The 72089-nt window shown below is 37.9% G+C and overlaps 1 protein-coding gene and 1 non-coding gene across 2 annotated transcripts; one reads left to right on the forward strand and one right to left on the reverse strand.

Annotated features, from left to right (window-relative positions):
• Window positions 1-5626: 5626 nt before the first annotated feature.
• Window positions 5627-44313, reverse strand: sema3e (sema domain, immunoglobulin domain (Ig), short basic domain, secreted, (semaphorin) 3E). Its single transcript, XM_059506788.1, has 17 exons — window positions 43789-44313; window positions 29279-29439; window positions 28114-28173; window positions 27865-27984; window positions 19216-19312; window positions 18257-18373; window positions 15711-15853; window positions 15041-15155; window positions 12798-12867; window positions 12544-12688; window positions 11589-11811; window positions 10291-10382; window positions 10146-10187; window positions 9621-9787; window positions 8096-8163; window positions 7342-7469; window positions 5627-6397 (listed from the first exon to the last, which is right to left on the reverse strand). The coding sequence occupies exons 1-17, from the start codon at window positions 43892-43894 to the stop codon at window positions 5942-5944; spliced, it is 2310 nt and encodes a 769-aa protein (XP_059362771.1). The 5' UTR covers window positions 43895-44313; the 3' UTR covers window positions 5627-5941.
• Window positions 29588-29660, forward strand: trnaf-gaa (transfer RNA phenylalanine (anticodon GAA)). The gene has a single exon. It is a non-coding gene; the product is annotated as a tRNA-Phe (tRNA).
• Window positions 44314-72089: the final 27776 nt, after the last annotated feature.

Below are 72089 nucleotides of genomic sequence, written 5' to 3' on the forward strand. Positions count from 1 at the left end.
TCCATGCACATGCTGAGTCAAGTCAAAAGTGTTTAGAACCGTTAACATTTCTTTTGTAGTTTTGTTTTCTGAATTATCTATGTGAATATTAAAATCCCCTGCAATAGCAAAACAGTCAAACTCTGAGGAAATCATTGATAACATTTCTGTGACCTCTTCAACAAAGGCTGGAGAGTATTTTGGAGGCCTGTAAATAATAATAAACAGAATGCGTGGAGCACCTTTCAGCACAATCCCTATATATTCAAAAGACAAGTACTGACCAAATGACACTTGCTTGCATTGATAGACATCTTTAAATATAGCAGCTACACCCCCACCTCTCCTATAAGGAGGCTATAAGGAATTCCTTTCTTATATTTTAAGGATTATTTCATCTGAAAATTCAATCATTATTTACTGATATTTAAAATACTTGTAACAACCATTTGCGTGAGCAAACATATATATATTATGGTTCATATGACCTCAAAAGGCCAAAAAGCCTGTTTACGCCATGGAATTAAATTAACTTAAATTAAATTTTTTAGGGTTAATTATTCCTTTAACTTCAACACAAAATGAAAACTGACCCTATTTACTATTTTAAAGCATGTTGCTGTAGATTGATCTGGGTTAAATGGCTATTTAGGCATTGCTTTAAAAAACTCACACTCTGTTGTATGTCAGGCCTACTTATATAATCCAATCAATTTCTGATGGACAAAAGTCAAGTTTCACTATCATGAACATTCTAAATAATACAGTATGTCAAATTGCAGAAGCAAAATAGGTTGAAAAACAGCAATTCACATTGCCTTTAAAAGGATTCATCACTATTTACAATCACAGGTGACGAGTAAAAGGTCACAAGCTGGAATGAAAGGCGTTTGGTGACGATGCTGAATATTAGGACGATATCTGTGTTAAGACGAGATAAGACACCTCCACAAAAAGCTGTTGCACTGTCAGCTGAACCCTTTCAACCACATGTATACCACGATCACACACTTTTTCAGGAATCCTTTATAAAAGGAAGTCTGTAGGCGAGGTGAGTAAAGCTAAAGACAGGAAGCCGGCTGTGAGAGGAGTGAGTTCAATAAAACTCGCTCGGAAAGAAACCAAGTAAACATTCCTGCTTATGTGAGTGTGACTCGTTTTCCTTTCAAGAGGCTAAAATTAGCCTAAATCTACACCGACAGAATGAAAAGAAGTGCTCAGCAAGAAAATAAAAACTTCTATGTATCTTCAGGAAATGATTCATAGATAACTTTCAGCTTTGGCGCCTCTTTTATATTTCCAATTTTCATTGCCGACTCTAAGACTAACTGACCGTCAGTTTGTCAACTCGCTAGGAACATTTTTAATGTGAAATAACTAATTTCAACAATAAAAACAATAGTTTGACCACAGTTTTTTTTTTCTTCTTCTACATAATATGCTTTCCATGAACAAATCATTTAGACTGTTTATGCCAGCTTCTGTGTCTACTTTTAATGGCAAGACTTTTTTTTAACAATCTATATATATATATATATATATATATATTTTTTTTTTTACTAAAAATTCTAAAACTATTTAAACTATATATCTAAAAGTGTCTTCAAAAGTGTTAATGGAATAAAAAGCTTCCTTTTTTATATCCAGAACAATCTTATAAAACACGCACGCACACACGCACGCACGCACACACACACACACACACACATCTATATATATGTCATCCTGAAATACTGGTTTTGTAAACTAGGTAAAATAACCATTAAATAGATTAAACTCAACACTCAAATATTAATAGATCAACTATCAACTATTATAGCTCAGTGGGTGGGAATTTTGTTTCCTAGTGAATAATGATTTAAATGTATTCTTACTCAAAAAGCTACGAATAGCTATGCTACTAAGCTTCTAGCAAATGTCTACATTTATAGTGCCTTTGTGTCCCTTGAAAACATGAAAAAAACGTGTTGCTTTTGGGAACTATAATAAATGATTTTTATTTTTATTTTTTATAAATATTAATGAAAAACTTAAACTCGAAATCAGAAATGTTGATCCATTTATTTATTTTTTTTAAGTTAAAGTACTAAAATTAGTAAAAATGTAAACTATACAGATAAGAAACAAATAATAAAAACTTTAAGTTAATAAATATAACAATATAAAAATAATACTAAAACAACACTGCTTGTAACCTCCAACCCTAACACAAGCTCCTGGAAAAGAAAGCCTAGCAATAAAGTCCTATTTAAGCGGGTGAGAAAAATGATGAGCCTGAGAGAAATTTGGATGGTACATTTTCTCCATTAATTTCTTGCAGATATTTTGGATCTTGGCGAGATATAGAAGAACTGACATAAAACATAATAAAATAGTTTAGTACATACTGTACTGATACACACCAGTCACAGTCACTTCAGTGCAATAAAACATTAAGTGCAGGATTTGAACACGAGCAAAAGGTTCTTGAACTCAGTGCTATGTTGAAATGTTTTAAATGTGAGAAAAATGAAAGACTGTAGAAGCAATCTCCATTATAATGAATCATCAGCACAGGGTCTGCGCCGCATGTTTATGGTGAGGCGTTATCAGCGATTCACTCGGGCGACTGTCTCGCTCATAAATGAAATACATTATTTCCATTGCAGACCGGCGTACATATTGTTAATTAAGAGCCCATCTGCAATAAGCAGAGAGAAGAAGAAAGAGCAGGAGAACGGCTGTGGTGGAAAGTCACAGACAGCAAGGACTGGAGGACCAGACTCTGAATATTAATACACCATGTTACAGACCTCCATGAATACAAACTGCTTCCATCCATCATGTCAAAAACAAGATGCTTCTTCCCGTCATGCTCACCCTGAACTCCAAAGCTGGGTTTCAGCAAGACATAAAAACAATATAATACACAATTCAGAAGTTTGGGGTCAATAACATTTTTTGTTTGTTTTGGAAAGTAACTAATCATTTTATTCAGGAATGATGAAAAAAAAAGGCATTAATAATGGTACAGAAGATTTGTATCTCCAATAAATGTAGTTATTTTGAATGTTCTATTAATCAAAGATTCTGAATCCAGTTTCCACAAAAATATTAAGCATCATAACTGATTTCAATAATAAGAAATGTTTCTTGATCAGCAAATCTGCATATTAAAATGATTTCTGAAGGATCATATGACACTGAAGGCATGAATAGCGGTTGCTGAAAATTCAGCTTTGCCACCGTAAGAATAAATTACTTTCTAAAACATATTCAAAAAGAAAACATTTTACAATGTTACTGCTTTATTGTATATTTGATCAAATAAAGGCAGCTTTCGATTTCTTCTTTTACTTAATCCCAAACTTTTGAACTGTAGTGTATATCATAAGGAGGTCAGTGAAACCTGGGAAGAAGTTGAGGAGAGAAAGTTGTCTGTTAGCATTCCCGTTCATCTCAACAGCAGATGGTCAATGGTGTAGTTACAGCAGGGCTTAACAGGGCCACGCTAACCAGCTAAACCTCAACCCCGTGTGGATTTACTGTATGGCATTTATTATACAACACAGCAATTAAAAGATTTAACACACTTTTGAACACCATGATACAGGGGTTGTTGATCTTACTGAAATATCATAATAATTTGATTCTAATTTTGCAGTTCACAGCAAAAAAAACAAAAACATTGTTGCATGTCTTAAACACTAACAAAGGAAGATGATGTTTTTTTGAAATGCTAGAAACGCATTACAATCAACCTAAATACACAACTGAAATGCATTATTACATGTCCAGTCAAAATCCAAAACCACTACAAAAACAAGAACAAATCGTAAACCAATTAAAATAATTTATAAAATAATGAAAATGCAGATAAATATACACGGTATGTGCGTTAAGTTCTGTCAGGAGGGTTTTTGAACCTAAGTAACCATTCACAGAAATGTTTTCTTCAGTTGAACGGAACTCTTGAATCGTCAGCAGTGGAAAAGTCATTCTGGGAAATCTTCATAGGAAATCTCACATCGTTGACAAGAGGACAGCTGGCCTCCGCCATGTGTCATTGTTCAGAGCAGTTAAAGGGACAACATTTCCTTTCACATCCTCAGAGGGTCTTTTAATGGCCCAGTGAGTCAGGTAGCATTGCATGTTTCCGTAGAACAACACAAATGTTACACAAGAGCCCTGCACAAATATTCAAACCATTACACATTTTCTTCCTTTTTTTATTTTAAAGGTACACTAAATAATTCCATGCATTTGTAGTATGCATGCTGTATATATATTTTTTAATTTCCCATAAGATTGGAAAAGCTGAATGACCCGTTATATTTTTCAAAATGTGCTATATATGCCACTTATGCAAGACTTGTGCAATAATAATGCAATAATCAACCCAAAGTTCTATTTCCAGTGCTACAGATTACATTTTAAATATTTTTAAATCTCATTATTAATTATTTGACCAAATTACTAACAGTTAAAGTATCCTAATACCAAACTGAACTAATATATATATATATAGTACAGACCAAAAGTTTGGACACACCTTCTCATTCAAAGAGTTTTCTTTATTTTCATGACTATGAAAATTGTAGATTCACACTGAAGGCATCAAAACTATGAATTAACACGTGGAATTATATATGGAATTATATACATAACAAAAAAGTGTGAAACAACTGAAAATATGTCATATTCTAGGTTCTTCAAAGTAGCCACCTTTTTTCTTTGATTACTGCTTTACACACTCTTGGCATTCTCTTGATGAGCTTCAAGAGGTAGTCACCTGAAATGGTCTTCCAACAGTCTTGAAGGAGTTCCCCGAGAGATGCTTAGCACTTGTTGGCCCTTTTGCCCTCTGTCTGCGGTCCAGCTCACCCCTAAACCATCTCGATTGGGTTCAGGTCCAGTGACTGTGGAGGCCGGGTCATCTGGCGCAGCACCCCATCACTCTCCTTCTTGGTCAAATAGCCCTTAATGCCTTCAGTGTGACTCTACAATTTTCATAGTCATGAAAATAAAGAAAACTCTTTGAATGAGAAGGTGTGTCCAAACTTTTGGTCTGTACTGTATGTATATATATATATTTATATTTATATATATATATATATATATATATATATATATATATATATATATATATATTTATTTATTTTTTTAATTGTTATTTTCAAGAACAGGATGTGACTCACTGAATTTAAGCACAGAAATACACTGCCATTCAAAATTTTGGAATTAGGAAGATGTAATGCACATCAAGGCTGGATTTACTAGACCAGAAAAATCAGTAATAGTGTCAACAGTAAAACTGTAATACTGTGAAATATTACAATTTTAAATAAGCGTTTTCAATTTTAATATATTTTACACTATATTTTGCAAAGCTGGATTTTCAGCATCATTACTCCAATCTTCAGTGTCACATGATCCTTCAGAAGTCATTCTAAGAAACTGAATTGGTGCTCAAGAAAAAAATTTCTTATTATCAAGGTAAAAAAAACAAAAAAAACCTTTTTTTCTGAATTACAGGATGAATAAAAAGTTCAAAAGAACATCATTTACTGGAATTATAAATTTTTGTAACAATAAAAAGTCTTTACTGTCGTTTTTTATAAATTAAATGTGTCCTTGCTTAATAAAAATATTTATTTCTTAAAAAAATCTCAATGACCCCAAATTTTTGAATGGTAGTGTAAATCAGAAGAAAAAAAACAATGCCGTTTATTTGTATTATTGCATAATATAAATGGTTTTATTTTGCTTTCACACATCCATAAAGTCTATTAAAAATGACTTGGTGTACCTTTAAATATCTGGCATATTGACTACAGATTAATGGTTTTCAGGTCAAATGATGCAACTCTAAAGACTCTAAAAGAAATGCTATAATGACTATCATTAATTCCTTTTTTCAATAATAAAACTGTCTGTATGTAATCATCTGCACTGAGCACAAGTTTGAATGTTCTAACAGTCTTTACTGTCCCTGTGTGTGTCGAGGTGCCCGTGCTCTTGCCCGCTGCTCTGCCCCGGGTGTGTACCGCCATTTGGGTGCCATTCCCTTGAGTTTCTTCCTCTTCCTATCAGACACACACCACACCTTCTCACAGTACTGCTCCACCCGCTGGAAGTTGCTGTAGCCAATCAGCTGCATGAAATCCTTGTACCAGAGTTTTGAGGAGGACGGAGTGGAGGGCAGGCTGGGGAAGGGGCAGGGCGGAGGTCTGTGTGGAGAATCGCCTTCATCTTCCTCACCTTTATGCAACAAACCCTCCACTTTCCCCTCATCCAACACCTCCAAAGAGACACGCACCACCGTCTGGACAAAGCCGTGCTCTGTGGATTGGCACACGTAGACCCCTGCGTCTCCATTTACTATTTTAAGCAGCAACAGGCCATGGGGGGTTTGAATCACACGATCATCGCCTTTCACCTGAAGGAGAGAAACAGCATGCAAAGGACACTATCAAATTTGTGAACTTTGCTTGATAGGCTGTTCTTGGCTGGTTTCTAGGCTGGTTACATAATCAGATTACTTTTTTTCAAGCAACTAGTAAAGTTATTCACTAACATCTCTCCTGTCCCTGTGTTGAGAGAAATTGGGAGTAAGTGCAGAGGCACTTCTTTCAGCCTGAGGCTTACTAAATTCACTTTACAGTTGTCAAAAATATAACCTTGGGGTTTTTTGTTACCAAAAACAAATAAGGAAGCCCAGCCCAGGTGACAAAAATTACTGTAAATGTAATGTAGTGGATTACTTATCGTAACTAAATAGCATATTTATGAAAATAAAATGCTTTTGGGGAATCTGTTCTAATCCCTAAACTCAATTTTAAGCAATAGTGATGCTTGGCATAACTAATATTACTGACACGTGCCAATATTTTAAGTCTAATTTACCATGGTTCTGCTGAGAGATGTCTTGGAGCACAGAGATGTTCAGAGTGACATTATTCTTTTCTATTTAAGATGAACTGAATCAGTAGGGGCTATATTACCCAGCCTCCCTGTGGTCAGAATAGTAAAATGAAGCTTTCATCTATATTTAACAGCCCCCTCTCAGCAGGGGGTCAGACCATAGCTTGTGATGAAATCCTTTCTGAGCCTGACCATACGACCATATATTATCCTAGTAAACTCTGCACACACACACGCACGTGCACACACGCACACGCACACGCACACACACACACACACACACACACATATATATATATATATATATATATATATATATATATATATATAGTAATAATAAAGCAAAAATCTCAGGGTTAGGAATTAGGAAAGTATTATGTCATTTTAATATAATCTAGTATAATATAATACAATATAATAACACATTTTATTTGAAATGATAAATGCTTGTGTTTGTACCTCCTCCATATCCATGCCATGTTGAATGTACCATGTCACAGACGCCTGCAGTGATCGTGGTCTGCACTCCAGCAGGGTACTATTGTTCTCCACACCATATACCATCTTCTCTGAGATGATTTCTTCTTCTGTAACACAAACATACCCACATTCTGAAAAGCCTAATCTAATATATTCTTTTTAAGGTGATATTTTCAACACCGAACAGAATCAACATCTTGCAGAAGAATTCAAACTTGTGTCAACTGTTGACATTGTGATTTAATTTTTATGTTCTCAGTAAACACAGTCTAACATTCAAGAAATCCATATATTGTGCTCCTGCAGTTATCTAGGCACACAATCTGAATGCAGCTTGTGAACAGATGCTGTCAGTATTCAAGGGATAGAGATTTTTTTTATATATTGCATTCAAAGGAGCTTAGGGGTACAGCTTTTTTTCATGTTATTAATATATTTTAACTCCAAATTGAACGTTTTAATGATTTCAGAGCTTATATTTGAAGTAGATTTGATTTGAGATGAAATGGAGGAAAAAAATAGGGAAAATATTTCTGGAATAAAGGAGCTGGGCAGTCACTGTCACTGTCTGTCTGCTAAAATAAAAGCACCATCTGCGCATAAAGCACCAGAAACTCTCATTAACTGTACTCTGACCTCTTCAACTTTCACAGATCTCATCTGCCTCATTTTTCCCTATAAAGCTTCTAAGACTCTAATATCCTCCATTGATCAAGCTCTGGCCAGAACATACCGCTAAGCTGAAGCCCGTTGCACTGCTGAACCGCATTGCCATGGCGTACGTCTTGCCGTCTGAAGCGCCTAAAGAATAAAAGAGAAAAATGAGACATTGATATAACCCAGACGCAGTCCGCATTTCTGCCTGCAATTGTCATAATATCATCTTGCCGCCCAAGGTGTGTAACAGCACAGGGACGTGACAGAAATTCAATCAGACTCGCTCTGGTTTTAGTATACGTATTCTTTGAGTAATGACTCTGACAGGCATTTGGTGCCGATTGTGCGCGACTTGTCTGGCTTTGCATACAAAGTGAGCGTGTGATGGGTATTAATTCGAGCGAGCGGTGTTAGCATCAATCGCTAACAAGCTGATGACCACACTGAGACGGCTGACAGGCCTTTGAGTCGGGATTAGGGAAACACACCCACTCGCCCTTCGCTCCGATACACTCGGCACACATGCGCTCCCCTGCAGCTAAGTGAAACATCAAAAGAGCTCTCTCAAAAACACACACTCTCCAAGTTCACTGATGGAAAAACTGGGTTGGAAAGCAAACAAGATTATGGTTCACATACACATTCTGACAAGCTAGAAACCATAGGCTAAAAAAAATTGCTTAATCAAGAAATGCATTAATAACCTAATTTTGCAACGCAAGACATGAAAAAAAACATAACCTTTTCCAAATGTCAAGACGCCTAAACCTTTCTTATTATAAAAGCAATATGCAGTATCAGTTCTGTCAGTATATGCACTACCAGTCCAAGACTTATATGTACAGAGCAGTTTTATGTACAGACCTGCCAAATAAGAATATTATTTTAGTGTTTAAGGCATAAGATGTAATGACTTCTACTAAAAGGTTTAAAAGAAAATGTTGCCACCCTTGGAAAACATTAAAATATACATTAACCTAAACAATTAAAACAAATAATTGATTTGCTGTAAGAAATAAAACTATTAAAAAAAATCTATAATTATTATTATAAATATTAATAAATAGTAGCCAACAACATCATGATACTAATACATTTAAATGCAATAGCACTAAAACATATTTAAACCTTAAATAAATTAATAAACAAATACATATGAGTATTATTGCATTACATGACAAAATCTCAAACCAGCAAATGTGCATTTATTTCAACAAAACTAACAAAAAAATTACAAAATAGTTAGAAAATAGTTAGATTTCCAATAAAAGATATATTGTTCAATTTCTATGTAATGTATCTATGTAATCAGCCAATTCTAAGCATAACTTAATTTAAATAATAAAAAAAAATATTTTGAATGTATCTACATTTTATATAGAGAGAGTAAATGATGACAATTTATATATATATATATATATATATATATATATATATATATATATATATATATAGGTGAATTATCCCTTTAAGGCTGTAAATGTGCCTGTAAATTTGCTTTGGAACAATATGCAGAGTGAAAAGTGCTACACAAACAAATAAATATGACTTGACTAAATATAAGCTATACATTTTCTATACATTTATGAAATTGCTGGTACCTTTTTGTATACAGGCCAGCTGGGTAGTACCGGGAACATGTGAACCCATCCCACGCACAGTAGGGGTCTCTGGCCAGGCAGCAGTCAGCGCAGGCTGAACCGTACAGTCCACACTGGTGCACACGGATCTGTGTTACACCCAGCTCAGAGCCCACATACAGCTGTTGCTATGGAGATACAAACACTGCCATCAACAGCTTTGTTACATGTGGTGAATGCCATTATGTCCAAATCACGTTAGCGTAATGATGCAGATAAAATCATTCTACAATTATTTGTGTGCATTGTAAATAATACAATATATTACAGTAATAAGACAGAAGAAAATATGCTCATATTTGATTCATAATATTTACTTATCATGGCAAGAATTAGTAATTAACTATGAAGCATCTGACTTTTTATAAATCACAGAATTTGCCATAGGTATCAAGATGATCACTCATGCATGACAAGTTTACTCAATAGCACCATCTTCAGGTGAAAAACTACAGTGTCTGTGAGGACAAACTGAGAAAGTCTTACTCGTTTAGTAGAGATGAGGATCTCTGTAATAGGAACAGGGACCTAGAATAAGAAGAAAAGAGTGTTTAGAGTGAAGACTGTTTCTAACAGAAATGAAATGGCTTCAATATAAAGATAAAAAGTCATCCAAAGGACTTCTGATGACCTTGAAAACTTGCAATTCCTCCAGAAGAACTTCTTCAACTGTGTCGGCTTCTTTGTTGTAGATTGTGATCATTTTTAATATTACAGAATTATCTGGGTTAAAGAGAGAGAGGACCAGAATTAGTTACTTATAAAATAAATTTTATGTATTATTATTATTACTACCATCCTATTTTATTCCGTTTTTTTTTTTTTTTCAGAAACGTGTTAAGGTTTTTTCTTGGTGAGTCTTATGCTCAACCAAGGCTGCAATTATTCGATCAACGATAGAGTAAAGAGTGTAATATTGTGAAACTGATTATTTAATTTATTTTAAAATGTAATTCTTGTAATGGCTGAATTTTCACATGATCCTTCAGAAATCATTCTAATACGTGACCTGAGCCACAAAACCAGTCATAAGTAGTGCAGGGGTATTTGTAGCAATAGCCAACAATACATTGTATAGGTCAAATTATTGATTTTTCTTTTATGCCATAGATCATTAGGTTTTTAAGAAAAGATCATGTTCCATGAAGATATTTTGTTAATTTCCTACCGTAAATATATTAAACCTTGATTTTGATTAGTGATATGCATTGCTAACTTCAACTGGTCAACTCTAAAGGTGAATTCTTTTTTTTTCTTTTTTTTGCTGCATCTCGGCCAAATATTGTCCTTTCCTAAACAACCATCAACAGAAAGCTTATTTATTAAAAAAATTGACCTTTATGACTGGTTTTGTGGTCCAGGGTCACATATGCTGAAGTAATATGTCTTATTATTTTCTTCTGTTCAGTATAATAATCATGTTGAACAGTTGAGCTGTTTTTTTTTTGTTTTTTTTTTGTGGCAACCACATTTTCCAGGATTCTTTGATGAACAAAGTTCAACAGAACAGCGTTTACTGAAAAGACAAATCTTTTGTCAAATTAAAATTCCTTTACTTGTCACTTTTGATAAATTGAATGCATCCTTGCTGAACAAAAGTATTAATTTCTTTCAAAAAATTAAAATAAAATAAATAATCTTACAGACCCCAAACGGTAGTGTGCATCTTCTAAAATAATTGGCAACTTTTTAGAAATGCACTAGCTTGTAGTTGGCCTTAAAGCTACAAAACTCCAATGTTTATTTGAGGGATTTTGTACACTAGAGATCAAATAAAATAATAATAGTTTATTGTTATGTTCCTTTAAAAAACAAGACATAAAAAATAAGCTACTGCAAATATTTAGTATGACACATGCAACAATTACATAAAGCCTATGACTGTGCAAATCAGGTGTAAAAGAAAATCTAGGTATTAAAATTCAATACCAGTCCCTATGAAGAGAACATTGTAGTGTCCGTCCTCAGCTTCCACCCGGTCCACTGCCAGCTGTGTGAGCTTACGTCCTCCTTCAGTGTCCAGCAGAATGGGCCGCCTGTGAACGGGCTGCACTGCCTGGAACATAAGGGGATGGGAACGCACAAAACGCAGGACCTCATCCGGATACTCCTTTGAACTGGAAAACTGGCCCCCGTTTATCTTACTGGCACACTGTGAGAGACCAAATCAGTAAATATGAGTTCAAAAACAACAGAGTTCTCCATGTCACGAAAGCCTTTCAGGTCTTTCAATTTGTTGAATAGCTCACCCGCCTCTCGCTGCTATAACCTTTTACAACCAGAGACTAATCAGAAATCCTGCGGTGTACGACTAAAGCTACCAAATTGCCTTTTAAAAGGTCAGCTGTCAGAGACATACTGCACATGGAAAGTAAAGAATTGAGTGAAATTCTGAAATGTGAACAATGGATGTACCCTGATTCTGCAATATGATGCAAGACACAACAGAGAAAATGACTGTGAATTACATGTCATTACTAACTATTGGAAAGCAATCTTACTCTTTTATCGGCTGGAGATAAATAGCCAGAGAAGGACATTAATCAGCACATGTCAGATTTAATTATAATTCAGACCACGGCAATTTAAACGCCTCGATTTCACAGTACCTCCGTAAGTGCTCGGTTTCAGGCATTAACGTTTAAGAATTGCCATGACATGCTCGAGGAGAATGTGCACAGTCATGCTGAAAATAGACTCATCTGCCATGAGAGATTTTGTCTGAAGAAATAAGATACAACATTCAACATTCACTCAAGAGGGTCTCCAAATGATGCCGTGTGTCAGAGGTCTAAACGTAACATGCTGTGACATTTTGTACACTGGAATATCTGATATAACAAAAAGATGACACAAAGCGACTGATGGAACAAATATTACTCACTGATCCAGGTCGTGGGTAGGGGACCTTGCCTTCGTACACCTTCCAGTGGTGGTCAGTTTGTTCTCTGTATGCAAAGGGCCCATTAAATGCCGCACGGATGTCTTCCATGTTATACATGCATACCGCATATCCTTTAAAGACAGCACTGGGTGAAAAAATAGATGAAGATGAGCATCCAGGCTGCTGTTCACCAAAATAAACTGAGAATATAAAAGTGTACATTGCTCTGTTAAATGACACGTGACCTCACCCACCTGGTGGTGCTAAACAGACCAAAGATCTCTGGATTTTTCGCATCTTTCTTCCGTAGCACGAACACATCCTCTAAAATAATACATAGATACACACAAAAAGTGTAAGATCATAAAATAAACATAAATTTGTGCTAAGCATGATTTTCAGGATCAACGTCCTTTTATGGACCTGGAACAACATCATTAATCAGTGCCCTCTGATTCAGAGTAAGCGTTAGGGATTGTTTAATAGGAAAGGATGTTAATCCAGGTGAATAAAATATCTGGAGAAGATATTTCTTAACTTTTTTGGCAGCTGAAATTCTTTGAACTAAAATATTTATATGAGGTACTACTGCTTGTGGCAGCCAAGATTCACATATCCAACAAATAAAATATGGAATATAAATACTGATTGGTTACTTTGTTTATATATATATATATATATATATATATATATATATAAAAACAAAGTAACCAATCAGTATTTAAGGTTTCAAGTCTTATTCGTTCAAACAAGAACTAATAATAATAATTGAATGCAATGCATGTCGCTTTGCATAAAATCATCTGCCAACTGCATAAAAAAATGTCTTTACACAAAGCCAAACAATTCATCTGTAGTAACAAAATTATTGTATATGTATTAATTATTTATTAAAACAATATATACATTTTGTAAAATATAACTGAATAACAATGCTAAATAAATATATAAAAGTCTCATCTAGCACTTTACATCTTTGGAACAGATGAGGTGTTTAATAGGACGTCAGTGCAGAAACAATCAAGCTTTCATCTGAAAGTCAAAGGGCCACATCAGACAGGTCCATCAAGATTGTTATAGTTAAACAGGTTTAGATTTTCAATTCACACAGCTGACTTATGCTGTGAGATCTATTGTAAATTCATCCGGATGGACAGATGGTTGGATGGATGGATACCTGATGAAATCTCTTCAGCTAAAGGCAAAATGTGAATAGCAAAAACTGATTCATCAGCAGTTTTGCTCTGAGGCATATGATGAATAAAATCACTGAGCTGGAATAAACGGCTCATCAGAGGCTAAAACTGCAGTTTTGTGCTATTGTGGCCATTTCAGTCAAGTGGCCCTACGTTGATGGATTCCAGATACTGCTCAGGACAGTGATTGCATAAATGGCTGCCCACTGCTCCGGGTGTGTGTTCACTGCTGTGTGTGTGCACTTTGGATGGGTTAAATGCAGAGCACGAATTCTGAGTATGGGTCAACATACTTGGCTGTATATCATGTCACTTTATATTACCAAGTTCCAACACAAGAGCTATATCAAAAGTTGCATACTATCTTCTCTATATACAGTATTAAGCAATATTAGGGTATTGCATAAAAATTTGTCAGAGCTAACCAAATGACATACTGTTCACGGTTCATTTTACAGAAGCTGAAACAGCAGAGCAAAGGCACTAGCAATGCCTAGAACAGTTTTATGCACAGGGGCAGCTGTGGCCTAATGGTTAGAGAGACAATCAAACCAAACTTTAATAATCAAAATAAACATAAAACAGCGCGTCAGCCCCTTACGGACGACTGACGCGCACAAATAAAAAGCAAACAAAACTAAAGACCAGGCCTGGTCCTCTCTCGTCCTTCACTGTCGTCGCTCCAGTTTTATATCCTTCCATCTCCTCCGTGGGACTCGAGACCGGTGGGTCGAGCAGGTGTCGCTCATCTCCAATCACTTCACCATCCTCGGTCTGTTCGCCCCCGCCCCACTCGTCACATACCCCCATCATCCCTCGCAGGCCGGGGGGTACCCTCGAGACTGCGCTCTATCCAACCCCCCCTACCCCCCCCCCCCCCCTCCCCTCCCAATCACTCCACCGGCCTGCTCCTGTTCCCAAGTCTCTCGGCCCCGCCCCAATCATCACAGTCACGACTTTCACTTTTCACTTTCAATGTACAGGTATGTCGCTTTGGATAAAAGCGTCTGCCAAATGCAAGAATGTTATTTTATGTGTAAGTGGCAGCACATTTCATGTATATGTGCAAGCTTTATGGTCTAATATTACACACAATCCCTTGCACTACAGAATAAGACGAGGCTGAGATGTTCAAAATGCTTACAGTACACATCTAAAACACAATTTTAGACCTAGTACTGGTAATTCTCCACATTATCATTAGAAATTGCAATTATTAAATAAAAAACAAAGTGAAATACTTCAGACAGACAAGAAAAAAGACCACTGGAGATGAAGTCAGAAAGTAGAATGTCCCCTACCAAGCTCATCGAAGTGTGTGTCAATGCCGTTGGGTCCGGCCACTGAGCAGATCAAACGAGTCTTCAGGAAAGAGCTCCATCTGTTTACCAGCATCCTCTGACCACCCTGGTCATTCTGACAGCATAGAAGAGATAAAAAGACACTTCATTTCACCTGACCTGTGGGTGGTGCTGTCTTACTTACAGCACAAGATTTTGACAAAGACAAAAAGTAATTGGCCAGTACTTGGCTGGTTAGCTTCAGAAATGAATTCCCTGCTACTTGATGTTGTTATGGACCACAATTTGCACCATTATGGGAGCAAAAACATTGTTTTTCATTGAAAACCATTCATAAATGTGTGTATTCTGACAATGTTTGCATGCATTTCATTACATTATAATGTTTTGCCAGAAGTTGCTTATACTGTAGTTTCTGTGTGTTGTTTTTGACGTCACTGGATAGCCATAATGAAGCCTCACAATCAATGTTGACATCACTGGCATTTGTGAAAAAAAAAGGTTTCCTATAAACCTTTTCTTTGAGTAGAGTAGGTCCAGCATATGCTATTGAGATGAAAAAAGAAAGCTAAGTGAATGCTTTCTTTAAGCATTATAGATCATGCTTTTGAATGCTAAACAAGACTAATTCAATTCAAAGTCCTAAACAAGTATGTTTTTGGTAACACACCGCACAGACTCTGGCCACTCTGGTGTAAACGGCTTTGTTTCCTCCTTCCATGTTGGTCACTCGTTCTGTGAAGAAGTAGTAGACCTTATCATCAGCAGGATCGTCATTGTCAGGGATCACTGCTGAACCCACAAACTTGGGCTCTAGAAAAAAATATATATAAGAAGATATGGTTAGAACTACACAAAAACACACACTTGTATATACTGGTAAAATGTTGGAATTTATTTCCATTGTTTTTGAAATAAGCTTCTTCTGCTCAACAAGGTTGCATTTATTGAACATTTTTTGTATTTTTTTTTAAATTTGCATTTATTTTTTTCCCTCTCTCTCTGATGGCAAACCCAGATTTTTAGCCCAAGTCTCACAATCCTTCAGAAATCATTCTTATATAGTAATTGGCTGCTTAGGAAGCAATTATTATTATAGCTAAAATACTGCTTAATATTTATGTGAAAACTATCAATTAATTAATAATTACTGATGCTCAATTTTTGACAATGATTCTTATTCTTAATATTTATACACTACCATTCAAAACACATTTATTCAGCAAGGATTCACTCAACTGATCAATTAAAGACATTTATAATGTTACAAAGTATTTCTATCTAAAAAAATGTTGCTTATTTAACCAAAGAATCGGTTTCCACAGAAACACTAGAATGATCACGATTCTGAAGGATTGTGTGACACAGAAGACTGGAGTAATGAATGCTGCAAAATTTAGCTTTAACTTGCAAAACAACATGTACATATAAATCTGTCATTTTAATGTGCAAAATGCATTTGCCTTATATAATCAAATATCGCAACGGCTTTGTGCAATGATTGTGAGTGGGATTAGATCTTCAGTGCTTTATGAGTCAGCAGCGAGAACACTTAACACCAGCTAAACATGAACAGAACTCAACCCCAGACTATTGAGTGCACACCAAAAATGTAAAAGTCTCCATGCAGTCGTGCTCTATGCTCTGCATTACGCACTCGAACGTTATAGAGCAGATGACCTAAGGATGTGATGGTATTTTACCATGGTTTATTATGTCTGAATGGACATTAGAGAGTTGGATGGTACGTGTCAAACACCTCGCTCTCAGTCTCTCTGTATGATTAATGCATCACAGCATGGGTCGGAATCACATGCGAGAAGTGTGAGAGAATACCATATTTTTTAACATCTGTCTGACACAGTCAGGCTTTCTTCAGAATGAATACAAAAGCGTAATTCATGCATAATCCAATCAGAATTTAAGTCAAAACTATCTGTTCTTAAATGCACATTCTGACAATCGTTGAAAATGCATTCTATCTACATATACAGTTGCATTCTGTGCATACTGCAAAAATAGCAGCAGTAGTATTGTAGTACGCCACTGTGCATATATTTTCAGTTACCCTTGGTGTGGGGCGGATGTGATAATTGCACCTACAATGAGGCCACAAGCCTTGCTACAGTGATACGCATGGTAAAAGCGACACTCTTGCTGGCCGGGCTGAGGGCCAGATCTCTCGCACGGCTGCAGGAGGAGAAACCGGCTCACAGCAGGATTTAGCAGGCCTCTCTAAACCACACACAGGATGAACTGTACATCAATCTTGAATTCTACTTTAATGCTCTATTTGATTCTATGTATGCACATTTATGTGTATGATCATTTTATATCCAGTAGCTATATACGCTGCTATTAAAAGGTTTGGGATGAATGAGATTTTTAGTGTTTTTAATGGAGATGCTCATCAAGGCTGTATTATTTATTTGATCAAGATTGGAAAAAAATATAGTAATATTGTGAAATATTACAATTTATAATACTGGTTTATTATTTGAATAAACTTGAAACTATAATTTATTTCTGTGACACAGTGCTAAATTCTCATCAGCCATTACTTAATTCTTCAGTGTCACATGATCCTTCAGAAATCATTCTAATTCTGATTTATTATCAGTGCTGCTTAATATTTTTTGGAACCAGTGATACTTTTTTTTTTGATTCTTTGGTGAATAAAAAGTTTAAAAGAATATTACTTTTTATCCATTTAATACATATTTTCCAAATAAAAGTAATAATTTAAAAACTAAAAAAAGAGAAAGAAATAATTTACTGACTCCAAACTTTTGAATAGTTGTGTATAAAGTAACACAAAATTTCAATTTGAATAAACACTGTTCTTTTTAACATTTATTTATTAAAGAATCCCCCCCCCCCCCCAAAAAAAAGAAAACAAATCACAGGTCCCAAAAATAGTAAGCATCACAAATGTTTCTGACACTGATTATAAATCAGCATATTAGTATGATTTCTGAAGGATCATGTGACAGTGACTGGAAAAAAAAACATGTAAATAACTACAAGCTTCACTGTAGATCAAATTATGTGCAGTTTGTAGGAAGACAAGCTCAGTTTCAAAGCTTGCACACCAGCATGGTATTTTTGGTGAAGCCAGCTGACCAAATAAGCGTTGCTGGTTAAAGCTAGATTAAACAACAACAACTTCTTGAGGACACCAGGAAGCATTATCTGCAACACAAAGTTTTCTCTCACCATTCAGCTGCTCTCTGTCACCCACTTCAGTCCTAATGAAACTGCGGTTGCCAAGACGATATAGAGCAGCATCATTCTCCCAATAATCAGTGTACAAGCCAACAAACAGCTCCCCACCTGTCAATCAAACATGATTTAGAGAGAGAGAGAGAGACAGAGATAAATAAATCGGTAATATTGAATAAAATTGAGAAATGATGTGGAATACTGTAAAGTGTTTAAATAATTTAAGAAGTTATTTATTTATTCAGTTTCAACACATTAACTTAAAGAAAAATCACACTTAAAACTGATAAGTCTTACATCAGTTCAGTAATGTTATGATTTCATATTTTACATGACATTTAAGAATAATATACATCACTATTTAATGATAAACGTTGCATCCCTGAACATTGTCTTAAGGTAATGCACAACAGCTCTGGTAATGTGTTTGTCATACATTCACATAACACTAGGTGGCACTGCAGATACTGTTTCTCTTTAACCAGTGAGTAATAAATCCTTCAGTAAATCACGAACGATGTAATGATATGAAGGGCAATATCAAATTTAGCATCTAAACATTCCTTATTATGAACGATCCTGATGCTGGGCTGGCTGGGAGAGACTAAATTAATAACCCAGCTGAAAACAGTCAGCAGCTGCTGTCAGAGAGGAAGTCATCAAATTCATCTCTCAATTTCCCTTCTATCAAATCCCTGCCTCTGAAGGGCTGGAGCTGAAGAGTGTTATGAAGAGCTTTCATGCTCGGTGGCCCCTGGCTCAAAATGAACTCGCTTCCTTTCAAAACTCAAGAACACACACATTCTGAACATCAAGAAGAAAAGGAGTAGGGGTGAGGGGAGCTACAGAAAAATAAAGTCATAATAGGATGAAAGATATTTGGATGCCAACAAAAAGAGGAAAATGCTATTAAAGGATGGAGGACTGAAGGAGAAGTTATTCTGAATGCTTACGGTACATAGTGGATGCTGAAGGGCTGTTGGGATGGAAAGGACATCTTCCTCTGCCACTCTCTATGTGATCAGACTCCAACCTGAACTCTCCTTCCAGCTGGAACACAAACACACATTTAACAAGCTAAATACAATAATAAATAAATAAATATTTTTATGACTGAATGAATGAATGATAATAATAATGAATCTATCTATATATCAATCAATCAATCAAATCAAGCATTAATGTCTAACTTATTTTTATCATGACAGTATTCCCACTCAAAAAGCCACCTGTTGTCACCAGCATAGGTTTTGTTTTATATGCTTGAGCACGAGATCCCCAGCATGACTTGCTGATATGCTTGCGTCCCCTTCCTAAAAAGCTTAACCAGTGAGAGCTAGTCAATCTGCTTCAGCAGAAAGATCCTGCTGGTCGAGCAGCTTCATTATTAGTTTTGCTGGTAAACGGCATGGAAAGTCGCTGGTGTTTTCAGCAGGGTAGACAAAACAGAAATCTGACACTGCAAAGTCTGCAGTTCTTAGAATTGCAAAAAAAAAAAAGTGAAAATAATCAATCAGCCTGCGGGCAACCAGCATCATAGAGCATTATGTAGTGTATTAACATATCAGTATCAGTGTATATAACAGTAGCTTTTCATCAAATAAGACACAGGCCTTCACTGCATTTCCTGCAGTCTCAGGGGAAATATAACATCCAGGTGAAGCAATGGAGGGTGAAATGAGATTGGAGTACTCACATCCAAGCCCTTCCCCACATGAAAAGCCCTTTGAAGAATCACTTTCTCTCTACCGTTATTGCAAAACTCACTTTTACCAGAAGGTGACGGTATAAGCCGTGCAACATGTGTCGCAGAACAGGCTTTCACAAGCTTGATTTATGTGTTCTCACACTGTCTGATCCCGGAGAAACAAACACCAGTTCATCCATCATTTTCTGTCTTAGGATTGTTCTTCTACTCTTTCCGCAGGTAGACATTTTTTTTCCCCATCACTTCATACGAAGCAGGAATGGAAATAAATCCTTAGCCAAACCAATAACTTCAGTTTCATTTTATGAAGCTTGCTGCTACATGGGCGAATTCTGGATATAAATCATAAAGGTTGGCTGTGGTTGATGTGCTGGTTTATGCCGAGGGGCCGTAAGGTTCTTTGCGAACGTACAAATCTTACTTAACACAGTCTTGTGATCACCAGACAGATAGCATCAGCGCTTGTGGCCAGCACACATGGTTGTGAATGTGCATATCTGCTCGAACAGATGATGTGCCCGAAGTAACATTTGTGGCATAGATGAGATGAAACAGATCGAGATTCACATGATAATCAGCACACAAACTCACATGCACACCTTGTGCAAGGACACATGGTTCAGATTTTCATGAGGTTTGGTGATCGGGCTGCGTATTGTCAGGAGGGATGAAATGTTAGGTGAGAGATCAGATGAAACTGACAGCCACAGAATACCAAAAATGAGTGTTGGTGGAGCTCATATGATGCTAACCCTGGAACAACACATAACAAGCAAATTTAGCTTAATTGCAACGTTTAATCGCAATCGCAACGATTAATCACAACATATAATCATTGCAGTTAATAGTGCCCACCGTCTGTTTGATTACATGTAATTTGTAACTAACTGCATGATAGTCACCACTAATACCCTACCCCTAAATATAATGTAGAAACTGTTTGTTTTGTTTTTTTCTGTTAAGCTGCTTTGCAACAGTTTGTGTCGTGAAAAGCGCTATACAAATACACTTGTATTGAATTCATGTGTGCAAAGGGCTTGTTCAAAACCAAGTGAACTGCAGACTGAGAGGTGAAAAAGGGCACATTAATCATTTCTAATATTATTTATTAGTGTGTAATGTATGAAATATTAATAATACAATATAACATTTTATTTTGCCATATGTCTGTTTACCAAAAACAACAACAACATATATATACATACATGTTTTTATTTATTTTTTTAACCATAATTATATGAATACAGAATTATTTCTGAGCTGTTACATGATGTCTGTTCAGACTGCTCAAGCAGAAGAAAAATTTGTGGTAATCATTAAAACAGAAACATTTAACCAATGTCTTAAACTCCCCAATTATATGTACTTATAAGTTATAAACCAAAGATAGTAAGCAATTATAAAACAATTATAAGCAATTACACATTTAACTAGCAAAAATACATGACACACACAAATAGATACCAAGCAATTTTAATTAGACTTAATTGTAGCTTTTTTTTATACTTTTTAAAATGGAAAAAAATATAAATAGCATTTCTTCTGCCTCATCTGGCATTACATTCCCTGTAAAACAGAAGTTTGCTTAATTGTACTAAATGTTTTTAAAAAGTATATTTTTAAAAACTTTAAGTGTATTTTAAATCATAGTTTTAATAATCTATTGCAGTGCTTTAAATAAGTACACTAATTTGATTCACTAGAATATGTGAATCACTTGATTACAGTGTTATTTGATATTACATTTATAGCTGATATATTTTAAATGCAAGAAATTGCAACATCATCAATACAGATTAGGGGTGTAACGATTCACTCGTTTTCTCGATGTATCGATTACAAACCCTGACGATTCATATGCATCGATCTTGAAACATGAGTTTTGAATCGTGAATCACCGATCTTGGACAGTAATCGATTCAAAATGCTAAGAATCGAATGAATCGCGATTTCTATAGCGATTCAATGCTTTCAAAATGTATACTCATTCAATTACTACACGCACAAATAAATGGAGACCTTGAAGAGTGTTTGTGAATCGTGCCTCTTATCTATCCTTCACGCGCTCCACTGTTTACCGACTGAGACTGTCACAGGATTGCGCTCGCGCTCCGTTCGTCTCTGACGCAGCTGACGTGTGATCTATAGGACTCATGGCCAGTAATGCTAACGTGAAGTAGTTTTACCTTTCTGTAGTTTGTCAATGGCTCTCTGCATCTTACCGACGGAGTTACCGGAGCCGTCGACAGCTGTATTTATTGCATGGACGGCGCAGAAATGTAAGTGTCTAAATCATACGCACAGATCCATTGAATGATAAATGTTTTTAAACAATGCGGATGAACCGAATATACGAAGGAAACTTTTAAAATGAACCACAGCATTAACAACGACCTTGAAATAAGAGCGCGAGATTTATCTGATAATCAGATGCATGAAAGTAGCGTTTGTTTCATTAGCAAAACAGACATCTGATACGTTTTCTCTCAGAATCATTCGCTGATGGTGAGGAAAAGTTAAATAGAGATGAAGACGTTTTCACACTGAAAGAGAAGCGATCTCGCTCTCATAGACGTGCCAGCCTTTATCTGCAGCTAAACTGAATAAAAGCAGAATAAACTGATGAAACTAAAAAAAAACCCACAAACAATTTATGAATGATGCAGTGCTAATTGACATTTATTACAGTACAGAAACTATAAAGTATATTTTCTACCTTATTCTGTGCTTACATACATTTTTACGTATGCCATGTCGCATCATTAAACTATAGGGCTGTGAATCTTTGGCAAGGCAGCGATTCGATTCGATTACGATTCATAGGTTTTCGATTCGATTCAAGAACGATTTTTGCAAATTTAGAACGAATCAATTCGATTCGATTCACAATTAAATTCGATTCGATTTGATTATAACGATTCGATTCTGCATTCTTTAAGTGCATTCACGTGATTATTTAAATGCTTCTACTAAATTCTTTAAATGCTTAGTCAGGGGGCAAATTACAGTAGCATTTATGGTTAGAGAACCATAGGTAAAAAAAAAAAAAAAACCTTTTGTCCATTGTTAAATGCTAGTTTAATGATGCGACATGGCATACGTAAAAATGTATGTAAGCCAAGTTTTTAAAAAAGAGCTTAAAGAGTATTATGTATAAGCAAACATTTTGTCACACCAGGGGCGTAGCCATAATTTCAGAAGTGACAGAAATGTCAAATACAATCATTTTATGTATGTAGCCTATATAATAATAATAATTATTATTATTATTATTTTTTTTTTTTACAAGGAATTATCTTCTTTTTTAATTACTTTTAATTAGCTGTAATAAATCAAATACACTGCTGGACAATAATCAATCATTTGTAATCGATATTTTTTTCCTAATGGCAATTTTATGATTGTTTTATATACTAGGCTACATTTAGTTGGCAATTATTTAAAATTTCTGCACAGAATAAGGTAGAAAATATACTTTATAGTTTCTGTACTGTAATAAATGTCAATTAGCACTGCATCATTCATAAATTGTTTGTGGGTTTTTTTTTTTTGTTTCATCAGTTCATTCTGCTTTTATTCAGTTTAGCTGCAGATAAAGGCTGGCACGTCTATGAGAGCGAGATCGCTTCTCTATCAGTGTGAAAACGTCTTCATCTCGAATCGAATCGAAAACCTATGAATCGTAATCGAATCGAATCGCTGCCTTGCCAAAGATTCACAGCCCTAATACAGATGTATAGCTAAAATATATATTTAAAGTTGCCATAGAATGCAAAAATCACTTTTATAAGGTGTTTGAACACAGTTACGTGGCTGCAGTGTGTGAAAACAACCAGCTTATAATGGTAAAAATCCACTCACTCATTGTTTCATAATTCCAAAAAATCATAAACAGTCTCTCCACACATGCAGTTCCAGACTATGATGACATAGTCGGTGAAAGTCCCGCCCATTTGTCCTTCATTACTGTTCTCTTGCTATACTGTAGTTACTGGAAATACAATGTCAGCGCCAAAGAGCCATTAAAAGTGTTGTGTGTTGTGATGCACCAACGGACACGGTGGTTAACTTTCATTTTATGGGAAATGTCCTGGGAAAAAAAACCTGGAAAAGTCCTATACATTGTGCTAACATTTTACACCAGACTCGACTGCCTCACAAATGAGGTTCAGTTCAGCGCTGGAGCTGTACATAGATTGCTTCTGAAAGAGAGATCAATACTAGCGCTTTGTGCACAAACATCCAGACTCCAGACAAAGTAAGCATCGCGCATCAAATTTTGTTTTCCAAAAGAGCTTCTTGACTCTCTGTAAGACTAATGTTGATAAAAATGCTACCATTGTCTCTGCCTGTTTTCACTAATGCTGCCTTCACCTGCTACCAGAATGATTGTGAATAGGAATGTGGTAGTAAAAAATTGCTTTTTGAATCAATGTGTGAGGTCAGTAACATGGTCACATATACTGTTATGCCTGTGAGCATGAGCTCTTGAAGCTCCGCACTCTTCTCTTCTGAGAAAGGAGCAGCGTTTCCAGGTTTTCACAACAAAACCCTCCTGCGGACATGAAAAGCAACCCACGGCAACAGTGTTAAAGTAGCCCAATTCGGACTTGGCAACACTGGAAGGGAGGCAGGAGCACCAGCTCATTCTCATTTAAAGGGGACCTACACATAAACAGAGCATTTTTGGCTCGTACGCTAAAAGTGGCAATTTCACAAAGCTATAAAAAAATTATCTGTAGGGTATTTTGAGTTAAAACTTTGCATACAGACTCTGGGGCCATCAGAAAACAATTTAAAACATTGTATCAATGCATTCTATGGCACCTTTAATTAAATGACACGACATAAATGCTTGTCAACACATTCGGGAGTACAATATTTAGAACATAATAGATTTATGAAATTACAAATTAAGAAATATTGTATTGGATCAAAAAATTCTAAAAACTGAAAAGAATTCTAAAGCTGAAAGAAGTTCAGCTAATTGCATTTCATTTATTTTCTTACTTTCTTGTAGCTCAAAAAGTAGAGCGTGACACTAGCAGTACAATGGGCATGGGTTCTAATCCCAGGGAAAGAAAGAACTGATAAAACCATCCTTTGAATGCAATTGAAGTTAGTTTAAAAATAAAAAAAACATATGCCAAATGTTAAATCTAAACTATAATACATTTTAGTTTCATTGTGATTAACATGCATGATATTATATTAAAGTACTGTATATTATATATTAGGATGCTCACTATGTTTCAGAACAGCATTTCATGTGTTTATTCTGCTAAAATGTGAGTGAGGTATGATGTGGGTATATTAGTATAGAAGTATGTGTAAAGCCCATGAGAAAAAGCAGGGTTTTGATGAAAGAGGAGACAGTGAGAGGGAACGGTGTGCTGTGATGTGTCAGGTGATGTGCATACAGGCGCAAAGGGCCTGAACAGAGCTTATATTCCCGATATTAGAGAAGGAATGCATGCTAGGCCATTCACTTATGGGTACGTGTACACGCCTCTCACTTGCTTTCTCTCCGGTTCTGCTCTGTGTCTCTGTAGCTTTATCAGTCTTTCCTGTCATCATAGCTACATCTGCAACATGTCATCCCAGCACTCCAGGGCCGAGTGTGTATGTGTATGTGTATGTGTATCCATCTGTGTATATCTGAATATGAAGCCCATATCTTATGTGCACAGATGCATATGTGTCTTGTATGCATCTCATTAATGTCTCTGAGTGTTTGGGGTGTAGCTGTTCCAGACTGAGGCGTGTGCTGGCAGTCTGCAGCTCAGCACTGGAGTTATCAGGCACCCCGCTGAAGCCTGTCTCCTCTAATTAAACCCTCTCTGATCTCCTGCCTATGGCTCCCATAACACCCGTGGCTCTCTCCTTCACCTCTGCCGGAGGGTCAGGGAGCCAGAAGTGCTTCCTATTCCCAGCCATGAGTGCCGATTTCTGAACCTAGTTGGGATAAAAAGCGGGAACGAGGTGGAAAGGGAATTCTCCATCTTAAAACCTCTAAAAGAATGAAAAAAAAAAATGTGAAAGAAAGCCTGTAGGCCGCCTGCCACGATCCAGATTCTCGGTTTCCTTTAAATAAACGTCTTGTCTTTGCTCTTTTCTTCTTGCCCGTTCCTTCAAATAAAGCTAGCTTCTCTATGATTAGCCGCTCTGTAATTTGACTGGGGCTCTCCTGGGAGGATGGAGATGTTTGTTTTCGCTTGTCTGGATGTTTGGTTGGAGATTTTAACAGAGTGAGAATGATAAAAACTTCCCGTCGCACACAGTAAAACAAACTCTGTCTGTCTCTCTGGAGACCGTGCTTTCACCACAGGCGGTTGAAGAGTGTTAAAGTTGCTTCAGAAAGAAAGTGCTGTAAGGAGAATTTTTTTAATCACTTTTTCATTATTATTGTTGTGGTTTTACCTCTTCATTACAGAGAACGACAAGAAAATGTTTGGGTGAGAAAGGAGGCGGCAAGTGATCAAGATACGTTGCCGTCTGGACCTGCATCACCTACATAAGCAAAATGTCTTAATGTGAATGGTTAAAATTAGCATGGCTAAGCATGAAAACCTTCAACTTTTCCACACAGCAGTGCAGATGTTGGTCCCATTATTCAGTCTCTGCCTCTCTAAACCACCAGATTTTTAACATACCTTATAACAATAATACAGTTCCATAAGCTTTTAAATTTGTATTTCCTTCCAATTGCAAAAGGCAAAGTTTCAGCAAGCTGAAGACCAGCCACCATGTTATCAGAAAGCCCTCCAAACCAAAAGAAATGCGCTCCTAAACCTCACGGTGACACACCGCATCTGGATCTTTTTACAAATCAAAGATTTCAGAACTCAAAACACGACCAATATTTTAGTGTCTTGAGATGTTAAGCGCTTTAACTCATTACCACTCGGACTGGTTTCGATTATCGCAAGTCTCTCTGCACGACTCCAGCATGTGTGGAATACAGTCAGAGTGCCAGTATGGTCTCTGAAGACAAACAACAGCACAACACTGGACACAATTCATCCGTGAGTCACTACGACACATTCCTCAGAAGACAAACAGGACCTCCTCAAGACATGTTTTTCTGGAATATAAGACAGAAAGAGGACAAAAAGCGACACCGGAGCTACATGTGACCTCAGTCTGCTTCCTATACAATAAAAAACTTCAAAGACGTTGTGGTCACTGAGGCATCTCTGAAACTTTGTTGTCAACAACTGTGACTAACAATACGGTTTTAAAACAGGCCAATTCTGTCATGTTTGTTCACCTTAAAGCTTTGAAAAACAAGAGGGTTTCAATGATAAACTAGGCATTATTTTTTTCATGGTTTCCAATAAAAATCTAATCATCCTTGAAATAAGATGAATTAACTTTTTCTTTTGTTTTTCATTTCAACACATTCAAAAATATAATTTATTGCAGTGAAGGAAAGCTGAATTTTCAGCATCGTCTTTAGCATGTCTTTAGTGTCACATGATCCTTTACTCATGCTGATTTGCTGCTCAAGAAACAGGTCTTATTATATTCAATGTTGAAAACAGTTGTGCTGCTTAATTATTTATTTATTATTTATTTATTTATTGTGAAAACCATGGTACATTCAAATGTCTTGGTTAAGTTTTACTTAAAACATTTATTAATACAAATTTTATAATAAAAAATTGCTTTCCCCCTTTTTTAACTCTGCATTGATCAAAATGAAATTGAATGAAAATGAATTGTTTTATTTAGAAAACTACATTAATGTGTAACGTACTGACCTCTTATGATGTTATGCATTAAGTATATTATTTATAATATATTAAAAATAAATAAATAAATATCTAAATCAAGGGAAAGAAAAGAAAAAAATGATTCAAGATTATTTTCTTTGCCACAACAGAAGATTTACCTCTGTTCCACGGCCCACTCTGATATAGGCACACACTGGGCTGAAGGCTCCAGTCCCACATGCTAACAGGTGGGTGCTGTTATAATGCTGCACCAGCTTAATGTAGTTTGCACACTCCGGCTGTGAGAGAGGGACAGAGAGAAAAACAGAAAAAAAAAAGATTGCTTTTAACACTTTTCAATATAAACACTGTAGCCATGTAACAGGATATCACTGTGTCATACTGTACAGGATTTATAACAGATTTACCTTCTCTCTGCCCTGCATTAAACAATCCCCCACCTGCTCCTCAGAGCTCGGCCAGTGAATCTAAAACAGAGAAACAAGCACATGATGTTCTGGCACAGATATTTTAATAGATGAAACGGCAGAATAAGCTGTTTTGGGAGAACGGAGAAAAGAGACGGACTTGGGCCGGTAATTCTGATAAGGGCCTGAGCGTCTCGGGCTAGGTCCTAAATTTGAGGCCCGTGCAGTGCTCTAGGCTGGTCTGCCTCAGTGGTCCAACAGCACTCGTCAATGTAAAAAGTTTTGAGATGGCAAATCAAATCAAAGAAGGCGGGTCTTACTGTCACTGTCACAACGCAGTGAGAATTCATGGAAATATGTAAGTAGTACTGTATAAGAAAACTGTTTTACAAAGAGATAAGACTATCTAATGGTGATGCAAACCACTCATCCTTTTATGAAATTTCGCCATTTTGAATTGAAAATATGCAATCATGATTCACGTAAATCATAAATTACCGTGACGAGACGTTTGCGTTTTCGACTATTACAAATAGTGAATGTGCACATTTTTAAATAAAATATTATTATTACTACTTCATAACTACAAACCTAGAACTTATTTTAACATTCTTATTTGCTTAGTTTTATTATTATTATTATGCAGTCGATCCTTATGAGTGTGTGCATGACCGTGATTCGTGCACAAGCATGTCAGTGAGCACGGCATCACAATTGATCAGATGCGTGTTTACTATAGCAACCCCCCCACCACACACATAAAATTGTAGAGGGCCTCGCACGTCAACTTCACACAAGGCCTCGCACCCCCCTTGCGACGACCCTGAGTGTAACAAGTAATAATTGCATCCTTAATACAGAATACATATATAATTATGCAACAACCTAAAAATGAGCACAAGACTTCGTGAATATTTGTAAATTTTAGTTGAACAGATGGTTGCAATATAATCTCTGGTTCTCTTTGTGTGAGTGCTGTTTTTATTTATTGAATAAGTATGTGCGTAGTTGTCCTGAGATTTACTTCGCAACAGACGTAAATTGCTTTGCACAACGTACTGTCATGAGCCAAATGAGACGATAAACTGTACCACACAAACACAGATGACAATTCTGGACAGACATGGTGCCCAAATCCTGAGAACAGCTATGTAAATGCATGTACCTCTTTGTGAGGGGCAGTGATGCGCTCCAGATGTAGTGAGTACAGTATGTCTTTTCCTCCAATGATTAGCCTTTCATGAGTCTCATCCAGTGACATACTGTAGTGCTGAAGACGCCCCTCTCCAGCCTGGAATACTCTCGTCCTGTTCAGCTCCCATAACTCTACAGACACAAATTACAAAGTAATTTAATCATATGATTGTTTAGAAAAGTATTAGTCTAAATCTGCTTAATAAACATGATTTGAGGCACCAATCATGGCCAAATTTAAATTCGTAGGGTTGGGGATTTGTTGATGAAAGTTGTTGTAGCCGAAATAGCTCAGTTGGGAGAGCGTTAGACTGAAGATCTAAAGGTCACTGGTTCGATCCAGGGTTTCGGCAACATCTCCCACTCTTTCGGGTGGTGCTAGCGCAGTGGATAAGACACATGCCCTTGGTGTGAGAGACCCGGGTTCGAATCCACTGTGAGACACCAATGTGTCCCTGAGCAAGACACTTAACCCCTAGTTGCTCCAGAGGTGTGCTCTGACATATGTAGCAATTGTAAGTTGCTTTGGATAAAAGCGTCAGCTAAGTAAATAAATGTAAATGTAAATGAAAGCTGGTTAATCAAGATGATCAAGAAGTTCAAAAGTTCACTCAAAAATGAAAATTATGTCATTGGTTTCTCAAAAGAAACACTAAACCACCATAAAAGCAAAGCATCATGTACACTACAATCCAAGTCTTATGAAGTCATATGATCACTCTGTTTTAGAAAAAAAGAAAAAAAAGAGAAGAAATTGTTCAATATTATTAATTTGCTATTGAGAATTAAGTTCATAAGAGAATTTGCAATGGCCAATTTGTGAATGAATTTTTCAGACCTTTCAGATGCATTTATTTGAGCAACAAAACAGTAATATTGTGCAATGTTGTTAAAATAAAAGTTATATTTGAATATAGTTTATATATTTATTCCTGTAATTTTCAGCAGTCTTCAGTGTCACATGATCCATAAGAAATAATTTTAATATGCTGATCTGGCTCTTAAGAAACATTATCAATGATGAAAATGGTTCTTTTAGCATGTATTAGTAAACAGAATTTTTTTTTGTAATATCATGAATGTCTCTACCATCACTTTTGATCACTTTAACCTGTCCTTGCTGAATAAAGTATGACTTAAACAAAAGTAAGACTTTTTCTGAACCCAAACTTTTGTACGGTAGTGTTCATGTATGTTGAACCGTTATAAAGCCCATGACTCCCATCTCTAATCTGTTGCATTTCTTTCCACCACAGAGTGAAGTCAGGCAGCTAAAACAGGATTAAACAGACCACATATATGAACAAAATCAGACAAAGATGCACTGCTTCACTGAATCGTTATATGAGAGAAATTAGATTATGAGCGTAATCAACGTATGGGGGATGTCGATGACTTATGACAGATTTCCTGAGCGTGTTTGCATGTGTGCGTTGGGTTGCTCCATGGGGAGTTGCCCTCGTAATGATTTATTCAGCGTGTGTGAGTTGGACCTCCAGTCATACACACCCAATGACAAAATGTGTTTTTCATTTTAAATTCTCTCTGGTTGCTTTAAAACTGAAAAAATGGCAGCCTCCCAACAAACACACACACACAAGGATGCAGGCAGATCCATGGATAAGTGGATACACACACATCACTGGATGCTGGTTGAGTTCAGTGACACATGGAAAAAAAAAGACAGAACTATTAAAAGGCACAATTTAGCAAAAAATGGAAAATTCTGCTATTACTCACTTTAAATGTAATTTCCAAACCCGTATGACTTCCCATTTTATTTAATGTGTATTTTTACGGAATTTCCTAACCACTTTTTTTTAATTATTATTATTTAATGAAAGTGCACAAGGACTGAGACTGTCAAGCTCCAAAAGAACAAAAAGCAACACAGAAATCGTTTTAAAAGGCATACACTGAAACAGACTGAATTATCATCATTGAATAATGACTTATATTTCACTCTTTCATCACAAAGATCTATCATATCACTTCAGGAGAGTTGCTTAAGTCGTATGCACCAAATCTTTGTGTCCTTTTAGAAGCTTCAGTCCCCATTCATCATAACTGTGTGAAAAAGAGAGGCCAGAATTTCTCCTTGTTTTCCAAAGAAGAAAGAATTTTTAATTTTGCATGAACTAATCCTTTAAAAGAGCCACTTAGAAAGTTAAAAGGCAAAAGCAAGTATGGAAAGAAGATAAGTGAAGTAGACAGACAGATAAGGGATACAATTGGATTACTGAAATGATAGCAGGAGGGATAAACAGACATGAAGAAAGCGGAAAGAGAATGACAAGGTCAAAAACAGACATTTAAAGAGGCAGACTTTGATCACATTTTAGTGTCTGAGAGCAGTTCTTCTGAAAGACACTCAGTGTGTCTTTAATTATGTTTATGAGTCTTGCGGTTAATAGAAATGCTTTAGGAGACTCAAAAACATGAAAATAAGTTACACTCACCCACAATGTTCAAGTTCATTTGCAAGTCAACTTAATACCTCACTCTGATGTTGAACAGTGAGGTATAAAAGTCAAGACAATACTGATAATCTAGGATTCAAGATCTAAAAAAGTTTTAGGACTCTGAAAAAAGATTCTGAAATGAACCAATATTTTTGAAATATTATATGACAGAAAAATAAATAATAAATGACAATGATGCAGAAAACAGATGAATAAGACAAATGAATAATACTATGATTAAGTGGACGAAGACTACTACGACAAAAAATACAAGGAAGAAGACAAAGAATAATAATAAAGATAAGAAGACAACGAAGAAGAAAGAATATTATTATTATTATTATTAAAGGGCTAGTTCAGCCAAAAATGAAAATTAAGCCATAAATTACTCACCCTGAAGTCATCCTAGGTGTATATGACTTTCTTCTTTCAGGCAAATTCATTTGATGTTATTGTAAAAATTGTCTTTGATCTTTCAAGCTGTTTACTTGTGCTCACAGTTGTAGATGAAGCAGTTCTGGGGGAATTATTTATGACGTCAGCTCTGCGTATGCACCACTCAGAAGTGAAGCACGCGCAAACGCAGCGGAGAGATCGAAACAAAACAGTGGTCACTAAGTAGAATTACAAAATGAGTATTTGTAAAGAAGAATGTCAGAGGATTTCGCCAAGCGGAGACTGGTTTTCATTTGCTAAAATAAGGAAACTTTTCATCCTTTGCTCCTGTTAACAAACTTTGGTTTTCACGAGGCTCACCGGCACATGCGCAGCGCTGACCTCATACGTCAATCCCCCGGAACTTCTTCCATTTTACAAGTGTGAGTGCAACCTATATTAAAGTGATTATTACGTTTTGAATATGAATTTTTTCTTACAAAAACGCATCGCTTCATTACAGAAGGCCTTTGTTGACCCCCCGGAGCTGTGTGAGACACTTTTTTTTTTTTTTTTTTTCAACGGATGAGCTTTATATTAAACTTCTCATTTACAGATGGAGTGCAACACCCACTAAGTTGCATCAAACTGAATTCGTCTGAAAGAAGAAAGAGTAATTTATGGCTTAATTTTCATTTTTGGCTGAACTAACCCTTTAAATCAGCTTAGAAAAAATGCTAAATGGAAGTATTTTTTACTAGTGGTCTCAGATGTTGGACCAAGTACAAGTATATATCATACGTTTGTTTAGATGTCGTCATGTTGAAAGCCCATGAAACTATTTTTTTAAGATGTTACAAATTACAATCACTTTTAAAGTGTCAAACACCTAACACAACTTGTGGTGGCCATGTGTCAAACTGAAAGAACCAAGAGTGTGTTAAAGAGAAAAATGAAACGAATAATTGAATACCTTCAGGAATAATTTTCAGTTCCATGACCATACAGTAAATACAGCAAAATAACAAACAGATTGGATGAAGAAATTTCACATTTCATTCACTCTGATTAATCCAAGGTCTTGGATAATGCTCTATTGATGTTTATTGGCCCTGTCATGTAGTTTTATTTATGTTCAATATATGAAATCAATTCCACTAAGCCACTTTCATTCATTTTGATTATTAGAATCTTTCTCATTTTAAATCTGTGGGTTTGGCCTCTTGTTCATGAAGATAAATGAGATGGATAAAGGAAAGAAAGAAAGAAAACCAGACTTAGATCATGACCTCTATATGTGTTTTTTCACAGGGAGGGTTCGTCCACCATAAATATTTATTTAATATACTCCATTTATCAGCAGAAACCACAATGAAAAGACATACAGGAGCATGATGGTTATAAAGAAACCTTAGAACAAAGAGCAAATTACACATGTCCCAACGCAAGCCAAGACTCCCTGAGGCAACGAGCATTTTAACCCCTCACCGTTATTAACGCAGTGCCCCTGACAGGGCAAGGGTCGTACCATTAGGCTGTTCAGCCGAAGGGTGGGGGAAGAAATCAGGCGAAAAAGACAACCATCCAACTGATAAGATAAATTACTGCACCCTTTTTATACTCACTGACTGAATATGTGCAAGTGTGATACTAATCAATTGTAACCCTAACAGAAATGTATACATATAAACATGTATTTGTTTTATATATAATGATGGATTTGTTTCTTACAAGCGTTTTGCTTCACAAGATGTTGACTTGTCATATGGATTACTTGTAGATTATTGTGATGTTTTTATCAGCTGTTTGGACTCTTGATCTAATGGCACCCATTCACTGCAGAGCATCCACTGGTGAGCAAGTGAAATAATCTGTTCCAACGAAAAAACTAAAACTTTTATCTTGTATCGTTACTGAATGAATTTTTCATTTTAAACAATACGGTTGTGCAAATGATTCAACGACTCATATAAAACTCACTTGTTTCGTTCTAGAATTATTAAACATTTAGAAAAGTATAGTTCAGATTGATTCATTCTCACCCAACACAAACAAACAGAAACCCAATTTTTGCCACCGGCTGGTAAAACTATGTGGTTTTAGCAAAATTAGCAACTGAGAAATATCCACCACTAGTATAAAAAACACAAATAGGACTCTAGCAATGCTGATTGGATAGTCAAATCAGGAACAGAACTAATGGATAAACAATGATTTGCGTGCATATTTTATTGGCAAATAATTTCTTAATTTAGACCATAAGTGAAAGTGCTCTTTTTATGGGACCCCTTTGCTTTTAAGACAGGAAGTGACTGTATTTATTCACAGGAAACACTGTCAATCCCATTCTCAGGCCTGTCAGCTAATTGAAAAGGTGGTTATTGAAAGGGAAATGACCCAAACTCTCTCTAATCCAAATCCCCATGTGCTAAACAGGCTGTATTTCCCCGTAAACCAAAATAAAGACCTGTTTCCTCTGCCTAAGTCATCTGAACCTCAGCTGGGGTGAGCAGGTCTAAGGAAGTGCTGAATGTCCCTAAAGAGGACTTTGGGGGCTGGAAGATTCCAGATTTAAGCAGAACTGATAGGCTGATTGCGGATGTGGACGTCCACTCCCTTTGCTGAGGGGTTATCGGCAATCGGAGACTGGAGGGAAGTGCTTTCATCCTAGGAAGGAAAAGAGCTTCCTTTTTTCATCTGTCACTCGGAGTTCCCCATCTCTTGGTCATTTTGTAGACCCCCTGATGGACGAATTTTGCATAAATCATATTTTTACACACTGCAGTATAAGGTGAAATGTCTATATGCACAAGTCCAATTTAATTCAGTCAACGAGGAGGCAAAAGCCAAAGCTAATTAATATAAAAGAGCTGATTCTGAGCAGAAGACTGAGGGACTCTGTTTAAGAGAGGCTCTGTCCTTTTACACAGCATACTGACTGTGTTAACCTGCTAACCCTAGTAATTATCGTAAGGGGTTATCCTGTATTTGGGAATATGATCTTTGCCTTCTTCCAGACAGACTGCATGTCTGGATAAGGCTATATATGCCTTACAATTACGGCTGTCTTTAATGGAATCACTGCAATTCAATATTTATTGTTTACTAATAAAATAAATAAGTAATAAGCAACCAAAGTCAATGGGCAATCAAAATGGTGCCCTTTATAAATCAATACACATTGATTTGCAGTTTCAACTCTCTAGTTCGATAATACAATACAAAATATTGTAAAAAATTAAGTGGAAAAAAATGTAATACATATTTATGTTTAAACTTTAGCATTAACGTATATGTTTGCATCCAGAGGCATACAAATCTAAACATGCAGCCTGAACATAATCCAATCCACCACCCTTGAAATATTTCTTCTCTAAAAAACAGCTTGGTAAACACTTGTCTCTGCTGATCTGGAATGGTGAAGGTTTCTGGTTTAGATATGATGCCCAGAGGGATTTGTTTCTTGTGGGCGGGCTGGAAGGGAGAGGTCCCTGATCTAGTGCCAGAGTTTCGGTGTGGCCTTGTAAAGGTGGTGTGATTTGGGGCCTCAAATAACATTAAAGGGTTCTTACCACATTGTGTATTATGTACATATGATTCACACTGACGCATGTTATTTGTACTTTCAACCTACGCTAAACTGCAGCTGTCATACTTCAGTGAACCAGTACAGAGGAAATGAAGCTGGCTAACATCAACCTGACCTTCGCTCAACAAAACACTACAGGAGACTAAAAACATGAAGAAATGTGGAGGTGAAACAAGCCAGATTCAAACTAAGTTTGCCCATAAAAGCACCATAGCACACCAGGTGTCTGATCATCACATTGATCCACTAGACAGATTAACCACATTTAATGACAACACAAAATTAAAAACTGAACCCAATACAGAGTAATAGGAATTGGGCTAATATTTAAAACTGAAAATTATGAGTTTTTATTTAAAATGTATTTATACATAGAGATTCGTAAATAAATATGTTATTATTTATTTATTTGCTCATACAAATCGAAAAAATTACTTTAAGTGGTTAAAAATAAACACAACAAAAGTCACATGTATCTGGTATCTATCTTCTAGTGCATGATTCACTAGGGCATGTTATTCCAAAAATGTAATAAAAAGAATACATAAATAAAAATAAAATCAATATAATTAAAATATCCTCATAATTTCATGCAAGTAAATTTGGTTGCAAACCAATCAAACAATAATATGCATGAAAATACAGTCTGAATTTATATAACTTAATGCTTAATACAGTGTGAGATTATGAGTAATAGATAACATCATTCTAATGCCAAAACATATTAGCCAAAAACACATGTAGACACATTCCACATATAAAACATTCTTTGCATTTATTTATAAACATTTACTGTATATAGCCATTTTATCAGCTAAATTTGTCATGGGAAATATCTTATAATTCCATACTCTCATCTCATCTCACCTCTATGATGAAACAATAGCACTTTAGAGATAAAGCACGTCGCAAAAAGGTGTTTTGTCTGTGCTTTATTGCACGTAGGTCGAGATTAAAGCTTTTACCAAAGTGTTTAAAGCAACAGTGGCACATTGACTCCACATTTAGATGCAACGCTCAGTTAAGGGTGAAGATATGAGGTGGGAGGACTTAGATAAAGATGATTTCCATAAACAATCTCAGCGATGCTTGGGCAAAACATGAGTAAGTTTGCTGAATGAATTTTCAGTGATGGTATGATCGGATCAAAGAAAGAAAAAAATGTTGGCGTCATGGAGTGTGATATCATGCAACAGCTCTGTATGAAAAAAAATTAGAAAAAAAGAGAGACAATGCACAGAAAGAAAAAAAAAAAAGAAAAAAAATGAGGGTAAAAATCCCCATCTGCTCCCCTTTATGGGCCAGGGTCCTTCTGACCTGTCAATCAAGTTAACAAAGACAGACAGGCATTTTGATTTCAAACATCAGTGCTGACTGAAACAGCATGCTACTGGTGATTCAACAGTGGCTAAGAGATAAACTTCAATTACCTGCTTGGACACATGATGTGTTGATACATAGCAAATAGTCTAGAATACAAATACAAAACGCATGTCAATCATTCAGTAGGCGGAGCTAAGCATACAGAGATCAGGTCCTCCTGATGGAATGTGCTGTGGACCGCATGAGGCTTGCGGAGAGACACTTGAAAACACTACCAGATCTGACTTGTCATGTATTATTCTGTGGTGACTGATTGATTTCAATAGCATTTTGTTTGCTTTGAACTTTTCCCCATGCTGCATTCAAGATTGGCAGAAAAAAAAAACAATTTATAAAAATATGAACTCAACTTTTTGGAACTAGAAATTTTTAGCGAGGGAACTATATGTTCAAGGAACTTTTGCAGTGTATGCAGTATGCATGCTGAACAATAGAAGAATGATTGTGCTTAACAAGGCCAAATATATCATATCACAAGCAAAAGTGTCACGGGTTAATGAACCATGATTAAATGCTAATAAAGATGCCAAATTCCAAAACAAACATTTCTAACTTTAGTCCATTTATAGTTTGATGCATAGATGTGCCAGGTATTTAAATAATAATAATAATGATAAACGTATACTTTAGCAAGGTCAAATTGTATTTTCAAATGATCTTAGTTAATATAAGCAATCATTATGCTTGTTGCTTATGTGATGCAGTGTATACAATCAGCGATAAAAAAAGAAAAATCAGTCACTACTCCATAATAATTACTTCATAAAGTGGTGGGGACAAAAATCGGCAAGACAAAAAAAAAAAATTAAATAAACAAATGACATAAATAAAAAGCTTATGCAACGGTTACATTAATGTTTAGATCGAGAAAATTCTGGGACATTAAATTTTCAATACATACTTTATAAAAAAAATAATAATCTGCTATACTGTAGGTGAATTAGCCTTCACAAGGTATTTTAAAATGCATGTGATTATAACAAAACCGCTCTCAGCGTTTCTACAGGAAACACCCATCTCTTCATATTATATTTATGAGTTTTTCACTTTTTAACCTCTTTAACCATCTGCATATTTCATTAAGATACACTTTAAGTTCAATGTCTTGGCATGTACAGAGAATAAAACACATTTTAAGTGATATTCTTTGAAAACAAACTGAGGGGCTTTCCATGGTTTTATTCCATATAATTTTCTCCCACCTGGAATAACCTCTCATGTTTAAGAGCTGCAAAACTCTTGCAGGGTACTTTAGGGCCTGTCGCTTGCTCACTTCAAGGAAAAAGAAGCCTTTCATCACCTAAAGCCAGTGGGTTGAAAGATGTCAAAGATTTTGGTTCATAAAACATTTTTTCTCATATTAAACCTTGACAGAGCCTTGGACAACATGAGAGGGAAGGAACAAAATTGACTACTTACTGATTTAACAATAAACCTTGACATTTATACATCATAATCTTTGGACTGTCAGTCGGAGTAGATTAAACCTGACTAAGTAGATCTCCTGAGTAATGTCACGTCGTAATTCACATATACAGTAGATATAATGCTATTAGCTCTACTTAAACGTCCTCTCATAAGAACTGCAACAAATGCCTCAAGAGACAAGCCTGCTGAGGATTACTAGGTACCAAAAAAAAAAAAAGAGGTTAAACTATTTTCAACCAAAGTTCTGGAGTTTGAAATCTCTTATCGTCCCCATGGTTCTCAATCAGTAGTTTGAACACTTTCCAGGATGACAGAAAATTACACCATCTTTACAAAGCCATTGTGTGTCACCTCTAAAATGAATGCCAGATAGACACAAAGTGATGAAATGAATACAAAGAGCATTAGCTGAAAGACAGAGAACATCCAAATGAAAACCATCAACTGCCTTCACTGGAGTGCAATATATCAAAGATAAGAGGATGTCCCACAGAGTGCCAACCTTGAACGTTTGATGAAATCCAGGCCATTTTTTTTATTGAAAATGGTCATTCGGGTTGTTTGATGTGGGCAAACAAGCTAATTGATGGATACATTGTAAATGACCTGACCTTGTAGATCTTTCATTGACCATGGAACAATGTACATTCATTGAAGCCACTGTAAGTCAAGGAAAGTTAAACTCTTGTTCTCGGGGGCCATTTGCGGGTCTGTTGTACAGAGCTGATTGTACTGACTGTGAAGTTTATTAAAACCCAGGATTTCTTTCTTCCCGTCCTGCTGTCTCTGAAGAACCCGTCTCCATGACTACCCTTCAGATGCCCCATTTGAAAGGAAATTATGGGTTTATTGGGTAAATAGACCTTTTGGAACTGTCAGGAGAAATACTGAGAAAGACACAGCGAGAGGTAGGAAGAAGCAAGAACAGACCAAAGCAGGAACAAACTCTCCCAAGAACATCATTAATTATGCAATGACCTGCGGGCCAGCTAAACACATGCAGCCCTATCTGGATACAGTGACTGGGTGATGAAACAGCAGGAGATTTGCTTGTATAAGTCCTTCTCCTTTCATGTGCTGTGGACTCGAAGCAAAACTTGCCTTTGGAGTGACAAATAGGTGACTATTACACCTGATCATTTAAGGCTATTTGGAAAATGTCTCTATTTTTTCAACACAATATAGCGTTAATGTTATTGTGACCACAGAATATATTCAAATTATTTAATATTCTTTAGAAGAAAGTCCATTTTTTTGGGGGGCGAGTCCATTCCAGACCACCTCCAAATAGTTTCAGTAATCCAATCAGGGCAAACGCATGTGAATGACAGATGTAAAGTTGGCTGTAATGACTGGATTATGCCAATTTATAACACAAGGAAAGCACACAGAAATGGGTAGATGAAAAACATTAAAACCTTCACATGAAATCATTTGGAATGGTAAAATATTATATTTGAAAATGACAATTTACTCTAAATGTTACAAAAACAGTCTTCCGTGTAGGAATAAAATTCCCCCATTCACCAAAAAAGAAAATAACCCTTGGCAAACTCATTTAAAATCATCTGAGCATGAATCTTAGAACCTTCTTGTCTACACTGAAGTAGGTTTAAAATTACAGCAGAGACTCGAGAAACACATTGGTGATTATGACCTGAGCCTAAATGCAACATGAGCTGTCTAATGGGCTGTTATACTGTCAATTTAAAACATAATATAAAAATTAAACACAGACCTTCATCTTCTTCGCTAAGAGCTAAAAGCTCTGTAAAACAAATCCCAAGGCTGAATTCAAAAACTTAAAGATCATGTTCTCCAGTAAAAGGTGATGAAAACCGATTTAAAGCGCTCAAACTGTGATTAATCGTTTAGTGATGACTGACGATGGAAAAGCTACTATAGCTTGTTATTATAGAGCACATAACATTGCGAAACTAAAGTAAGTCACCTATTTGACTGTACCGAGGTGTCAGAGAGCTCAAAATAGGTCTCTTTTCTCACATTTATATTGATGTAGAGGGCAAATGTCTTATGTTTGGGTTGTTTAAAAAAAAACTCATAAAACGTTCACGAACATCCATTTACATGATGATGATAGCTGCAACCAACTGGAGGTCCATGAGGATTTGTATGTTTGAACGGCTATAGATTTGGGATAAGAAACTGACACTTTTTATAAGTAGCCTGGGACAAGGGCTAAAAGCTCTGGAGAGCTTTTGGGGGGCTCCTTGTTGAAATTTTGCAAGGGGTAACTGTTCAGTAACACGCACCAAAGCCAGCATGGTTTATTTATACAAGTTAATGCACGAAACTCAAACTCTGTCTTAACAGCATGACATCACCTCAAACCGGGGTCGGACACTCCAGATCCAGTTGGAAGTGTTTTGAAATAATGTTTAGAGTAGATGGAAACTGAATTCACTTTTGAATAAATATACAACTTTTGGGGATCATGTGCTCAACGTGTTGCCCCCTCGGACCCTGCAGTAGGTAAGAACGTACAATCGCATGGCTACATAATTTGGCCTCACTATTCGATACTCTTATAAATACCTGCATATATTCAAGGTTCGGAATGCACTATTGGGATGCGGTTGGTAATTTTCATTCCTGGAATCATGGCAGCGTTACACTTTGCCAAGTTGTAGCTCCAACTAATTACACCAATTTCAATGACAATCTCTTAACTCTGACTTTTGTTGTTTTTTAGTCTGATTAAACCCTCAAAGCCATTTAAAAATAAATATCAAATATGTGCATCCACCTACACAATCCCACCCAAACACCTACAAACCAGCTAAATGTGTTGTTGCTTCAGCTGTTAGACAACCAAGCCAAAACATGTCTTTTTCAGAAATAAGCTTACTTTACACCCAATTAGCATTTGCTGTAGATCATTTTTATTTCTTTAAGCAAAGCTTAGCCAAAACATAGCAGAGATACACCTTGCCCTTAAATTTTAATAGCAAATTCCCTTTTGAACTTTGCCAAAGGTTGCATCTCTGAAAAATTACAGGAATAAAACAAACAATCTTAACATTATCATTTTTGTCAAGCCCTATAACCAAAGATTAAACTGCATACTAAAACAAATTTAGAAGCTTAAAGAAAATTCCACTGTAGTAGCTTTTCAATGCAACAAACTGAAATGTAATAACCAGAGCTACTTGTTCTAGTCAAGCAGGAAACAAAGGTGCATTCATAAAATCCACAAAGGACACAAACTCGAGCTCTATAGATATTGATAAGCCTGCCAAATATGTTCCACTCAAGCACACAAAACACAGGTTGCTACAAGAAACTGTTGGCTGGGAGAATCCATAAGTCCACAAACTACACCTAAAAAAAAAAAAAAAAAAAAAACATTGTAACTATAGGTTTTGATAAAAAATATCTGAGGACTAAAATACTGAACCAGACTCTAAAGATTAATTTCTTTGGATATTTCCAAACTCAGTTTTATAATTAACGATCTGGTAAACTTGGCATTAGACAAGCATCATGTCTGGTAGGCAGAAAAACCCCACTCTGGTTAGCACATAACATGTAGCCGCTGGCAGATCAGGGCAATATTTAATTAGATCAACTTCTGGTTTTAATTTGAGTTCTAATTTAAGACATCTTTAAAATTTTAGAGGAAAATCCCATGGGTTTAACCACAAGGCAACCTCCTGTGATTGCTCCAAGGCCTACAAAAATGCCTCAACTATCTCTGAGGTCTTTGTGTTATTCAAATTTTTAAGCATACATGTTTTTCATTCCATAATGATAGGGTACATGCAAATATGTTTCTTCTGCTGAGTAGAGAGCACTTTATCAGTCTAGACATGCAAAGCACACCAAGTGAATGACAGAAACAGAAGCATGGGGGGAGATGCACACCAAAAGGAACTATAAATGGCTAATAAAGAGAAAATTATATGTAAAACAAATCTGTTTTACAACATTTTCCCCCTCAAAATCAACCTTTTAAATAAAAAATAAAAAAAAAGGAAAAGAAAAAAAAAACAAGGCACACAGAGAAGAATGGTACTGAGAGGATTGGGAAAGAAATTCCACATTTTATCATTGCCTGGGGATATTTCCCTGCTGCCAACCGGTTTGTTCGCCACACGTCAATCACAATTTGCTTGAGTTTGCCAGCAGCTATGTACTCAGCCCACTGAATGTGACACTGAAAATCAATATTGTGACAAATCTAATGTGAAAAGCCACTCAAACACCTTTGTTCAGCGCACATATTGTCAGGGTTTTTCTCAAATTTACATTAGCAGGTTTAACAGAACATTCATAGATGATATTCGTTTGATTTACCATGCATTGAAATTCCACATGAACTCTCGACCATGACCAACGCTAGGGTGTGGATTTTTATACGACACAGTTTCCACAGCATTCTAATCAAAAAGGAAGACTGAGAGGGTCATGGGCTATTTGCTTCGGGCTAGGGTGTTCATCTACAAAGGATGCCCCCATCCATCCCTAAATTTCACTGTAAACATGCCAACGAGAGACCAGCATAATGAAATGAACAGTTGACATTCCTTCAGTGAACCGCTTACGCTGACAGAAAACCGCATTGTAGAAGCTCAACCACCATAACGGTGAGGATAAACACAAATAAAAGAGAATCCAGATGTATGTATGCATCTGTGTGTCCATAATCAACTTCATTCATTTATTCAGACTATAGCGGATTAAAAATGTAGTACAGTCAAAAGTATAACAAATAACTATATAAATAAATGAAACAAGATCATATGAAATCCTATAAATGTTACTGTACGAAATCGTATAAAATGAGATCGTATGCAATTGTATAAATGTGACTGTAATAAATCACACAAAACAAGATTTTACAGAATCTTACAAGAGGTCACTGTGATCAATGAAATCAAATGAAACTACATATGTACCTGCAATTTGCCATAAGAGTGTTTTTCAATAGCTATACAACAAATGTTAATATAAAAACATATAAATTAAATAACAATACAATTTAATTAATTATTATAAATGTAGTTATTTAATTGTTTAAGACAGTTGTCCATTTTAACAGTGGAGGAAAGTGGTAAAGTAGTCAGTATGCTTATAACCAGTAAAAAGTCATTTGGAAGAGCTGTATTGGGATGTCCATCTAAGTCTAAAATTATGGCCAATAATTAGAGCTTCAGCTTCCATTTGACTGAACTTCATGCTCAAGCATTGCACAAACACCCACACACACACCTGTTGCCTTACCTTTGTGAGACAGACGTAATCTCGGATACACAGTCTTTGCTGATTGAGTTGCAGAGCAGATCCATAGTGTCATGCAAAACATGAAGGTCCACACACCACATGCCATCCTCACCCACTCCTCTTGAAACGTCTCACATTGACTACTTACGATCCACCTCAAGCAGCCTCCATCCGCCGAATGACTGAATTGCCGGTTGCAGAAGAAAATTAGTTTGCTGTCATTAGAGCAGTGCACTGAAACTCACTTGATTGACGCTTAGGGTGTGTTTTGAGATGCTTCTGTGAATTCCAGTGTGAAGAAAGTGTCTAAACTGTGCGCAACGCTGTGACTCAACCCTGGCTGACTGTTCCTGTCACTCTTACCAGAGGCAATGCATTCCTCAATCTCATAAAAATGTGAGTGCGAGCGTGTGTCAGACAACAAGCACACTGATCTTGGAGATCTTCCGCCTCCTCTCTTTCCTCTCTCTCTCTCTCCAGCTCTGTGAAATACTGCCCTTCCACGTGCCAGCCCTCTCTCCCCTCCTGACTGCTTCAACTTCCCTGCCGCACACATGGACAACAGCCAAACACTCCCATCAACCCCCACCCTTCTCTTTCACTCTCTCCTTCTGTCTATCTCGCCTCTTAGTGTTCTCCTCTGTTTATGACGTACTTCTGTTGTTCTCATATCAGGGACCATGTTAACATGCAACTGAAAATTATGATTAATTTTGTAATTTGGTCATATTGCAATAACCTCAACTGCAGTTGGACAATATATACAATTTCAGAAATCAGACAGCTGGCAAACTGCTTAATTAATTAGAAATCCATCATATAAACACTTCTCCCCAGAATATCCATATATAATATACTTATTTATGCACATGTCCAGATGAAAGTAATTATGATTGATTTTGTGGAAAAAAAAATATTTGTGAAAAGTCATATTATGATAATATTAGTCATATTACCAAAGAAACATTTTGTGGAGTATGAAAGCAACGTTATTTGTTTCTAAACTATAGATGATGTGAAAATAAATCAATCATGGCACTGACACCAGGGTTATGAATGAGAATGAATTCAAGGCACAATTCATTCAAAATGGAAATTATGTCATTATTGGAAGTCAGAAGGTTTCAGAATATCATCTTTTCCACAAAACAAAGCCAGCTTTGGAACGACATAAGGGTGAGTAAATTATAATAGAATTTATGTCGTTCCAAAGCTGTATGACTTTGTTCTGTGGAGAAGATGATATTTTGAAGCCCACTGAATTCCAATGATGACAGAATTTGAATTTTGGTGAAGTTTCCCTTTAAATAAGTTCATTACAGTGAAATAAATGACAGCATCTCCTGTATTTCCACAAAAGAATGGAGAATAGAGAAAACAGTCCACACTATGTCACAATGCTGATCATATGATTATATATTTAAGCATTCTCTGCTCAATAAATAGATAAATAAATAAATAAATTACTGCTACTTTATTAAATTGCTTGCCTTCTATCTCTCACATATAAACATATTAATTTAAAGCAGGGCTCCCAGTTATTTTCCCTTGAAAACTAAATTCAACAATAACAATGCATCAGTGCATCCATCTTTATTCTGTAGCAGCTGTTCTTGATCAAACGTATCTATAATTTTCCAGTTAAAAAGTAAAAACAAACATGTCTTTTCTTGACAATAAGAATTGGGGCTTCATGAAGTAATAATTAAAACAGCCCATTGCACATATTCCAGTTGTTGTTCCAAATTTGGTGGGGGATTCATTTGTTAGCAAAAAAAAAAAAAAACCATGCCAAGAACACAAATACTGTTTTGTGTCAATCCTGGACCAGTCAAATTAATGCTGACAAGAAATCAGAAGTGGATTTTTTAGATGATGAAGCGCTGATTCAACTCAACATACTGTCAATCCTTACAAACAATTAGCAATAAAGTACACTGATAAATTTTAGCTGTAGCTGTAGTGCATAGCCTATATATTTATGTTGACGTGCATTTTTATGTACCGTTGCTGTCTGAACAATTCCAGTTTTTTCACTAGGAATCTGTGTGCATCTGACATTCAGCTGGAGGGCAGAAGATTTCCCCATGCAGATTTCACAGTAGGTTCCCTTTGCTTCATTAAACGCTAATAGACAACAGACCTTTTTGTCTGCAAAACATCTTTCTGCTTATGTAATGACACGTTTAGGCCTATTTACTGACACTGGTTTGATTTAAAAGTATTTTAAAAAATATTTAGTTATACTGGCAAAACTGGGCTAATTTTTTTGTAATGCGCTCACATTCAGCAACTTATATGGACAGATACTTCACTTCCTGCAAGATGATCATGATGATGATGATGATTATTATTAATTATTATCATCAGAATAGTAATACTATCTAATTATGATTAGGGTTTATTTGTTCCATTTTATATATATATATATATATATATATATATATATATATATAGATACAGATATATATAAATATTTTAGCATATTTACAGTGCTTGGCATTATAGCCATTCACACACATTTATGTTGAGTTTATGAATGCAATGACCAATCAGAGGTGTTCAGATGAGTCATCGCTGAAATAGCTGAGCTTTGTCGGTTAGTGCTCGAGTCATGAATTCTCTCATCAGAAACAACAAAGTGCATGTGATACTGTATGTGCGATGTAAGTATAGGAGATTTATTCATCATACAGTAGGCTATAGATAGCGTCGCTGACTGTAATGGGAGTGTTTTTAAAGTGCATATACTCTGAAGTCTGAAGTCAATGTTCTTTGATAATGTAAGAGTGTGTTCACACTTGTCATGTTATATTAAATTAAAAAGGAACTCTGGTGCGATTGCTCTGTTAGTGCAGTTCATCTGAGTAAGTGTAAATGCTGCCATCTGAACCATGGTGCGCACCAAACAAGCAGACCGAGACTGCTACAAAGATGGGTCTGAGTCCGCTTCCAAACAAACTCTGGCTCTGTGTTGGTGTTTGGTAAGTTCTGTCACAAAACATACATCATTCAACCTGACCAATCAGGTTGTGAACAAATAACTATGTCTTTAGGTTCACTGTCAAAAATGGCAGTGTGAATGCTACATCCAAATGTAATTGCTTTTTTGATTTCTTAATGCTTTCCAAACAAACCAAGAGAACTGAACTGCAAGTGTGAACGCACCCTAAATGTTCTTTGCTCGTTTTCTGTTGCTACCTTTTGGATAACTGAGGAAACGTAAGCATTACAATTAGTAACTTACAATGTTCCTATTAAATTATCATGTTAAATACAAATTTAGTCATTAAAACATCAGGCCGCTCTTGGCTTTGAGTTTGTTCCCTTTCAAGCAATGAAACTAAGTAGGCCCTAAATAAAAAAACAAAATAAATTAGCACGATGATATCATGTATCCACAAACTCACATGCTGATGATAGGATGATATGAAAATTAAGCAAATCGCCTAACACTAGTATAGAGTACAAAACTTGCATAAAGAGTTTATCTGAAACAAACAGCTCAAGGGCATGATGGTAACAAAAAGATCTCGGTCTACGGGTGAACCCAAATACACTGCAGGATGCCACTTTCCGTTACAGTTTTCATCTTGTTGTTTTTCAATATTACATACATTAGAATGCCAAGAGATAGAACTGTAGGACAGAAGTCAGCACAGATGTGCACTCGTTCATATAAACCACAAATGACAAATAAGAAGGAGCGCTCACGCTCTGATCATGACCAAACAATCAACTCACAGCATAGATCTGGAGCTGTGGTGGATTGTGAGCAATCACTTTCATCTGCGACTGCGGTTACGCTGCACAGTGCTGGAATCATCACAGCAGCTGTGTTCACCAATGGTTGTTTTTGTGAGCACTATTAAACTGCACTTAACTTTTCTCTTTCAAGCCCCCTTTCTTTGTCATTCTCGCAACTACACATCTCTCTTAGTTTGAGGTTTGAGTTCCTTCAGTCTGTGATTTGATCAATCCCTGAGGTTCAGGGGGCTTTTACACTGGGCTTGTTTGCTGCGGTCCGAACTCAAGCGCAAATGTTCCCAGAGCCGTCCGCAGCGTTGGTCTGCTTTCACACTCAATAGGCAAGGCAAGTTTATTTATAGCACATTTCGTACACAATGGTAACTCAAAGTGCTTTACATAAAATACATTTACTTAAAATGAATTTAAAAACAGTTAGAAATAATTTTACAAAAAATATTAAAGTAAAATAAAAAAACAGTGAAAATATAGTGCAATCAGTTCGGACATTGCACAGTGCTCATTCAATAAATGCACAGCTAAACAAATGGGTTTTGAGTCTAGATTTAAATGTGACTAGTGTTTTAGCACATTTGATCTCTTCTGGAAGCTGATTCGAACTGCGGGCAGCATAGTAACTAAAGGCGGACTCCACTTGTTTTGTGTGAACCCTTGGTATTTCTAACTGACTTGATCCTAGTGATCTGAGTGGTCTGTTAGGTTTATATTCAGTGAACGTATCTGCAATATAATTCGGTCCTAGGTCATTTAGTGACTTATATACGAGTAAAAGTACTTTAAAATCAATCCTAAATGTAACTGGAAGACAGTGTAAGGACCTGAGGACTGGTGTGATATGCTCAGATTTTCTGGTTCTAGTCAGAATCCTGGCAGCAGTGTTCTTGATGAGCTGCAGCTGTCTAATGGTCTTTTTGTGAAGGCCGGTGAGGAGCCCATTACAATAGTCCACCCTGCTGGTGATAAAGGCATGAACAAGGTTCTCCAAGTCTTGACTGGAAACAAAACATCTAATTCTTGTAATGTTTTTTAAATGATAGTATGCTGATTTAGTTACTGCTTTGACATGACTACTGAAACTAAGGTCTGTCTCCAGAATCACACCAAGATTTCTGACTTGATTTTTAGTTGTTTGACCCCTAGAGTCAAGGTATGCATTCACCTTGAAAACTTCATCTTTGTTTCCAAATGCAATGACTTCAGTTTTTTCCTTATGGCACATCCAACTATTAATTTCATCAATGCATTGGCAGAGGGAGTCAATGGGGCTGTAGTCATTTGGAGATAAGGCTAGGTAAATCTGGGTATCATCAGCATAGCTGTGATAGGCAATTTGGTTCATTCTCATTATTTGACTTAGTGGAAGCATATACAGGCTAAACAAGAGCGGTGCAAGAATTGAGCCTTGTGGGACTCCACATGTCATGGACGTCCACTTAGACTTATGCTCTCCTAGACTCACATAATAGCCTCTCCCTTCTAAGTATGACCTGAACCATTTGAGTAACATCCCAGATAGCCTGACCCAGTTTTTCAGTCTCTCTAGTAGTATGTTATGATCGACGGCGTCAAACGCAGCACTGAGATCTAGCAATACCAGCACCGATATTTTGCCAGAGTCACAATTTAAGCGAATATCATTTATTATCTTAATGAGTGCTGTCTCTGTGCTGTGATGCGGTCGGAAACCAGATTGAAAATTGTCCAGGTATCCAATTGAGTTTAAGTATTTGTTCAGCTGATTAAAAACTACCTTTTCTATGATTTTGCCTATAGAAGGAAGATAAGATATTGGTCTAAAATTGCTCAAAATGGTGTTATCAAGATTTTCAGGAGGGGCTTAACAACTGCAGTTTTTAGGGAGTTTGAAAATGTCCCAGAAAGAAGTGAGGCATTCACCACTTCTAAGAGATCTGCTTCTAAGAAATTAAGCACACTTTTGAAAAAAGATGTGGGAAGTGTGTCAAGATAGCAGGTTGACGATTTTAGTTGCTGCACTATGTCTTCCAGAATTTTGCTATCAATTGTTTCAAAAATAGACATAGTATCTTTTTGATATTTCGGCCGAATCTGTCTGACTTTTGCATTACTTGAGGATGTGCTAATCGCCTTCCTGATATTAATGATCTTCTAAGAAAAGAAGGAAGCAAACTCATTGCATTTGCTGTCTGATAGCATTTCACTGGGAATCTGACTTGGGGGGTTTGTCAGTCTCTCAACAGTGGCAAAAAGAGTACGGGTGTTATTTAAGTTACTGTTTATAAGGTTTGAGAAGAAATTCTGTCTAGCTGTGGCTAGTTTCACATTAAAAGCATGAAGGCTGTCTTTATAGATGCTATAGTGAATTTCAAGTTTGGTCTTCCTCCACATCCGCTCGGCTTTTCTGCATTGTCTTTTCATAGTCTGAACTGCTGTTGATCTTCTCCAAACTGATTTCTGTCTGTTTGTTTTCTTACTGACTATTATTGGTGCAATATCATCAATAACATTCTTAACTTTTGAGTTGAATGAGGAGGAGAATATCAATAGAGTCTGCAAAAATTCTTGGTGTTAAAGATATAGCCTCCATAAATAGTACACTTGTGTTCTCATTTATGCATCTCCTTCTGACAGAGACAGATCTAAATTCGCTGGTAGCAGAGATCAATATATCAAAGAAAATACAGAAGTGATCAGATAGTGCTATGTCCTTAATAACAATGCACAAAATGTTTAGACCCCTACTGATGATTAGATCCAGAGTGTGTCCACCTTTGTGTGTGGGTCCATGCACATGCTGAGTCAGGTCAAAAGTGTTTAGAACCGTTATCATTTCTTTTGTAGTTTTGCTTTCTGCATTATCTATGTGAATATTAAAATCCCCTGCAATTGCAAAACAGTCAAACTCTGAGGAAATTATTGATAACATTTCTGTGACCTCTTCAACAAAGGCTGGAGAGTATTTTGGAGGCCTGTAAATAATAATAAACAGAATGCGTGGGGCACCTTTCAGCACAATCCCTAGATATTAAAAAAGACAAGTACTGACCATATGACACTTGCTTGCATTGATAGACATCTTTAAATAGAGCAGCTACATCTCCACCTCTCCTAACAATCCTACAAACACTCATGTAAGTGAAGTTAGGAGGGGCTGCTTCATTTTGGATTTTTGCACTGCAGCTGTCTTCTAGCCATGTTTAATTTAGAAACATAAAATCCAGATAGTTTGTGGTTATAAAGTCATTGATTAGAAATTATTTATTTTTTAGTGAGCGAATGTTTAAAAGTGCTAACTTGACGGGAGTGATTTGTGTCTTTATATCAACCTTAGTTTGATGCATAATAGGCCGCAGATTAGATGAATTTGCCCTTCGGCTTGAGAAGGCCTTAGACTTTCTATCACGTGATAAAACTGAAATAGAGAAAGCTACAGGCACACTGGGTTCCCACTTGTTCTGTAAGCATTTGTGAATGTTGCTGCTATTATAGCGGGGACCAGACACATATCACTGAGAGCTGCTATCAGTTGTTTTTGGTTCACCTTCAGCAGATAGATGGTTTGGGCCCTGGCGTTGTGGCAGTGGTCGAAGAGATCTCGCATGAGCTGGGACCACAGGCTTTGGTGGTTTTGGGGCCCGCCATTTTTTTGTTGATATCTAGCTAGCAGCAAATGAGTGAGAGAGTTTAGTCCCAGCATACACCAATTCTTCCATTTTCTGTGAGAAGCACAGAGGTGGAGATGCTGGAGAGAGGGATAATGTCTCTGGTGAGATGGGCTGTGTCTCTGGTGTTTCCGGTGGCTGTGATGTGTTGTCCTGGCTTCCCTGGCTGTTTTCCAGAAAGTCATCCTTGGGTGGTGAATCTTGTAGCTGTCTGTGAGGAGCACTGTGTGCAGGGCTCAGCAGGGATAGTGTCCATGAGCAGTGCTTGTTTTGACTGCATGGTGTTATCAGTGTCCTTGTGGGATATGTCAACCACATGATTACTCGGACCCGGGTGTGTGTGTGCTGAATGGATTGACACACTCTGCTGAACGATGACGGAGGGAGAAGTAGATATTGTCCTTAAACACTGTAGCACCAAGTTTGTTTGGGTGGAGGCCATCCGGTTTAAACAGTTGTCTATGGCCCCAGAAAAGATTGAAGTTGTCGATGAAATTCACTCCTTTTTTACTGCAAGATCTTTGTAGCCATGTGTTCAGCCCAAGCATCCGTGAAAACATATTTGTTCCCCTTGCTGGGAGTGGTCCACTGATGAATGACTGAATTTTGAGTCTTTGAAGTGTTTCAAAGAGTTCACTGAAGTCCTTCTTAAGGAGTTCTGACTGCTCTTTCCGAATATCATTCTTTCCCACATGGATGATGATTCGATTTGCCGTCTTGTGCTTCATCAGAATGTTCTTAAGTTCCTTGTTCACATCAGAGACCATTGCTTGAGGAAGGCAGCATGTTGTTGTAGTCCTGCTACGGATGTTTCTGATAACAGAGTCACCCACTATCAGAATCCTGGGCTCGGCTGCGCTCTGAGCTAAATGCCGCGTTCTGCTCGACCTTGAGCGCCTGTTAGTAGCAATGTTAGCTGCTGGCTGATCAGATCCATGGTTAAACACATTTGGGGTTTCCTCACCCACATATATTAATGCTTCAAATCTGTTCTCAAGATGTACAGGGGGAGATAGAATACCGGTATTCCGGTACAAGACTTGTCATAGTCGAATCTGGTGTAGAGGAAGCTATGGTTAGGGATACGAGAAACTCGTGACGATCTGATATCTCGTGTTCCTTTGGGTCTCGCTCCCTGTTTGTGCCATCGATTAGTGTGGCGATCAGTTTCGGCTTGTTCCTCTACACTTGGTATAAACTGTTGAGATTCAGAAGATTCATGGGACTCACCGGCTCACCATGACTACGGTCTGCTGAGTGTTCCGTCTGTTTTGTAAGTCCAGAAAGTAACTTTGTTTCAAGAATCACAATCCTTTGTAGACGTTTGCAGCAGTTCATGCAACAAGTAGATCCAACAGGAGGCATTTTCTCTCTCTTCTGTTTGAATGTAGGCAGTTGTTATCCTGTCTCCGGAATGTAAGCTGCTGGCAGTGGGAGGCAAAGTCTTCTTTTTGTAGTTTTATTCCAGTCCCAATGTTTTTAGTTTTAGCGTTTGTGCCAAAAATCTGTTGTGTGAGCACTGTGCTGATCTGCTGAAGTAAAAATCTTAGAAAAATCCGAGAAAAGTACAGAAATAAGAAGCAAAGTGCAGAGCAGTAAGCTAGAACGTCCGAACGCTAGCAAAGCCGGAAGCCAATAGTTGTATCGAACCCAGGTGCGTTTGCAGTCACATTACATCATCGCAAACACACACGGAAAAAGCACAAAGAACACAACGCAATTGAGCATAGTTTGTAATTTTTGTCATTTTGGTGCCATTATGCACAGCATAGTGAATGACAACTGCGTTTATGTTCATTGCATGGTGTAATTCAACTCATATCCAGCACATATCAACGTTCCCCTGCCACTCATGGTTCTCGTGTGTTGAGGAAACAATGATATCGACAGTGTTACGCATGCGCGGGGTTGCTCCCGAGCTGTGACGCAGTTCGCTTGAATGTGCAAGCAACATGGACTCGGGTGCGCACTTGTTCAGGAAGTAAAGTATCCCGCGCAAGCGCAACACGATATCATTGTTTCCTCAACACATGAGCCAAGGTTGATTCTACACACTCCTAAAAGTCAAAATTAAATTAAAATTAAATTAAAATTAATTATACTGTGCATAATAGCACCAAAATAACAAAAATTACAACTACGCGTTGTGTTCTCCATGCGTCTTCCGTGTGTGTTGTTGATGACAGAAGGTGACTGCAAACGCACCTGGGTTCGAAACAACTATTGAGTGTGAAAGCAGACCAATACTGCGGGCGGCACCGGGAACAATCACGCTTGGGCCGCAGCAAACGAGCCCAGTCTAAAAGCCCTCTGAATGTGCAATCAACACGGACTCGGGTGCGCACTTGTTCAGGAAGTAAAGTATCCCGCGCATGCGTAACACTGTCGATATCTTCTACGAGCAACAGATACACGGCGTCCCCTGGATATGTGCTGAATTACACCATGCAATGAACATAAATGCAGTTGCCTTTCACTATGCTATGCATAATAGAATCAAAATAACAAAAACAATTACAAATATGCTCAGTCGCGTTGTGTTGTCCATGCGTTTTCCGTGTGCGTTTGCGATGACGTAAGGTGACTGCAAACGCACCTGGGTTCGATACAACTATTGAGTGTGAAAGCAGACCAACGCTGCGGGCGTCACCGGGAATGTTCGGGCTCGGACCGCAGCAAACGAGCCCAGTCTAAAAGCCCTCTTTAATACTTGAGCACACTTCCAGCTCTTAGATCAATCAAAAATTATTATTAATGACATTCACCTGTCATCTGAGAAGAATAAAGGTCGCTCTGTTCCTCTTGATAGCAGCAGTGCACATGTTAATTCGTAAACCAACAGCAGCTGATCCTTGTTAAATTCTGAAATGATGTCATTATACGTATTTCGCATGTGGCATGCTGGTTACGCTTGCTTAATCGGGTGACATCATATTGCTTTGTAACTACTCTACTGGACCTTTTTTTCCCTTCATCAAAAAGTGATCAAAAAACTCTCCCATTCACACAATACCAATAGTTAGTCATTAAAAATCAGTTTATCTCCATCAGTAGGCAGGAAGTAGGCCTACTTGGCCACAAAACTCAAAAAAGCACATATACATCTATATATTTTAGAGCAAAAACATCTCAAATCAGTCTTCTTTATATTCTTATATTTTAATAGCAAACCTGGAATAAAATAATATAAAAAATAAAAGTACTTGGCTTAAAAAGGCTGACTTAAGCTGAATGTAAAATATATGAAAATAACAAAATAAGACAATATTAAGTGGAATTTATAACTTTATTTTATAACATATATATATATATATATTTTTATTTTATTTTTTTATTTATTTTTTTTTTTTTAAGTGCGGTCTCTCTCATATGTGCTAGTTGGACAAACGTTAACAATCTTTGAACAAACCTGTTTTTGTAACGTTAAAAAAAAAAAAAGTCAATGAAAAACGTCTCTAGGTTACGTATGTAACCCTAGTTCCTCGAGGGAACGAGACGCTGCGTCGAAGCGCTTTGGGGAACGCGTTCAGCGTACGCGACTCTAAATATCGTGTGTAATCAGTCCAATGGAAGGGCGTGACGTCACCGACGTGGTGACGTAAGCGACCAGGAAGCTATAAAAGCACGTGCCACGCAGCTGGCGTCAGCTTCGAGTACCAGCAAGCGCCGGCAGGGGTGCCGGGGGTATGGCTCCGAGACGCAGCATCTCGTTCCCTCGAGGAACTAGGGTTACATACGTAACCTAGAGACGTTCCTCTTCAGGAACTCGAGCTGCGTCGAAGCGCTTTGGGGAACGAGTCCTAACGCCGCCAGACTACCAAACCCCTGCCTGGTGTGTATCCGAAGAGCACAGATCAGGACAGGAGGACAGAAGCGCCTGGAGTGACTGGCATATCTAGGCCATAGAACCTAACAAATGTAGAGGGCGTGGACCACCCCGCAGCGTTGCAGATGTCCAGCATGGATACACCTGCTAAGAAGGCCTTAGAGGCCGCCATACCCCGAGTAGAGTGAGCCTTGGCTCCCGACAGCGGGGGACGACCAGAGGACTCATAGGTGACGTTGATAGCCTCGACTATCCAACGACTAATAGTCTGCTTAGAAGCAGGAGAACCCCTCTTGGGGGGACCGTAGCACACAAGCAATTGGTCAGTTTTTCTCCACAGGGCAGCTCTGTGGACGTATGCGTCCAGTGCTCGAACCGGACACATACAGTTTAGCTTCGCCTGGTCGGGCTCCCGAAAGGGAGGAGGACAGAAGGCCTGCAGCACTACAGGTCGTGGTGTAACAGAGGGAACCTTGGGAACATATCCCGCTCGAGGGTATATGAACGCTTTAGTCATGCCTGGTGCAAACTCAAGATAAGAAGGGGCCATCGAGAGGGCCTGAAGATCTCCTACTCTCCGCAGAGAGGTAATAGCCAACAGAAAAGAGGTTTTAAGTGTGAGATGTCTGTCTGAGATATCTTGAATAGGTTCAAACGGGGGTTTGCACATAGCCTCTAACACCACAACCAAGTCCCACGGGGGAATACGGGACCGTACTGGAGGTCTCAGCCTCAGTGCACTGCGGAGGAAACGTGTAACTAGGGGGTGTCTTCCCAAAGACTGACCGTCGAGAAGGGTGTGGTAGGCCGCAATGGCCGCCACGTAGACCTTCAGAGTAGAGTTGGTCAACCCTGCAGAGAGCCTAGCCTGTAGAAACTCCAGAACTGTACCAACTGGGCAGTTTGCTGGGTCTAGCTGGCGGTCTCCGCACCATGAAGTGAAAAGCTTCCACTTCAGGGCGTACAGTTTCCTCGTAGAGGGAGCTCTGGATTGGAGTAGGGTCTCCACAACCTCGGTTGAGAGACCAGCTGCTACCAGTTGTGCCCCCTCAGGGGCCACACCCTCAGCTTCCACAACTCCGGGCGAGGGTGAATTATCGTGCCCTGCGCCTGTGAGAGTAGGTCTGTCCTGATCGGTATCTCCCACGGAGAGCCGTCGAGGAGCGAGACTAGATCTGAGAACCATACTCGGCCCGGCCAGAACGGGGCTACTAATAACAGACGGACCCCGTCCCGGCGTACTCTCGCCAGAACTCCCGGAAGCAGAGCGATAGGGGGAAAGGCGTACAGACGAAGCCTCGGCCAGGTCTGTACCATAGCGTCCAGTCCCAGAGGAGCTGGATGAACTAGAGAGAACCAGAGGGGACATTGTGACGTCTCCTGAGTCGCAAAAAGGTCTACTTGAGCCCTGCCAAACACTCTCCATATCTGATCTACCACCCGTGGGTGAAGTCTCCATTCCCCGGGCCTCGGCCCCTGCCTCGACAGTATGTCTGCTCCCATATTTAACTTCCCAGGAATATATACTGCTCGTAATGAGAGGAGTTTGTTCTGGGACCACACCAGGATCTGGTGCGCCAGCTTGTACAAAGGGCGCGAACGCAGACCGCCCTGGTGGTTGATGTAAGAGACCACTGATGTGTTGTCGGTGCGCACCAACACATGGTGACCTCTCAGGTCTGGGAGGAAGTGCTTCAGTGCACGATAAACTGCTAGCATTTCTAGACAATTGATATGCCACGTTAGATGGCGATCGCTCCACAGACCACGGGCAGGGTGGCCACTCATGACCGCACCCCAGCCGGTGAGGGACGCGTCCGTCGCTAGTGTCACACGGCGACAAGGAGCTCCCAGCACCGGGCCCTGATTCAAGAACCAATGTTTCTTCCACATGTCTAAGGCACGGAGGCAGCGCCGCGTGACCTTGATAGTGCGAAGCGGATTGCCCCTCGGGGAAAATCCCTTGGTCTTGAGCCACCACTGTAGGGGTCTCATGTACAGCAGGCCAAGAGGTATCACGTTGGACGCAGCTGCCATCAGACCCAACAATCTCTGAAATTGTTTGACAGTGAGTGACTGGCCTTCTCTGACTCTCTTGACTGAGATGAGGATCGACTGGATACGAGCAGGGGACAATCGTGCCTGCATCGCGCTCGAATCCCATACTACGCCTAGATAGGTGGTTCTCTGAGCCGGAGAAAGTACACTCTTCTTGGCGTTCAGTCTCAAACCCAGCTCCCCCATATGTGCGAGAACGACATCTCGATGTCGAACCGCAATCTGCTCTGACTGAGCTAAAATCAACCAATCGTCGATATAATTGAGAATGCGGATGCCCTGCGTGCGCAGGGGGGCCAGAGCCGCATCTACACACTTTGTGAACGTGCGGGGTGAGAGTGCGAGGCCAAAGGGAAGTACTCGATATTGGTAGGCTTCGCCCCCGAAAGCGAACCTCAGAAACTTCCTGTGTTGAGGAAGGATGGAGATATGAAAATATGCGTCTTTGAGATCTATCGTGACAAACCAGTCCTCGGACCTGATCTGAGCTACAACATGCTTGATTGTGAGCATTCTGAACTTCAGTCTCATAACTGAACGATTTAAGACCCTCAAGTCTATAATCGGATGCAGCCCCCCATCCTTCTTTGGAACTATGAAATACCGGCTGTAAAATCCGGACTCCCTGTCCTGAGGAGGGACCACCTCGATGGCCCCCTTCTCTAATAGGGTTTCCACTTCCTGTTCCATAACCAGACCCTGCCCGGGGCCCACTATCGTGTGAACGACCCCGTTGAATATAGGCGGCACGGAGCCGAACTGAATGCGGTAGCCTTTTTCTACTATATGCAGGACCCAACGAGATACATTTGGCAGTAGTTTCCACGCTGCTAAATAATCTACTAAGGGAATCAGTCTCTCGAGACTGACCTCTGGTGTAAGAGACCCCTGCAGGGGCGGCGAGCGTCCCAGCCCCGCTACGCGCACGGGCGGAGGATACTGAGAACGATGTTCGCCCGGGGCCGCTGCGCCCTGGAGCACTGGCAGGGTTGGCAGAACGACCCCTAGAGGGCACTGAGGTGGGACGGGCACCGTGGACTGCGGTGTGTACCGTTCTACCCCAGCAGAGGCTGCCCTCTGAAACCCCGGGCCATTGGCGTCAGGGTTTCTTGGCCGAGGACTTCTTAGCTTCGATAACCGCCCTTAAATCTAATTTGGGCTTAGAAGACCTCGGCCTAGAGCGTCGCTGAGACTCTCGTTCCCGACGCGGAGGAGCACGAGAGGCGACGCTCTGCTTCTGGGCCTCGCGGTGTGAGGAGCTAGGGTGCGGCTGGGGCATCTCCTTCCCAGATGCCCCGAGGGAGCGACGAGGGAGGAACTTATGGAACGCCGCCGCCTGTTTGCGGGCCTCCTGGAACCTGTCGACGACAGAATTAACTGCGTCGCCGAACAGGCCAATCGGCTGGATCGGGGCGTCCATGAGGCAGACCCTGTCCCGTTCTTTCATATCGGACAGGGTCAACCATAAGTGCCTCTCCGCGGCCACCATAGCTGCCATGGACCGCCCAATTGCTCGGGCGGTCTCCTTGGTGGCGCGGAGGGAGAGATCAGCGGTCCTTCTTAATTCAGAAATATCATGGGACTTGATCTCCTCTCCCTCATCTAGCTCCTTGAGCAGGTCGGCCTGGTACGCCTGTAACACCGCCATGGTGTGCAGACACGCACCAGCCTGACCTGGTATGCAGCCGCATACCCTTTGCCCACCAAAGCCGAAGTTGTTCTTAGTGGCTTTGAGGGTAATGCCGGGGCCTTCAGAGACGATGCCGCGCCAGGGGACAGATAGCTCGCAAGCGTCTGTTCCACCCGGGGCATCGCTCTATAACCGTGCTCTCCCATCCCCACTACATTTCCGTAGTAATCAGACGAGGGGATGTAGAGGCGGGCCGAGAATGGACGTTTCCACGACCTGGCGATCTCATCATGCAGGTCGGGAAAAAATGGAAGGCCCCGGCTGGGAGGTGGCTGACTCGCGCGCAGGAAGCGTTCATCAGGTTTGCTTCTCTGCGGTTCGGTAGACTTTTCGGCGGGCCAATCGATACTTAATTTGGCCACCGCGCGAGTAACCACCTCTAAGAGCTCCTCATACTGTAGCGAGTGGGGTGGCGAATCCCTATCGAGCAACTCCACATCGACCTCCTCGGAGGAAGAGAGGCGGAGCGTCGATCCCTCACCCTGAGTGGAAGGAACCGCTGTGCGTGCTTCCGACTCTAGGGATTGGGTGCCGGATCTGGCAGAAGTGGAAGGAGATAGGGACTGGCCCGTCTCCATTCCCTCTACCAGATCGACTTGCGAACCCCACGAGTGCAGCCGCCGTTCTGCCTCGACAGAAGCGGGACCAGCACCGCGGGGAACGCTGGCGAAGGCCCCCTCCTCGAAGAGGGCCCTCCGGGAACGAAGCAGCCGCACCGACATTCGCTCACAGTGCGGGCAGTCGGCCCCCTCGAGAGCCGACTCAGCGTGCTTCGAACCCAGGCAAACCACGCACAGGTTGTGTGTATCCCCACCCGTTATATATCTCGGGCAGGGAGGAACACACAGCCTATAACGCGATTTGGAATCGCCATCTGAGTGCTTAACTTTCGCCTTGCTTTTTGGCATGTCTAGGAGCTCTTTTAACTGGACAGACAACAGTAAATAAGACTCACAAGACGGACAAATGACATTCACACACAGAGCGCTTGCTGAAAGGCGCGAAGCTGACGCCAGCTGCGTGGCACGTGCTTTTATAGCTTCCTGGTCGCTTACGTCACCACGTCGGTGACGTCACGCCCTTCCATTGGACTGATTACACACGATATTCAGAGTCGCGTACGCTGAACGCGTTCCCCAAAGCGCTTCGACGCAGCTCGAGTTCCTGAAGAGGAACAGAGACTTACATCTTTTTCTGAAAGATGCATTTCTATATACCACAAGCTGAAAAAAATACTTGCAAATTCAGTAAAAAATAAAATAAATAAAAAAAGTAACAGCAAAATTAGACTTAACATTTTCTTGTAAAACGTAACCCAATAATCTGTTGTATTTACAATTTAGAAGAATTCTATTTACTACACTGTAGTTAAAATAGGGTTTTCACTTTAGGGTTTTCAATTTCAATAGTGCAAGGGCGATCTCATCTTACTTTTCCATAGAGTGACTGTACCAGAATAAAAATGGCAAGGTCTGTGGAACAATGAATGACTAATTGGTTCATTTTAAATACAATCCACATGAAACCCCAGCTTGAGTGAATGTGTCATATGTGTAGAGTTGAAGCTGTTTGAACTGCTTTGGCTTCGTTTCATTCTTGTGAATAAGTTGATACATGCCAGTCAACATCTGCCTGCTGCCCATTCCCCTAACCTTTCATTATCCCCTTCTTTCACTCTTTCTTTTATAATAACAGCTATTCAACATACTGACAGTCACCCTACAATCTCCAGCTGAATGAGAGACAGAGAGAGAAAAAGAGAAATAGAGTGAAGGCTTTTGGCAGCTGCGGCAGTGCAAAGGAAGTCATCAGAAATCAGCATATTTGACACGCTTATTATACTGACTGTTTCAAATTGAAATGGAAAAAGATAGTATTGTTTAATATTTCTGCTTTCATACATTTTCTTGGGACACGTGTCTTTTTTTTCTTTTTCTTTTTTGATATCTGATGCTGATTTTAAATGCTGCAGTTCTCATGTTGAGGAAACATTTCAGATGACCATTTGTAAGAGGTATAAAAACAGATTTAAGATAAAGTATCGTATGTGCTTTCCTAACAATAAAATAAATCTTATCTGTTTATAAAACCAAAGACATAAATGAAATGTTTTATTGCTCAAGGTAACTAAATTAAGTTACGAACATAAACAAAAGAGGATTTTAAAATGCAGTTACTTTACAAGGATCTTTATCTCTCCGATTTTATGGTGCTTCCCTGGACAAAAGAGAATAATGTCATTACAAAAATGAATTAATGAATTTCCCGCAACTGTTATTACTGTTAACGAAAAAAAAAAAAATTCTGTAATTTAAAGGTGCTGTAAATAAGTTTTGGACTCTAAAGCATAAAAATACCATAATATGTTTGTAGATATTTAAGAAATTTGCTAAGATAACATATTTGTTTCGTATCTGAAAAACAACACTACAGTAATTTATTGTCCTTTGTAAATATGCATTCTGGACCGGAATATCTGTCTTTGTTTTGGTTTGTGAAACCAGGGGCCCGTTCTTCATACGTCGCTAACTCAGTTAGCTGGATTTGAATATTGACGATTTGGCGTGATCTTGGATCGTTTGGTTCTTCGAAGCTCATCCCGGAGCTGCTGTCATAGCAACAGGTCCGTAAGCTTAAACCTGCTCGGGAGCAAGCTTATTTCATGTAAACAGGATTAGATCGCTTCTTTTCAACCAGAACTGATACTCAAAATATGTCTGCTACCACTGCTACTTTATTACAAGTGTATCGTACTGATCCAGGGACAATAATTTAAAATAATAATCATTAAAAAAAATATTTAAAAATAATATAAAAATGCTTTGTAGTCCATAACAGCCTACTATAGACAGCCAGTTTTACTCACTGAAATATTTATTTGTCATAAAAGTATTACTTCATAATTGTATTAGAGTCTTACACACATGCTATACAGATAATAGTCTTGCATTATTTTGAGTGATGACTGCAATTATAAGAGTGGCTTGATGGAGAGCAGGAGATGCAGATAACATGATATTGACCCTTAAGAAACTTTCATTAATGCTGTCACGTAACAAATATGTCCAAATATAAAATGAAATGAATAGATAATTTCTACACTGAAATAAAAATGTAAAGACTGCACAACTATTATAAATTGCGAATCTAAATAATTGGGAATCATGAAAAAAATTCTAAAAAAATAAAAACATGTATCTATTATCTGTTTCATGTATCTATTATAACATTTATGTAGTTTTGTTTGCTTGGCTGTTTCCTTATAAAAGTCCAGAAATTTGTCAAGTTTTTCGTCAGGTGTCGTTTTAAATTATATGACGTCATGACATTGCCGTCTTGCCACCAGCCAATCGCCGCACTGCTGATCATGGTTTCGAGTATCGATACATATCCCCTTTTAAACCAACACATGAACGCGCAATTATCTCAGATAACTCAATCCAGCGATACTAATCATACACAACAGGTGTGTTCGAAGAACCCAATTAGCCGGATCATGATTAGCACGATGATATCATCTTGGATGTGTCATTTGATCTCGGATGTAATAAGCGACGTACGAAGAACGGGCCCCCCCTTACGAAAATGAACCATGGTTTTACTACAAATAAAACCAAAAAAACCATGGTTACTACAGTTAAACCATGGTAACCACAAATTAACCATGGTTTTGCTATATTAACCATAGTTTAACCATGGTATTTGTAGTAAATCTGTGGTTATACAAATGGTAGTCAACACGCCAAAAAACCATGGGTTACTACAGTTTTACTATAATAAAACCATGGTTATTTTTCGTAAGGGCCAGCACACTGCCAGTTTACCCAATTATATTTCGGCACCCCGGGTTGCCAGTTGGAGGAAAACACAGCATATTTCATTTCATTCATCAACAAGTGCACTCGTTCTTGTTGGTGTCATCAATCTGGCAACCTGCGTGTGCATCAAGTCTGAGGAGAAGGGGCTGGGTAAAAAAAAAAAAAACGCTCTCCAATATATTGAATGTGGTCTGCAATACCTAGTTCAACCACTTGGTGTCAATCCTATGTACAGCACCTTTAAATATAGCTGAAATAAAATAAATATAATATTATATTGTCAATTATTAATGAAAAAAATATAAAAGCAAATTAATTTAATCGAAAATGTATCAAATAAAAAAGCTTTTATTTTAATATGAATAATATAAAAGTAAATAAATAATATTAAAATAAGTCTCCTTTTGTTCTCTATTCAGTCTCATTGCTTTATCTCAGGGTAACAACTAAGCTATTTTAAGACATCTCTTTTGTGATGTTTCTTTTCTTTAATCCAAACTGTATCTCTAGGCTCATAAACCTGACCTTCTCTTCAGCTGTCGATCACAAAGATCTTTCCCCACCAAGTAACCCCAGGCATTTTGTTTTGCAGACCCCTTTTAACCCCCCATCCACATCCCCTGTCAGCCCAGACAGCTTGCTGTGTGAAAAAAGACAGTTTAATTCGGTGTTAATATCGCAGATTAGTTTCCCTTTGGCCTTGTCTGGAGCCGCTGCATGCTTTCATGATTCACACAGCAGTGAAAATATTTTCTCTCATGTAAATGGTATGAAAACATCCTCCGCCAGCAGACAGCCACACCACAGGGGTAGGAGGAGTGCGCTGTCAGGGTGAAACATGCACCCCGTGATGAAAGCTCGTGGACGAAAGACTGCCAGCTCAACAGGGGTGTGAGGCTGTGGCCTGCAACAAAAGCTCTGTTCATCTTCAGAGAGAATTTAGCTCTGCATCTAGTTTACACAGGTGTGCATCACATGTCCTCATAGTTACATACATTCACAAGTTATCACTAAACTTTATGCATACAGAAATTATATGCATTAACACACTATAGCATTGTCTAATTGACTCAGAATTGCACAGATTTAAAGATCCAAATTTGTGGTTGTACTATAGTTGCATATAATAATAATAATAATAATAAAAAATAATAAGTAATTATTTCTAAATTCGTTTTATAATTATTTTTACATTAAAAAAATCAAACATTTCATCATCCCAACTATTCATATTTATACTATAATAATTATTTTCTAAGATGATTATTTTACTGTAAACAGAGAAGAATTCTGATATACAGTACAATTTTAGTAAAGATATCAGCATAAATGAAAGCAGTAAAATAATTAAAATGAATGTATAAATAATAATAAAAAAATGGATAGAAATGTGTTGACTCCTGAAAGTAGTCACAATTCAAAATAATATTAATACAATTATTATTATTATTATTATTAAATAAAACACATTTTAAATACATATAAATATATATATATATATATATATATATATATATATATATACATACAGTACGTACGTACGTATGTACGTACACACACACACACATACACACACATCTTTTTTTAAATGAATGTGTCTTAGACATTTTCCTGACCGGTTGTGTGAGAGTCATCCTATATAGTTAGACAGAGTGTTCCTGTGGCTCAGTGGTAGAGCATTGTGTTAACAGTGCGAAAGGTTGTGGGTTTGATTCCCAGGGAACACACATACTGGTAAAAAAAAGTGTATAAAACACTTTGGATAAAAGTGTCTGCTAAATGCATAAATGTAACGATCAATGAACTGCTGAATTACTGAAAATGTAATGCACCCCTAAAATGAAGCATCAATTGTCAGTTACTCCTTACATTATCAACATGGCAGTCTGCATAAAGAAAACACTGATCAAAGACAATCCCTCAATGCTAGACTTTGATTCAAGCCTTTTCAATGGTCTTGAGTGGTGAAAACTCACTTGTTTGAGAGAAGTATGGAAATTCACACATGGAGAGCCCTAGAGAAATGGACCAGCCATGACCAAGTAGGCTATTCCCTTTAAAGTTTTGAGCTTGTATCCATCACAATGCCATGGTCGAGCAGGCAGAGCGATTTAAGAGCCTCAAGAGAAAGGCCTCTCCGCTACACTTAACACAGAATGAAGTGCAACTTCCCAGCCAGTACCACAACAAAGCCTAGCTCTGTAGGACTGTGGCGGAGCAGAGGATTACCGGCAAGAACATTCTCCATAAAACCCATTTCAGCTGAGGTGATTTCTCAAATGTCAGCAGCTGTAGGTCCATTTTCAATAGAAAGCCTGTTAGTTGCTTCCAATACAGATGCCTGCATGATTCAGTTGGTCAGGTATCACTGTTTATAATACAACCCTCAGCACTTTTTCATTAAAGAGATGTTGTTGTTGTTTTAATATCTGCCCACAGCTCCATGGCAGAGATTAGATGACCATCAGAGGACACAACCATCTAAAATGCACTGAAATCTTGCCAGCGTGGTCTAAGATGTTGGATCTCTGCCTCTCTGAACTAAAAACCAATAAGACTGGATTAAAGTTGTATAAAGGTGAATGCTGGAGCCCGATAACACAATTTAAAAGTTAACAAAGTTAACTGTTCTGGCGTCTCATGCTCTGTCAGTCAATTTCTTGCTGCCTTGTGGTAAGAGTAAATAAACTTAGAGTATATATTTGTTTTACTTGGATTATTTACCGATCTTCATCAAATACACAAATTAAAGATTTTACTACAACTTTGATGTACAATATTGGCTAACCCACACTCTTAATATATTTTCCTGAAAAAAATGTCCTAAATTCTTTATTTAAACTATCCTTTTTCGTCTTCTTTATGATTTTGCATGAATTATGATCCAGATTTCTTGACACATGCTTGAAGTTTCTTAGGTTAAACAGTGTTGTCAAAATGATCCTTGTTCACACGAATCCCTGAAAATGACTAAACAATTTGTATTATGTTTTATTTACCCAGGTTTTATTTTTCTAGACTTTGTTTTGATGGTTAAAATAAAACAATATTATTAAAAAAAAATTCTAATGAATTAATTTATTTCTTTATTTTCCCAGAAATTCTGTGTTGTGTATTAACATTTTTCTGGCAAATAAATTCTGCTAAATATATACAAACCCGATTCCAAAAAAGTTGAGACAGTGTACAAATTGAGAATAAAAACAGAATGCAATGATGTGGAAGATTCAAATTTCAATATTTTATTCAGAATAAAACATAGATTACATATCAAATGTTTAAACTGAGAACATGTATAATTTTAAGGGAAAAATAAGTTGATTTTAAATTTCATGGCATCAACACATCTCAAAAAAGTTGGGACAAGGCCATGTTTACCACTGTGTGGCATCCCCTCTTCTTTTTATAACAGACTGCAAATGTCTGCGGACTGAGGAGACAAGTTGCTCAAGTTTAGGAATAGGAATGTTGTCCCATTCTTGTCTAATACAGGCTTCTAGTTGCTCAACTGTCTTAGGTCTTCTTTGTCGCATCTTCCTCTTCTTCCTGCATTTTTCCTCGTGGGAAGTCGTGGCCTAATGGTTACAGAGTCGGACTCCCAATCGAAAGGTTGTGAGTTTGATCCTCGGGCCGGCAGGAATTGTGGGTGGGGGGAGTGCATGTACAGTTCTCTCTCCACCTGCAATACCATGACTTAGGTGCCCTTGAGCAAGGCACTGAACCCCCAACTGCTCCCCAGGCGCCGCAGCATAAATGGCTGCCCACTGCTCCGGGTGTGTGTTCACAGTGTGTGTGCACTTTGGATGGGTTAAAAGCAGAGCACGAATTCTGAGTATGGGTCACCATACTTGGCCGAATGTCACTTCACTTTATGATGCACCAAATGTTTTCTATGGGTGAAAGATCTGGACTGCGGGCCGGCCATTTCAGTACCCAGATCCTTCTACGCAGCCATGATGTTGTAATTGATGCAGTATGAGGTCTGGCATTGTCATGTTGGAAAATGCAAGGTCTTCCCTGAAAGAGATGACGTCTGGATGGGAGCATATGTTGTTCTAGAACTTGGATATACCTTTCAGCATTGATGTTGCCTTTCCAGATGTGTAAGCTGCCCATGCCACACGCACTCATGCAACCCCATACCATCATAGATGCAGGCTTCTGAACTGAGCGCTGATAAAAACTTGAGTTGTCCTTGTCCTCTTTAGTCCGGATGACATGGCGTCTCAGTTTTCAAAAAGAATTTCAAATTTTCATTCGTCTGACCACAGAACAGTTTTCCACTTTGCCACAGTCCATTTTTAATGAGCCTTGGCCCAGAGAAAACGCCTGCACTTCTGGATCGTTTTTAGATATGGCTTCTTTTTTGACCATTATAGTTTTTAGCCAGCAACGGCGAATGGCATGGTGGATTGTGTTCACTGACAATGTTTTCCGGAAGTATTCCTGAGCCCATGTTGTGATTTCCATTACAGTAGCATTCCTGTATGTGAAGCAGTGCCGTCTAAGGGCCCGAAGATCATGGGCACCAGTATGGTTTTCCGGCCTTGACCCTTACGCAAAGAGATTGTTCCAGATTCTCTGAATCTTTGGATGATATTATGCAGTGTAGATGATGATAACTTCAAACTCTTAGTGATTTTTCTCTAAATAACTCCTTTCTGATATTGCTCTACTATTTTTGCTGCAGCATTGGGGAAATTGGTGATCCTCTGCCCATCTTAACTTCTGAGAGATACTGCCACTCTGAGAGGCTCTTTTCTTTACCCAATCATGTTGTGAATTGACCTAATAAGTTGCAAATTAGTTCTCCAGCTGTTCCATATATTGACATTTAACTTTTCCAGACACTTATTGCTACCTTTTCCAACTTTTTTTGAATGTGTAGCTCTCGTGGAATCCAAAATGAGCCAATATTTGGCATGACATTTCAAAATGTCTCACTTTCAACATTTGATATGTTATCTATATTCTATTGTGAATAAAATATACGTTTATGAGATTTGTAAATTATTCCTTTCCTTTTTTTACTTACAATTTGTACAGTGTCCCAACTTTTTTGGAATCAGGTTTGTATTTTTATTTCTGGAAAATATTCCTTAGAAAAATAAGGCTTTTTAAAATATAATTGTATTACTATTAGTAGCACATTACATTAAGCCAAATGTATTTCAGTCACAGTTTCTTTAAGCCAATCTTTTATTTTGACGGGTTGCTGTGAAGACCTTGAAGTTTCGGTTTGTATTTTATACGACAAGAGTGTTTTTTTTTTTTTTCAAAAGAAACAAGTGACTCTCAGAGCAGGTCTAGACATTATGTTCATGTGTTCATGCACTCATATTGAGGCAACGGAGAAAGAAAACACTGCAAGCATCATGTGCAATTCAGTAAACGAAAACGCAAGTCTGCCATTCATTCATGCACAGACACAGGACATGCAGGATTCATATTTAGATATCATTTTGAAGCTTAATATTCACAGACACTAGTCCATATCACATTTTAATTTAAGCGTATTGACTTTCTATTTATTCATCCAAAATTTGGCACATTTCGTGAAATTACACATTATACGGTAGTCCATTTTACGGCTGGATTTTGGAGATTACAGATCGCTGAAATCATAGGGCCCTACATAAAAAAGTAAACAATGACAGAATTACCATTTTTGTGTGAACTATTCCTTTAAATATATTATATAAAACAATAATATTGTTTTCCTCATAATTCTCAGACTGTAAGAAATCTTGATGTTTTCCTTCTACTATTCCCAATATTTTAAAATATGATTTTTAGTATAGGAATGTAAAATAAAATACAACATTTATACAAATATTAATTCAATTAAAATTTTGGTAAAGCAACACTGTTTTACGTCACCAAGACAAAACACCATAAAATAATCTTTTAGAAGTTTTTACTTTCATCCTATAATCTTATAGTCATTATAACTTTGGAAAGATATTTAGGCTGTTCCTCTGCTCTTTCTCTTGTGTTAAACAGAAAAAAATGGGCAAATAAAGACATTTTTGTGTGAACCATTTCTTCAGTAGCTATATTCAATGCTAAACAAAATAAGACAAGACAAGATTTATTTCACCGCCAGACGTTCTTCAGAAAAAAAAAAAAAAAAAAGACATTGCATGCCATGCTGGATTTTATAGCTGCACTAGCACACACGTTCAGCTGTGATTGTTCTTAACCGTCTTAACGCATTGCTGTTTTGGCAGACACTGTCTGTCTTAGTCAGATAAAGCTTTTAGCTTCATAAAGTGAGCTGAGGTATGTCTTTTCCTCACAACTCGTATCTCAAAACAGTGATGAAAATCTAATCTAAAAACTCTGAAATAAATAATATTTTGCCACCAACCCTTGAAAGCGAAAGGAATGTTATCTTAAAAGTTTGTAAGCTGCAGATATGACCATGTCTGCTGATAGCTTAAGTGAAACCACATGTCTATTTTTGTCTTTGTGCACACGTAGATGCGCTCACCTAAATAAATTCTACACAAACACTGAGCACCATGGATAGGGTGGGTTAAGCAATTCAAAATTAAATTACATGCTAACTCCAGATTTACTTGTGTACATTCCTCAATCGATGAGTTAATGTCAGTGAATAAAAACACAGGATGACCTGAATGTCAGTGTTCTGAGAGCTGGTATGATCAGTTCCTCGTTCTCTGACGGTGAATCCAGGTGTGTTTTCACTGGCTCATGCATCACTGCACACACAAACATCAGGATCCATGACCGAGGGAGATTTTCTCTGGACCCTGAGGGGCTACAAGAATGTCCAACATACAAACACCTTCACTGAAAGAAAGGCTCTTATAAAAGAACCACCTGACCCGTCCAGTGCGTGTCAGAGAGCATCTGGAAAGAAGAGAGGGGAATCTCTCATAGCATTCTTAGACAAAGTTTTATGAAAGTACGGTTCAACTTACAACAGCATACATAACATGACATCCAAATACTGAAGAGCTGCTACTGTTCACAGGATTCAGTACATAATGTTTTTTAACACATTACTATGCATGTAGGTATGCAAAATACCCAAATTAGGCTACTAAAAAAAAAAAAAGTTTTGTATGCTGAAGAGTAGCTGCTGTCATTGTGACAAATTATTGTAGACTAAAATTTACAATCTCTGTGGTTGAAACCATCGACCACTTCCATGGATGGAACCCTCTTTCCCACAGAAACCAGAGCTAAGAAACAGTTCAGGCTGGAGGTTTTATGTGGTCTTTCTACAAAAAGATGACTCACATGAGTGAGTGGAAATGGGTAAGAATGCTGGTACTTGAGATAATTCGATAGGAATTTTAATTTGGCCATTATTGTTTAGGGTAAACTACACTGAAATTGACCCCTCTCGGTATACTGCGTCCTAATGTGAGAGAATATTTTTGGATTTTGTCTGTGTCATAACAATGATTTTCTTAAACCGTATGTTTGCTCTGTTTTCCAGTAGAACCATCTAAATATTTTGAAGAAACATTGTGCAAGATATAAACTATCATTTTTTCCACTCTCAGCTCTCTCAAATGCTTAAACAACAACAACCATAAAATCTACTAAAGAGGTTAAAAAAATATTGAAACTATATACTCTGAAATCAAGTCTTATCTACAAATGTTCTCCTCGGGAAACTGGAGAGCAAGACACATATTAAAAGACTTAAGGACATCAGTTTACAACATAGTTGGTCAAAGCCACACGTGATGAGAAAATCGATAAAGACACTTAACCAACCGATAAGTTTTAGATTCCCTGATGTAAAAATTCTGGCTGATACAGATAAGCCACCAACTTTTTCATTTTATGGCTGATAAATGATAAATGGCTAAAACTAAAATTCTATATTTTGGCTTAAATAAAATAAATAAGAATCAATAGTTTTAAATGCAACAAAAAATATAGATACCACAACACTCAAATCACAATGTGTGTTTGTGTGTGTGTGTGTGTGTGTGTGTGTGTGTGTTTATAAAATAAATTATTTAGATATGCTATTAAAATTTAATGAAACTATTAAAACTGAACCCAGAAAATACATGGAAAACACAATTTTGTAAAAAATAAACTGAATCTGAGAAAAAATAAATAAATAATAATAAATCACAGGGCATTAAAAAAATTGTTTTTCTTAAACATTTTTCTTTTAATAAATTGATGTTAAATTGTGCAAGTTCTATGATTTCAGTTAATTAAGCTTGCTTTTTATCAATAATCTTTAATTTAACCATTAAAACAGATTCTGACTAAATAAATAAATAAATGGAATCCAGAAAAATTTAATGAAAAAAAAAACTTACATGTATTTATCTCACTGTAATATCTCAAGAGTCTAGTACTTGTTATCTGCATGGAAGTTATGTAGACCATTGAAAAACACGTAATCCCCAAAGTAATATACAGTTACTTGTCCTGGCTGCCATATCGGACTGAAAGAATTTAAGTGCGGTATCACAAAACACAAAGACATCTTTAATAAAACTGCCATTTTGTTGTATGAATCTGGAAGTTCTCCAGCTTGACTTGAACGTTGCCTCTGAAAGACTCATTACCAGCCTGATTGTGCTGTAATGACCTCTCATTCCACCTGGTTGTCAAGTCTGCCTCCTGTTTTTGTTTTAAGACCAACTTTGAACGATTTCGCACCGTCTCTTGTGTATTTCATCACAGTTTTTCCCATTGCGCCATTATTAGTGTCCATTCAAAGTTCTCTGCTCACCTGGTTTAAAACCACTTAATTTCCAATGCATGATATATTTGTGTGTCACGCTTGATACAGTATGTAATAGTGCAGAAAAAGATCTTACAAGCAGCCCATTGTTCCAATAAACATAAATGTACAGCGGTTTGTTCCAAACCTTCTCGACAAATCAAAAGTGAAAAGCCGCAGACGTGCCAGAGAAAGGAAACTGTCAGCCATCAATGATATTTCGCTGCTTAACCAGACATGTGCTTGTGTAACTTGTATGCATGTCAGGAAAATCAAAGCCTGGAGCTTTTAACTAATGGTCACTGTATAAAGCCAAACCAAGGGCAGGGCAGCAGAGTTTCAGAACGCCACTGCACAATTTCTGTAAATTCTAAATGACAGGATTTTACATGCACAAAAATGACTAGCTATAAAGTGCAATGACTTTGAAACCTCTCACTGGTTTATTACAATAATTGCAAAAGAAAGGTTTCAGAAAAAAAAAATATATATATATATATGAAGCAAAAATATAAAATATATAAATCTGAGGGTGAACAGCAGGCGCTTCTGATTTCTTGTAAGTGTAAAATTAGAAATTTCATATGTATAACATATGTATCCGAAAAGCTCTAACAAACAACAATATAAAATCAACAGACTTAATACAAATCTGCAGAAAGTAAGAGAACGTGTGTGAGTAAGAGGAAAGGAGAAAAAAAACTGTAACTTGATCTTTCTCAGCTGGCTTGAGGAAACTGAAGAATTAAAGCAGAACCCTCTTGGAGGGTTT

The sequence above is a fragment of the Carassius carassius genome, chromosome 23 (genome assembly GCF_963082965.1).
Source record: "Carassius carassius chromosome 23, fCarCar2.1, whole genome shotgun sequence".
Taxonomy (NCBI): Eukaryota; Metazoa; Chordata; class Actinopteri; order Cypriniformes; family Cyprinidae; genus Carassius; species Carassius carassius.

What these genes read in the sequence shown, in the direction of transcription:
- sema3e (XM_059506788.1), bottom strand. Translation starts at nt 43,894, where the DNA reads ATGGCATGTGGTGTGTGGACCTTCATGTTTTGCATGACACTATGGATC. An exon ending in TAATGCAGGGCAGAGAGAAG is followed by an intron (nt 27,985 to 28,113) that starts GTAAATCTGTTA and finishes CCTCTCTCACAG; the next exon opens with CCGGAGTGTGCAAACTACAT. An exon ending in GCTGGCCTGTATACAAAAAG is followed by an intron (nt 8,164 to 9,620) that starts GTACCAGCAATT and finishes TTTATTCTTTAG; the next exon opens with GCGCTTCAGACGGCAAGACG.